Here is a 72,089-nt window from a genome sequence, read left to right as displayed (position 1 = left end):
ACCTACTACAATTGAACTAGAACAAAAGATAGACACTTGGAATTGGTTTTTCTATCTGGTTTAAGTAGCATCAGGATTGCACGATTGAATCACACATAAATTGCTTGCAAAATCGCCTTGCTCTTTTTCTCTCAATTTAAGTTTAACTTCTGCTTATGTGCATTACCTGTAAAAGAGAACAACACTGATATTTAATGGGTTAGTAATTAGAGATTGACTAGGATTCAATTGCTACTCTTCTATCGTAGAAGAGTTCAAGTTGATCTCAAACTCTAACACTATCCTCTTCCTCAATTGTGTTCTCTTCATGTAAGGAGTCTTTCTCTCCTTATCCAAATATGCAACCTTTTCGATCAGATTAGGAGATATTACTTCTGATAAGTTAGATTTATCTCCTTCACGTGCATCTCACATGTTTGGGTTGATCTTGACTGTGCTTCATAAGATGGACCTGGTCCATGTCTGAGTTCTTTTGTCAGTCTTCAAAACTTCACATGTTCTTGGACCAACACTACTGACTCTAGCCAAAACTCACACTTGGAGAACTTACTATGTAGCTTCTGCTCTCGCAATGTTCTGAAACACTACTCTCAAATATCGTTCGTGCTCCCCCAAGCTACGTGAGTAGATCAAGATGCCATTAATGAAGACAATAACAAAGGAATCAATATAAGGCTTGAACACCCTGTTCATCAAGTCCATAAACGCCGCTGGGGCATTAATCAAGCCGAAAGACATCACCAGAAACTCATAATGTCCATATCTAGTACGGAAGACAATCTTCGGAATCTGAGTCCCGAATCTTCAACCGATGGTACCCCGATCTCAAGTCAATCTTAGAAAACACCTTAGCACCCTACAAATGGTCAAACAAATCATCAATACGTGGTGGATACTTGTTCTTGATGGTGACCTTGTTCAATTGGCGGTAATCAATACACATTCACATAGTCTCGTATTTCTTTTTCACAAATAACACTGGTGCACCCCAAGGTGATACACTGGATCTCACAAACCCCTTTGCTAACAACTCCTCAAGTTGCTCCTTTAACTCTTTCAACTCTTTCGGAGCCATACGATACGGTGGAATAGATATAGGCTGGGTACCTGGAGCCAAGTCAATACAGAAATCAATGTCACGATCTGGCGGCATGCCTGGAAGGTCAGAAGGAAACACATCGGCGAACTCCCAAACTACTGGCACTGAATCAATCATCGAAGATTCTGTGGTGGTGTCTCGAACATAGGCTAGTTACGCCAAACACCCCTTCTCGACCATATGTCGAGCCTTTAGAAAAGAGATAACCCGACTAGATGAACTAACGGAGAAACCCTTCCACTCCAATCTCATCAACTCTGGCATAGCTAAAGTAACTATCTTGTCATGACAATCAAGAATGGCGTGATATGGAGATAACCAATCCATGACTAAGATGACCTCAAAGTTGATCATGTCAAGTAACAGAAGGTCCGCTCTAGTCTTGTTCCCACAGAATGTAACCATGCAAGACTGGTAGATCCGATTTACAACCACAGAATCGCCCACAGGAGTGGACACATAGACAGGAGTACCTAAAGACTCACGAGGAATATCCAGGAAATGACCAAGCAGAGATGACACATATGAATATGTAAACCCTGGATCAAACAATACCAAAGCATCCCTATCGCAGACAGAAATAGTACCTATGATCACGGTATCTGAGGCTGCTGCATCTGGTCTGGTCGGAAAAGCATAAAATCTGGTTGGAGTGCCGGATGGCTGGCCTCCACCTAGTTGAGCAATGGCTGACTAACATCCCCCTGCCTAGCCTCCACCTCTAGGATGGCCCCTACCAACCTGTACCCCACCTTTGGAAGGCCGGACGGTTGGTGCTGTAATCATAGGCTGATGACCCTGCAGTATTGCCTTGCCCCGAAGTCTGGGACAAAATCTATTCATGTGACCCAGATCCCCACACTTGTAAGAACCCCGCGGTGCCATAGACTATTGTCCTGAAGCCTAACCCTGATGGCTTGAATACCCACTAGAAGAACCCTGAATAGCTGGTGGGCAGTATGAACTCTCTGGCATAGCACTGAAGTAGGCACTAGAAGAACCCTGATGACCAGAATAACTGATGGAGGAATCCTGAATAGCTGGCAGGCGGTAGGAACTCTCCGCCTCACTAGGGCACCTCGAGGAGGTGGTGGTGGTGCTGAATATGGGGGCCTACTGGGCTGACGCCTCCCAAACTGACCTCTGCCCCTAGCTGGGGCACCTCTAAACTCTCCGGAGAATTGGGTCCTCTTGTCTTGAAACAACTGCTCTCTACCCCTCTGGCGGTAACCCTCAATCCTCCGAGCAATCTCCACCACTAGCTAATACTCAGTCCCCATCTCAATATCTCAAGCCATGCTCTCCTGAATACTGGAGCAACCCTGCAACAAATCTCGACACTCTCTCTACATCCGTAGGAAGTACCATAAGTGCATGGCGAGACAAGTCAGAAAATCTCGCCTTATAGTCAATCACTAACATCTGACCCTGCTCGAGCTGCTTGAACTGACCTTGCAACTCTTCCATCTGAGAGGGTGGAATACACTTGCCCAATAGAAGCTGTGAAAACTGATCCCAAGTCATGGGAGGAGAACCTCTTAGTCTACCGAGATGGTAAGACTGCCACCATCTATGGGCACTGCCCTCTAACTGGAACGCAGTGAAATCTACTCCATGGGACTCCAATATCCTTATGTTGTGCAGTCTGTCCCTACACCTGTCAATGAAATCCTGGACATCCTCATGACGCTCACCTCCGAAGATAGGAGGGTGCAACCTAGTCTATCAATCAAATAACTTTTGCGGATCGCCGTCCGCAGCTAGTCCAGGCTCAGGTGGCACTGCTGTAACTGGATGAGTATCGCTCGTGGGTAGAGTACTCGGAGTCTGATATACGGCAACTGCGTGCCCAAGAGCCTGAGCAGTAGGGGTCAGTGCTCCCCCTCCTGCCTGAGATGTGGTTGGGTCTGTTGGAAATAAACCAGCCTGAGTCATAAAGTCCATGAACCGCAGCATACGGCCAATGACCTCTTGGAAGCCTGGTTCTGCCATGAAATGTGCCAGGGCAGGCACTGCTACGGGCACCTTGCCCTACTCCTCAATAATGGGATCCCCCCCTGCTAGATCCGCTAGTGGTGCAACTGGGGAAGCTCTAGGATGCCCTCGTCCCCTACCTCGAGCCGGTTCCCTCCCCCAGCCTCTGCCTCGACATCTAGCAACGAGGGGAGCAGCTTCTCCCGGGTCTAGAACGTCCGTCGTACGTGTGCTCACCATCTATAAGAGAATAGAAGAAGGAAATTTAGTATACCATTGACTACACGATAGAAGATGAATAAAGAAAAGTTTTCCTAACACATTATAGTCTCTCGAAGATAAGTACAGACGTCTTCGTACAGATCCGCAAGACTCTACCAGGTTTGCCCATAACTTGTGAGACCTATGTGAACCAAGTGCTCTGATACCATGTGTGTCATGACCCAAATTTCACATTAGGTCGTGATGGCGCCAAACACATTGTTAGGCAAGCCAACACTAATTAACTAATAAATCCTCATTTGCATAATTAGTACGTGAAAACTTTTTCTTATTGATAAGGAAATTAGGAGTTGAAACTTAAGTATATAGGTGAAAGTAATAATTACGAACTTAAATCATGATAGCAATCCAAAAATCACAAGTATACCAATATGTGTGCCAAGACCTAGTATCACAAGTATATGGGCAATCTAGTAGAATATACAAAATCATACTATCCTACCATTTGGAAAGGAAATAGACAGGAAAAGTAAAGATATAGAAAGACTCCAGCTGCTGCAGAACGACATCAAAAGGGCAGCTCGCCGGAAGTCTCAAGCTATGGAGTTCACTCTACGCGTCGGACTAATGACCAGATGCACCTGCCTCAAAGCATGTACAATCAAGTACATAAGTGTAGCGTGAGTACATAAAGATATGTACCTAGTAAGTATCTCGCCTAACCTCGCAGAAGTAGTGACGAGGGGTCAACTCCGACACTTACTAGGGAAAGCAAGTATAATAATATGAATTTCAATATTTTAATTCACAATGTACGTAGATAACAACAAGCTCAAATAAGAATAATACTAAAAATCCTTCCATCCAATTAATAAATTTAGGCACTTTCTTCATTTAGAGCAAGTGACCTTTCAAGCAATGAATGATACGAATTATAAGGGGTTCCGGTTCTATTATCACACACAAATACCACTGAGGACGCTCGGCCTGATCCAACACAAAAGTAAATTGTGCACTGCCAAGGGTCGAACGGCCCGAACCATTTATATAAGCATTTATTAACCTGTCGAGGCGAATGGCCTGCTCCCATGAGAGTAGTGAAAATAATCACCCCGCTCGCGGAATATACTTGCGACACGGTTAAGTATAAATATAACTTAATTTCCTCAATTCTTTTCAAACAAGTATTTACTTGAAATCCTTGAAAACATGGCATTCTCAACTTAGTTTCATTCAATGCAAATCAACAATTATAATCATATAACTGTACCCACAAAGCATGGTGTAAGCCTAGAACTACCTGGACATAACAGGAATAGTAGCTACATACGGACTCTCGTCACTTCGTGCGTACGTAGCCCCCACAATTAATCATATATTAATTAAGTTCACCTATGGGAAAATTTCCCTCTTACGAGGTTAGAAAATAGACTTACCTCGTTTCGAGCCAACTTCCAACTCAAGAATGCGCTCAAACCCTCAAACCGAATCCGCACGACCCGAAACTATTCAAATGATAAAAAAAACAATTATTATAGGTTTTTTAAGTTTATATTCTAGCTATTAAAGTGATTATCGAACCCCAAAGGCAAGATTCCTAAAATTCACCCTCAGGCCCACATGCCCGGATTCCAAAAAATTTCGAAGAAAGTTGTTACCCATAACCTAAGGATCAAGAATATATGATTTTTACTTCATTCCATAACCAATTTCGTGGTTAAATCTCATTTTTATCAAAACCCTAGATTTTACTCTAAACCCATCCCTAATTTACATGTTGTTATCTACCCATACACTATGTATTAAACTCACATTAAGTAGGAATAACTTACCTCACAAAGCTAGGTTGAAATCCCCCCTTTAAAGCTCCCAAATCGCCCAAGTACAGAGTAAAATGTGTCAAAAATGACACAACTCCCGTATTAAACGAAGGTCACTGCCTTCAGTGACTTCCACATATGCGGTGAGGGGACCGCATCTGCGGTCTCGCTTCTGCGGGAAACATTACGCTTCTACGGAATTTGGCCGGGCTAGCTAGGGTCGCATCTGCGGTCGGGTGACTGCTTCTACGAAAGAGGAGCCACATCTGCGGAACCTGGGCTCATCCCCTTGCGCCGCATCTGCGATGACCTAGCCGCTTCTGCAGGCTCACACCTGCGCCTGGCCAACCGCATGAGCGGTTATGACAGAAACCTGGAGCTTCAGCTCCTTCTCACATTTCCAACTTAGCTCCAGCCTCGTCGATTGATGCTCGGGATCCCCGGGGCCCCATCCGAACATACCGACAAGTTTGTAATGATAAAACATACTCGTTCGAACCCTCGGAATGCCAGAAACAACATTAAAACTAGGAATCACACCCTAAAACCATTTGCTTCAAACTTATGAATTTGAAGTTCTTCAATCTACTTCCAATGTGACGAAACACACTTATACTACTCGGATTGACACCAAATTTTGCATGCAAGTCTTAAATGACATTATGGAACTATTCCCGATCACGGAATTCCGTTCGGATCTCGATATCACACAAACCCTCTCCAAACCAAATTTAAAGAACTTCTAAAAATCTTCAAGAATCAACTTTTACTATTATGCGCTAAAACGCTCCTGGTTCATCCAAAATCTGATCCGGACATATGCCCAAGTCTGAAATCATCATACAAACCTATAGGAACCTTCAAATCCTGATTCCGAGATCGTTTACTCAAAATATTGACCGAAGTCAAACTTAGCCTTTTAAGCCAACCTTAAGGAACCAAGTATTCTGATTTCAATCTAAACTCTTCCAAATCCCGAACCAACCATCCCCGTAAGTCATAAATCAGTAGAAACAAGTACAGAAAGTCTTATTTAGGGGAACGGGGTTCTAGAAACTAAACGACCAGTCGGGTCATTACAATTAGGGTTGGCGGAGGGACTGTCTGGTGAAAATTTGGGTGGGATTGGAGGTTGGCCGCCGCCGGAGCCGCCGTGGGCAATTTCCGGCGGCGGAATAGGGCAGAGGCTAAGAGAGATGGTCTCTGAGGGTTCTTGGAGGTATGGGGGGTATTTTTTCCGAACAGTTATATTTGATTGGGTGGGTAAGTTCTGTGCCGTCAAATTAGATTAATGAAGGGCGGGGATTGGATTGAGGCCAAACGGTGTCGTTTGGCTTAAGTGATGGGGTTGGGACGGATTTTTTAGAGGTCTAGGCTGGGGAAGGCATGGATTTGAGGGGGAATTGTGTCGTTTAGAAGTGGCCCAATCCATTTTAAAGCTGAAAAGGGCCTCTTTTTCTTTTCCTTGTTTTTCTTTCTTTTTCTTTGGTTTTAAATTCTTCAAAATTAATTTAAGAAAACCCTAACTAAATCCTAACTTAATTATAATTTGTAAAATTAACCTGCTTACTATTTTTAATATTTAAGTAATTAATTAACTTAAAACTAATGAAAGACAATCAATAATTTAAGACTAAAAACTAAAAATATAAAATGATCATGGTATTTTTGTGATTTTCATTTAATAATATAACTAATAAACGTAATTAAATCCTAAAAATGATATGCAATAAATATTTTAGACATTTTAGGTATTTTTTTTTATAGTTTTAAGATATTAAATATGCAACTAAATGCAAATAACAATTAACAAAAAATTCCTATAAATTCTATAAAAATTCTATAAAAATTTAAAATAATTAGAAAATATCTATTTTTGTGGATTTTATAGGAGTATTTTTCATAGGGCAAAAATTATGTGCTCACAAACGTTGATTGCACTTCAGACCTTTTGGCCTTAAGTGCATCTGACGTATAATTTTTCACTTCAGACTTATTGACTTTAAATATAATATTTGTTTCACTTCAGACATTTTGGCCTTAAGTGCATCTAGAGTGCAATTTTCATTTGAGACTTATTGGCATGAAGTGTAGGAAAACATTTGTCGCACTTCAGACCTTTTGGCCTTAAGTGTATCTCAAGTGTAATTTTTTACTTTAGACTTATTGGCCTTAAGTGCATGAAACCAGTGGTTGCACTTCTGACCTATTTGACCTTAAGAGCATTTGAAGTGCAATTTTTTCACTTCAAACTAATTTTTTTTTACTTCAGACCCGATAAGTCTGAAGTTGATCGTAAAGTGGGTAGGTTTACAATTTCTTTTTTGCAAAGTGAATATAGGTTCAATTGTGACTCCAAAATCGGATATAAATGCAAAAGCCCCTTTGAATGTTTGATGATTTGCACAAATAGTACCATTTAAGGCACATGTTCAATTTTTGAACTACTTTTGCCACTATACTAAAAGTTTCACTTATATCAAGAGAATCGAAAAAATTGTTATGCACAGAACAATTTGTTTTGATTTTATTTGTAGCGTGATTAAACATAATTGAATTCCTATTATATATGGCGCTACCTGGTTGCAAGGACGACTAAAAGAGAACCACAAAACAAGCGAACTTGCAGTTCAATGTATAAGAGTAACAACAATTCAGTTTATATACATTAACAACCTAAAAAGTATATTGTTTAACATGGTACTGTTTTTAACCTGTTTTAGTAATTTAACAGCCTTATTTTCAAGGTCCCTCTGTGAATTTATGTCATGCATTTACTTTTAGTATGTCCCAAGGAAGAATAATATATTTTTATATTTAAAAACGACTAATTTTAAACTTCATATTTATCCTTAATGAGATGATTTATATCATACAAAATTTATGATTTATAGACTGCAAATTTCACAAGCTCTTTTTTCCCTTAAATTCTGTGCTAAATAAAAATGCATCTGTCACGACCCAGAATTCTTACCCTCGGAATCGTGATGACGCCTAACATTTCACTTGCTAGCCAAGTCAATGTTAGATTAGTTTTTTAGCCATTTATAACAATTCAAATGAAATAATAACCAAGAACTGAATAAAATGAAATAGAGTGAGAAAATTATACAACCACGATATCTAAATACAATCCCAAAATTGATGTCACAAGTGCATGAGAGACTAGAATAATACAAATAATGGTTTGAATGAAAGTATAACTGTCTGAAATGAAATGAATAGCTAAAATAAGGTAGAAGGTGACTTCAGGGCTGCGAACGCCGAGCAGCTGTACCTCAAGTCTCCGTCAGGCAATCAATCCGAGCAATCTGCTGACCGCCGCTAGGATCGACTTCAAAATCTGCACAAGAAGTGCAGAGTGTAGTATGAGTACAACCGACCCCATGTACTCTGTAAGTGCCGAGCCTAACCTTGAGAAAGTAGTAACGAGGCTAAGGTGGGCCACTTACAATAACCTGTATAATAATAATAATAATAACAATAAAAAAAAATGAACACAAGAAAAGTACGGCAATTAACTTATGAAAATAAACTTAATCCTTGAAATCGGTAAAACCAGAAACATCAGTCCTCAAAATCTCGCATGAAAACACTGAAAGCTAAAACATTGCAACAATGAATACAAACACAAAACCGATGCAGCCCGCAACCCGATGGGCTCCTAAAAATCAAAGAAAATTTGCATAAGTTCTGATATTCCTTCTTCGCGAACTATGGAGGAAAAATGACTCAAAATCGCAGATGAAATAACTTATAAACTTTCTGCCTAGTTCTGATATTCCTTCTTCGCGAACACGGTCAAACTCTCGCGTTCACGATACACAACTTATCTTGACCAGATTATCCTTCCACGCGATCGCGACATAGGACTCACGAATTCGATGCTTTGCCTAGGAGACCCTTCGCGAATGCGACAACACACCTGAGAATGCGAAGCACAATTTCACTTCTAATCCACTGACTCAAATCCTTCTATGCGAACGCGATAGTACCCCTCGCGAACGCGATGCACCAAGCTCACTCCCCTTCGCAAATGCATGGCCTGGATCGCGAACATGAAGGCCAATTTTACACCTTCCTCCTCTTACTCTTCACGAACGCGAGGGCCCTTATGCGAACGCGGCGAGATAAATTGCTGCAACTGCTGAGATTAATTTTTTGCAACTTTCCAAACTCAAAAGTGGTCCGATTGACCACCCGAAACTCACCCGAGGCCCCCGGGACCTCAACCAAAAGCACCAAAAACCTCATTCAAACTTGCTCCAATCATCAAAACACCTCAAACAACATCAAATTACCCAAAACTCATCGAATTCAATCCTAAATTTTCTAAAAACTTCCGAAATACGAATTCGATCAAAACTCCAACCAAAACACGTACGAACGACCTGAAATTTTGCACACACATCCCAATAACATAACGAATCTACTGCAACCCTCGGAATCTCATTCCGACCCTAAATCAAAGTCTCACCTACCCACCGGAAATCGCCAAAATACTAACTTCGCCAATTCAAGCCTAATTCTACACCGGACCTCCAAAACCAATTCCGATCACACTCCTAAGTCATAAATCATCTCCCGAAGCTAACCAAACTATCAGAACTCACATCTGAGCCCTCTAACTCATAAGTCAACATCCGGTTAACTTTTCCAACTTAAACCTTTTTAAAAGAGACTAAGTGTCTCATTTCTTTCCAAATCCACTCCGAATGCAAACTTCTCAACTCGACCACATAAAATACAGATAACAAAGCATAAAGAAGCAGAAATGGGGGAAATGGAGCGGAACTCATGAGACGGCTAGCCGGGTCGTTACATCCTCCCCAACTTAAACAAATGTTTGTCCTCGAACGAGTCAAGAAACATACCTGAAGCCTCGAATAGGAGAGGATATCTGCTCCGCATATCCCGCTCGGTCTCCCAGGTAGCCTCCTCCATGGGCCGACCTCTCCACTGCACTTTCACTGAAGCTATATCCTTTGACCTCAACTTTCGAATCTGACGTCCCAAAATAGATACTAGCTCCACATCAAAGGTCAAATCATCATCCAACTGAACCGTGTTGAAGTCCAAAACATGAGACGGGTCCCCAATATACTTTCGGAGCATAGAAGCATGAAATACCAGATGCACACTCAACAAGCTGGGTGGCAAAGCAAGCTCATAAGCCACCTCCCCAATCCTCCGAAGCACCTCAAAAGGCCCAATGAACCGCGGACTCAATTTCCCTTTCTTCCCAAATCTCATAACACCCTTCATGGGCTAAACCTTCAGCAAGACCTTCTCACCAACCATGTAGGACACATCTCGAACCTTTCGGTCTGCACAACTCTTCTGATGCGACTGTGTTGTATGAAGCCTCTCCTGAATCACCTTCACCTTCTCTAAGGCATCCTGAACCAAATCTGTCCCTAATAGTCTAGCCTCGCCGGGCTCGAACCATCCAACTGGAGATCTACACCGCCTCCCATACAATGCCTCATATGGAGCCATCTGAATACTCGACTGGTAGCTGTTATTGTAAGCAAACTCTGCAAGCGGTAGGAACCTATCCCATGAACCTCCGAAATCAATAACACAAGCGCTCAACATGTCCTCCAATATCTAAACAGTACGCTCGGACTGCCCGTCCGTCTGAGGATGAAAAGTTGTGCTCAACTCTACCTGAGTACCCAACTCTCGCTAAACAGACTTCCAAAACTGGGAAGTAAACTGGGTACCCCGATCTGAAATAATAGAAACTGGAACACCATGCAGCCGAATAATCTCCGAAATGTACTACTCTGCTAACCGCTCTAAAGAATAGGTAATACACACAGGAATGAAGTGTGCGGACTTGGTCATCCAATCCACAATCACCCAAATAGCATCGAACTTCTTCAAAGTCTGTGGAAGTCCAACAACAAAGTCCATAGTGATCCTCTCCCACTTCTACTCAGGAATAATCATCTGTTGAAGGAAGCCACCCAGTCTCTGATGTCATATTTCACATGCTGACAATTAAGACACCGAGCTACAAATCCCACAATATCTTTCTTCATCCTTCTCCACCAATAGTACTGCCTCAAATTCTGATACATCTTCGCGGCACCCGGATAAATAGAATACCGCGAGCTATGAGTCTCCTCCAGAATCAACTCCCGAAGCCTATCCACATTGGGCACACAAATTCGGCCCTGCATCCTCAACACCCCATCATTACCAATGGTCACATCTCTAGCATCATCATGCTGCACTCTGTCCTTAAGGACAAGCAAATGTGGATCATCATACTGGCGCTCTCTGATGCGATCATATAAGGAAGACCGAGAAACCACACACGCCAACACCCGATTAGGCTCTAAAATATCCAAACCGATTGGCCAAGGCCTGAACATCAATTGCTAGGGGTCTCTCCCCAACTGGAATATATGCCAAACTCCCCATACTCACTGCCTTTCGGCTCAAAGCATCGGCCACCACATTGGCCTTTCATGGATGGTACAATATAGTGATATCATAATCCTTGAGCAACTCCAACCATCTCCGCTGCCTCAAATTAAGATCCTTTTGCTTGAACAAATACTGAAGACTACGATGATCGATGAATACCTCACAAGATACGCCATACAAATAATGCCTCCAAATCTTCAATGCATGAACTATGGTGACCAATTACAAATTATGAACAGGGTAGTTCTTCTCATGGGGCTTCAACTGACGAGAAGCATAAGCAATAACTCTACCATCCTACATCAATACACAACCAATACCAACTCTGAAGCATCACAATACACGGTAAATGAACTTGAAGCTGATGGCAAAACCAATACTGGAGTTGTGGTCAAAGCTGTCTTGAGCTTCTGAAAGCTCTCCTCACACTCGTCCGACCATACAAATGAAACACCATTCTGAGTCAACTTGGTCAAGGGTGATGCGATAGATGAGAACCCTTGAACAAACCGACAATAATAGCCTGCCAAACCAAGAAAACTACGAATCTCTGTGGCTAAGGACGGTCTGGGCCAACTCTGAACCGCCTCTATCTTCTTCGGATCAACCTGAATACCCTCGCTGGACACCACGTGCCCTAAGAAAGCCACTGAACTGAGCCAAAACTCACACTTGGAGAACTTTGCATAAGGCTTCTCCTCTCTCAATTTCTGCAACACAACTCTCAAATGCTCTGCGTGCTCCTCCTGGCTACGAGAGTACACCAGAATATCATCAATGAAGACTATAACGAACGAATCAAGATAAGGACGGAACACGCTGTTCATCAAATGCATGAACGCTGCTGGGGTATTGGTTAGCTCGAAAAACATCACAAGGAACTCGTAATGACCATATCTGGTCCTAAAAGCAATCTTAAGAATATCTAAATCCCTGATCTTCAACTGGTGATAGCCCAAACGGAGATCAATCTTGGAGAACACCCTCGCTCCCTGAAGTTGGTCAAATAAATCATCAATGCGAGGCAAAGATACTTGTTCTTAATTGTTACCTTGTTCAATTGCCTATAATCAATGCACATTCTCATTGTACCATCCTTCTTCTTCACAAACAGAACCGGCGCACCCCAAGGTGACACACTAGGCCGAATGAACCCCTTATCTAGGAATTCCTGAAGCTGTTCTTTCAATTCCTTCAACTCCGCTGGTGCCATACGATACGACAGAATAGAAATGGGTTGAGTGCCCAGCACCAAGTCAATAGCAAAATCAATATCCCTATCCGGTGGCATGCCAGGCAGGTCTACAGGAAAAACATCGGGAAAATTCCTCACAACTGGAACAGAATCAATGCTAGGAGTCTCAACTCCCACATCCCTCACAAACGCTAAATATGAAAGGCAACCCTTCCCAACCATACGCTGGGCCTTTAAGAAAGATATCACTCTACTAGGAATATGATCAGTCACACCACGCCACTCGATCCACGGTACACCCGGCATAGCCAAAGTGACTGTCTTAGCATGACAGTCTAGAATAGCACGACACGGAGATAGCCAATCCATGCCCAAAATGACATCAAAATACACCATGCTCAATAGCAATAGATCTACTCGGGTCTCTAGACCCCCAATAGTTACCATACATGACCGGTACACACAGTTTACAACAACAGTATCGCCCACCGGGGTAGATACATGAATATGTAACGCAAGAAACTCACGGGGCGTACCCAAATAACGAGCAAAGTATGATGACACATAAGAAAAGGTGGAATAACATAGAGGCATCTCTATGGAAGACTGAAACAATACCTGTAATGACAGCATCTGAAGCAATGGCATCTGGCTTGCCTGGAAGTGCATAGAAACGGGCCTGACCGCCCCCTGATCGACCACCTCCTCTGGGGTGACCCCTGGCTTCCTGACCTCCACCCCTAGCTAGCTGGGCGGGTGGTGAAGTAACTGGAGCAGAAGTCGAGGGTTGACCCCTCTACTGGGATGAACTAGCAACACGACGAGGACACTACCTCCACATATGCCTAAACTCTCCACACTCAAAACTACTCTCAGGTGCTGGAGAAGGGGACTGAAGGGAACTCCTCGCACTGGAGTGACCAGCTGATGCACTCGGCATAGAACCCTGAGCTAACGGGGCACGAGATGAACTCTGGGCTGGAAGAGCGCTGAGTGAAGGCTGACCCTGTTGTGACCCATGATAACCACGACCTGAAGATGCCCCACGATAACCTGGGCGGGCTGACTGAGCAGGCCTGAAAAAACGACCTCTACCATGCTAGAACTGGCCCCTCGAGGGAGCACCACTATAACTGCCCGATCCTCGAGGCCTCTTGGCCTCCATCTCCTCTCGATCCTGACGGTGAACCATCTCAATATCGCGAGCGATATCAACCACCTCCTCGAACGTAGCACCCAACCCCCTCTCTCGGGTCATAAGAAAATGGAGATGATAGTTAAGGCCATCAACAAATCTCCTGATCCTCTCACAATCTGTCGGAACCATCCAGACGGCATGATGAGCCAACTTAGAAAACCTCGACTCATATTGTGACACAGTCATATCCCCCTGCCTCAACCACTCAAATTGTCTACGCAGCTCCTCTCTACGAGACTGCGATACATACTTCTCCAGGAAGAGAATGGAGAACTCATGCCAAGTAAGGGGCGCTGCACCAACCGGCTGACGCCTCTCATACGCCTCCCACCAAGTGAAGGCAGCCCCAGTAAACTGAAAGGTGGTAAATGCCACACCACTAGTCTTAAGAATCCCTACTGTACGGAGCATCCACTGACACTTATCTAGAAAACCCTAGGCATCCTCGCCCTCAGCACCATTGAATGACGGAGGCTGGAGTCTACCAAACCTCACAAGACGACGCTGCTCATCATCTGGTATAACTTGCACAACAAACTCCTGAGGTGGTGCAACCGGCTGGGCTGGAGGTGCCCCCGGCGTCTGAAGTCCCTGCACTACCTGCTCAGGTGTGCGAGTAGCGGGGGTCTTATTGCCTCCCCCGACCTGCTCGCGTCCTCACCATCTGTGAGAGAATGGAATAACAGAAGTTTAGCACTCAAACCAACAAGTTCGCACGAGAAGAGTTTCAAGAATATGAAGTTTTTCCTAAAAAGGTTCTGCAGCCTCTCGAGGATAAATACAGACGTCTCTGTACCGATCCGCGAGACTCTACTAAACCCGCTCATGACTTGTGAGACCTATGCAACCTAGGATCTGATACCAGCTTATCACGAACCTAATCCCGAACCCGATTGTGATGGCGCCTCTCGTGAAAACAAGGCTATCCAGACCAAAAGAAAACATCTCATTTAAACAATTAAATACCATAAATAGTTCTAAAACATGATATAATAGCCATAATTTGCGAAAATAACGATGACAACGGTAGAAACCATCCTGACACAGCCCAAACCGGGGTGTCACAAGTCATGAGCAACTAATAAATTTGGATACCAGTCTACTAGATACGAAATTTGATACAGAAGTTCAAGAACATAAAAATAGTAAGATAAGGGAGGCACAGGGGCTGTGGACGCCAACAGCTACCTCGTAGTCTCCGAAAAACACTACATGGACTGGGAGGGTCAGCACTCAGGAGCGGACTCTGCGATGCCTGAATCTGCACACACGGTGCAGGGAGTAATGTGATTACTCCGACTCAGTGAGTAATAAATATAAATAATGGTTGAAAGCAAGAAAACACGTAAAGGCACAAAGAAATTCTATATCAAGCAGTAAAATCACTTAAAGTAGTAAATCCATGAAGAAGTCAAATGAAATTCTTTTAAACCAAGTAAAACAGGTAATTTAGCAGGTAAATAACAAGTACAAATTTGCCCCTCGGGCACAGTAACAATCACTCATAACAGTATCATCCCCTCGGGCTCACTCTCAGTACAGTATCAGCCCCTCGGGCTCACTCTCAAATCACGATAGGTACCCGCGCTCACTGTAGGGGTGCAGACTCCGGAGGGGCCCCTTACGGCCCAAGCGCTACATCAAGCCACCTCGTGGCGTATAAAAGTATCTCAGGCCCTCGGCCTCATATCACTCAGCATATCCTCATAAATGGCCCTCAGCCTCACTCAGTCCGATAATCATCACAAGCCCCTCGGGCATTAGTAAAACAGTAGTTCTCAGCCCAAAACATCATTTAGAAATATCACTTAAGTTTCAAATATGAATAAAAGTGGCTGAGTTTGTAAAATAGTAAATATCAACAAAAGTGAGTTCTAGTAATAAGTCAAACAGTGGGGAATTAGTGATAAAAATCCCTGGAGGGTTCAAATAGTTGGCACGAAGCCCAAATATGGCAATTAGCCCAAATCATGATGATAACAAATAAGTTCCAGTCAAATACGCGGTAAAATCATCAATCGGGATGGACCAAGTCACAATCCCCAATAGTAAACGACTCCACGCTCATCACCAGCACGTGTCTCACCTCAATATAGCACTACAATGTACAATCCGAGGTTTCATACCCTCAGGACATCATTTACAATCATTACTCACCTCGAACCGGCTACAACTCTAGCTCGCGACGCCTTTGCCCCTTGAATCGGCCTCCATGCGCGTCGAATCTATCCAAAATCAGAACAAATACATCACAATATGCTAAGGGAACAAAACCAAGCAAAAACAATCGAAAAATATCGAAAATCCTGAAATTAGCAAAACCAGAGCCCCAGGCCCACTTCTCGAAACTCAGAAATTTTTACATCATTAGATTCCTTATCACCCCACGAGTTCATACATACCAAAAGTTCTCAATTCCGACCTCAAATGGTCCTTCAAATCCCAATTCAAAAGTTCAAAATCCCAAGCCCTAGTTCTTTCATTTTTAGCTTAGGTTCCATGAATTTCTAGGTTGATTTCACAATAGAATCACGTTTTAGGTTAAAAAATCTTACGTCCAATCAATTCTCCTTGAATCATTCTTTAATCAGCCTCAAAAAGCTCTCAAAATGCTCAATTATGGAGGAAAAATGACTCAAAATCGCGGATGAAATAACTTATAAACTTTTTGCCCAGTTCTGATATTCCTTCTTTGCGAACGCGGTCAAACTCTCGCGTTCGCGATGCACAACTTATCTTGACCAGATTTTCCTTCTACGTGATCGCGACATAGGACTCACGAATTCGATGCTTTGCCTAGGCGACCCTTCGCGAACGCGACAACACACCTGCGAACGCGAAGATCAATTTCACTTCTAATCCACTGACTCAAATCCTTCTATGCGAACGCGACAGTACCCCTCGCGAACACGATACAGCAAGCTCACTCCCCTTAGCGAACGCGTGGCCTACCTCGCGAATGCGAAGGCCAATTTCACAGCTTCCTCCTCTTACTCTTCGCGAACGTGAGGGTCCTTATGCGAACGCGAAGATATAAATTGCTGCAACTGTTGAGATCAATTTTCTGCAACTTTACAAACTCAAAAGTTGTCCGATTGACCACCCGAAACTCACCCGAGGCCCCCGGGACCTCAACCAAAAGCACCAACACCTCCTAAAACTTCATTTAAACTTGCTCCAATCATCAAAACACCTCAAACAACATCAAATTACCCAAAACTCATCGAATTCAAGCCTAAGTTTTCTAAAAACTTTCGAAATACGCTTTCGATCAAAAACCCAACCAAAACACGTCCGAACGACCTGAAATTTTGCACACACATCCCAAATGACATAACGAAGCTACTGCAACTCTCGGAATCTCATTCCAACCCTCAAATCAAAATCTTACCTACCCACCGGAAATCGCCAAAATACTAACTTCGCCAATTCAAGCCTAATTCTACACCGGACCTCCAAAACCAATTCCGATCACACTCCTAAGTCATAAATCACCTCCTAAAGCTAACTGAACCATCAGAACTCACATCCAAGCTCTCTAACTCATAAGTCAATATCCGATTAACTTTTCCAACTTAAACCTTCTTAAAAGAGACTAAGTGTCTCATTTCTTTCCAAATCCACTCCGAACGCAAACTTCTCAACTCTACCACATAAAATACGGATAACGAAGCATAAAAATGCAGAAATGGGGGAAATGGAGCGGAACTCATGAGATGACTGGCCGGGTCATCACATTTATCCTTCTCGATAGCGAGAGTGGCTTCGCAACCGCTAAGCACAAAGCACCAGGTGGTAGCAACAACAAAAAACCAGCAATGGCTTAAGTCCCAAAATCACCCGTAACCTATCTGAAACTTACCCGATCCCCTCAGGCTCCAAACCAAACGTGAACACAAGTGTAATACCTTTATACGAACTTGCTCGCGCGATCAAAATATCAAAATAACACCTAGAACCACGAATCAGACACCAAAACGAATGAAATTTTTAAGGAAACTTAAGAACATGAAATTTTACAACCGGACATCCGAATCACGTCAAATCAACTCTATTTTACACCAGATTTTGCAGACAAGTCATAAATAATGAAATGAGCCTATACCAAGTTCCGGAACTGAAATTTGAACCTAGTATCCAAAGTCAACCTATGGTCAAACTTAAAAATTCTTTTAGCCTTCAAATTATTAGTTTTAAAAAAAATACATTAAATTAAGTTAGGGACTTCCGAATTTGATTCCGGGCATAGGCCCAAGTCTCAAATCACGATACGAACCTACCGAGATCGTCAAAATATGGATCCAGGTCGTTTTACCCAAAACATTGACCGTAGTCAACTCAAATGAGTTTTAAGATACGATTTTACATTTTCATCAATTTTCTCATAAAATTTTTCCGAAAAAAAGGACATGGATCGTGCATGCAAATCGAGGAAGGTTAAATAGAGCTATTCAAAGTCTCGGAGCACAAAAATAAATGTTGAAACTATAAATGACCTATCAGGTCCTCACATTCTCCACCTCTAAAATAAATGTTCATCCTCAAACGGATATAGAATGGTACATGGACTAGTAAAAAGGTGTGGGTATCTAGTCCGCATGTTCGACTCAAACTCCCACGTGGCTGCCTCGATCGGCTAACCTCTCCACCGCACTCGAACTGAAGGATAACTCTTAGACCTTAATTGACGGACCTACCGGGCTAGAATAGCCACTGGCTCCTCTTCATAAGTCAAATCCTTGTCCAATTGGACTGACATGAAATCTAACACATGGGATGGATCACCGTGATTCTTCCGGAGCATGGACACGTGGAACACCGGATGGACGGTTTATAAACTAGGTGGAAATGCGAGCTTGTAGACCACCTCACCCACTCTCTCAAGAATCTCAAAGGGTCCGATATACCTAGGGCTCAACTTTTCCTTCTTTCTGAACCTCATTACACCCTTCATGGGTGAAACCCGAAGCAATACCCTATCTCCAACCATGAATGCAGCACCACAAACTCTACGGTCAGCATAACTCTTCTGTCTAGACTGAGCTGTGCAAAGTCGATCCTGAATAATCTTGACCTTTTTCAAGGCATCCTGAACCAAATATGTACCCAATAACCGAGCCTCTCCTGACTCGAACCATCCAACTGGCGACACTGACTCCGCTATAATGCCTTATAAGGAGCCATCTGAATTCTCGACTGGTAGCTGTTGTTGTAGGCAAACTCCGCAAGCAGCAAGAACTAGTCCCAAGAACCCCCTAAATCCATAACGCAAGTGCGAAACATATCCTCTAATATTGAATAGTGCGCTCGGACTTCCCGTCCATCTAGGGGTGAAATGATGTACTCAACTCAACCCGTATGCCTAACTCATGATGTACAGCCCTCCAGAAGTGCGAGGTGAATTGTGTACATTAATCAGAAATGATAGACATGGGCACACTGTGAAGACGGACGATCTCGCAGATGTAAATCTCAGCTAACCACTCTGAAGAATAGGCAACTGCCACTGGAATGAAATGTGTCGACTTGGTCAACCTTTCCACAATGACCCATATTACGTCTAACTTCTTCTAAGTCCATGGGTGTCTAACAACAAAATTCATAGTGATACGCTCCCACTTCTACTCAGGAATCACTAGCCACTGGAGCAAACCACCAGGCCTCTAATGCTCGTACTTTACTTGCTGAAAATTAAGACATCGAGCTACATATGCAACTTATCCTTCTTCATCCTCCTCCACCAATAATATTGTTGCAATTCCTAATACATCTTGGCGGCACCCGAATGAATAGAATACCGAGAACTGTGGGCCTCCTCAAGAATCAACTCATGAAGCCCATCCACATTGGGCACACAAATACGACCCTGCATCCGTAAAACCCCATCATCTCCAATAGTAACCTGCTTGTCACCATCGTGTCGCACCGTGTTCTTAAGGACAAGTAAATGTGGGTCATCATACTGACGCTCTATGATGCGCTCATACAAGGAAGACCGGGAGACTGTGCAAGCTAGAACACGACTGGGCTCCGAAGCATCTAACCTCACGAGCTGACTGGCCAAAGCCTGAACATCTGCTGCAAGCGGTCTCTTACTAACTGGATTATACGCAAGGCTACCCATGCTCACACCCTTTCTACTCAAGGCATGGGCCACCACATTGGCCTTTCCGGGATGATATAAAATGGTGATATCATAGCCTTTCAACAGCTCCAACCACCTCCTCTGCCTTAAGTTAAGATCCTTTTGCTTGAACAAATACATTAGACTCTGATGATCCGTGAATACCTCACACGACACGCTGTAAAGATAGTGCCTCCAAATCTTCAGCGCATGAATAATGGCTGCCAACTCTAAGTTATGAACAGGGTAATTCTTCTCATGAACCTTCAACTGCCGTGACACGAATGCAATCACCTTGCCATCCTACATCAATACTGCACCGAGCCTAATACGGGTTGCATTACAATACACCGTGTAGGATCCTGAACCTGTGGGCAACACCAACACTAGCGCCATTGTCAAAGCAATATTGAGCTTTTGAAAGCTCAACTGACACTCATCCGACCATCTGAATGGTGCACCCTTCTAGGTCAATCTAGTCAATGGGGTTGCTATAGATGAAAGCCCCTCCACGAACCGGCGATAATAACCCGCCAAACCCAGGAAACTCTAGACCTCTGTAGTTGAAGTAGGTCTAGGCCAGTTCTAAACTGCCTCAATCTTCTTAGGATCCACTTTTATGCCCTCGACCAATACAACTTGGCATATAACCGACTATCCCTCAAAGTCTGAAGTACAATCCGAAGATGTTGCTCATGTTCCTCTCGACTGCAGGAGTAGATCAATATATCATCAATAAATACGATCACAAAAGAATCTAAATAGGGCTTGAATACTTGGCTCATCAAATCCATAAATGTTGTTGGGGCATTTTCAACCCAAATGATATCACTAGGAACTATAATGCCCATACCGAGTCCAAAAAGTTGTCTTAGGGACATCTGATGCCCTAATCTTCAACTGATGGTAGCTAGACCTCAAATTAATCTTCGAACACACCTTGGAACCCTGACGCTGATCAAATAAGTCATCAATCCTCGGCAACGAATACTTGTTCTTGAAAATGAATTTGCTCAACTACCAATAGTCTATACACATCCCCATCGACCCATCTTTCTTCTTCATGAACAACACGGGTGTACCCCAGGGCGATACACTAGGTCTAATGAATCCTTATCAAGCAAATCTTGCAACTGCTCCTTTCATTCCTTCAACTCCGGCAGGGTCATACGGTATGGTGGAATAGAAATAAGTTGAGCACTGAGCCAAATCAATACAGAAGTCAATATCTCTATCGGGTGGCATCCCCGGCAGATTGCAGGAAACACCTCTAGAAACTCATGCACAATAGGTACTGAATCCATGAAAGGAACCTCCACACTCGAATCATGAACATAGGCGGAATAAGCTAGTTACCCCTTCTCAACCACATGTCGAGCCTTGGCATGAGAGATAACCCTGCTAGTAGAATGATTAAGAGTCCATCTCCACTCTAATTGAGGCAACCCCGGCATGGCTGAGGTCACCGTCTTAGCATGAAAATCTAATATAGCCTGATAAGGTGATAGCCAATCCATACTCAAGATAACATCAAAATCTACCATATCAAGAAGTAGAAGATCTATGTTAGTCTCAAGACTCCCAATAGTAATCACACATGAGTGATAGACACGATCTATAACAATAGAATCTCCTACAGGCGTGGACACATACACAGTAACACTCAAAGAATCACAAGGCATAACTAGATATGAAGCAAAATAGGATGACACGTAGGAATAAGTAGAGCCCGGATCAAATAAAACTGAATCATCTCTATGGAAATTGGAAAAATTTCTGTGATATCGGCGTCAGATGCCTCGGCCTCAGGTCTAGTTGGGAAAACATAACATCAGGGATGGGCCCCACCACTCTGAACTACGTCTCTAGGATGGCCTCTAGCTGGCTGGCCTCCACCTCTACCGGCCTAACCTCTACCTCTGGCTGCTTGACTCCTGCCTCTAGGTGGCTGAGCGGGCAGTGGAGCAACCTGTGTTAGAACCATGACACGAGAACTCTGTTATGGCATGCAGCCCAACAATCCCAGACAGAACCTCCTGATGTGATCAGTACCTCCACACTCAAAACACCCATCCTGCTATTATGGCTGCTGAGCTGACCCGAACGAGCCGGATAACCATGGTGATAGATTTGAATCGGAGGCACACTGATAGGAGTTGATGGTGCACTGTGGGCTGGCTGCCCAAAGTAAGGTACAGAAGGACCACGACTCCTTGAAGCACTGTGAGACGCCTGAAGTGTTGATTAAAATGGCCTGGTAGGCTGGCCTCTACCAAAAGTACCCCTGCCTCAAGATGAGTCACCACTGAAACTACCGGAATGACGAGCCTCTTATCAAACACCGGCCCCCATCTCTTGAGCACAAACCATCTCGATCCATTTAGCAATATCTACTGCCCTCTAGAAAGTTATATCATCTCTAGTCTCCTTGGGCATCTGTAGCCTGATAGTGAAAGTGAGCCCATAAATGAATCTCCTCACTCTATCCCTCTTAGTAGGGATCAAGATAATGTCATGGCGAGCTAGGTCCACAAATCGAGTCTCGTACTGGGTAACAGTCATACTACCCTGCTGAAGACGTTCAAACTGCCCGTGGCAGTCCTCTCTCAGAGTGACAGGGATGAACTTCTCTAGAAATAGCTGTGAAACTGATCTCAGGTAAGTGTAGGCGAACTAGCTGGTGTAGTCAACATATAATCTCTCCACCATCTCTTGGCGGAACCAATCATCTGAAATACTGCAAAATCGACCCTATTGGTCTCAACTATACCATGTTCCCCATCACCTCATGGCAACGGTCTAGATAATCATGTGGGTCCTCAGAAGGTGCACCGCTGAAATGAACAGGAAAGAGCTTGGTAAACTTGTCCAACCTCAACAAAGCCTCAGAAGACATATCGGGCCTACATCGGCTTATGCCGCAAACCACCCTAACTGGCGGGGCTGCTAGAGTCTTATACTGGGGAGCCGCCTGCTCCAAAGTGTGAGTAGCGGGATTCTGTGCTCCTCCCCCAGCCCGAGAGACGGTTGTTGCCACCGAAAATATACCGGTCTGGGCTACACTCTCCATATGTCCCACCAAATGGACTAGAGCGTCCTTAAGCACTGTAGTGGCAATGAACCCTTTCGGGACCTGAGCTGGTCCGACGGGTATAGTCTGAGCTGGAACCTCTTCCTCGTGATCAATTTGAGGCTCCACTACCGGTGTTTCTACTCGAGCTTTAGGCTGAGCTCTTCCTCTGCCTCGGCCTCGGCCTATGCCCCTAGTAGTAGCTGCCACAGAGGGCTCCGCCTTCTAGCCGGTTGTAGATGTTGTGCGTGTTCGCACCATCTGCGGGAGAACAAAAATAGAATGGTTAAATCATCAATGATAGAATAAAATCGCACGATAGAGAAGGAAATAAGTGAGATTTTTTCCTAACTCCATAGCCTATAAAAGATAAGTATAGACGTCTCTGTACCGATCCTCAGAACACTACTAAGCTTGCTCGTAACTCGTGATACCTAGGCAACCTAGTGCTCTGATACCAACTAATCACGATCCGGAATTCCCACTTTCGAGACTGTGATGGCGCCTAACATTTCACTTGCTAGGCAAGTCAAAGTTAGATTAGTTTTTAGCCATTTATAACAATTCAAATAAAATAATAACAAAGAACTGAATAAACTAAAATAGAGTGAGAAAATCATACAACCACAATATCTAAATACAATCCTAGAATTGGTCACAAGTGTACGAGCAACTAGAATAATACAAATAATGGTCTGAAGGAAAGTATAACTGTCTGAAATGAAATAAATAGTTAGAATAAGGTAGAAGGGGACTTCAGGGTTGCGAATGCCGCACAGATGTATCTCAAGTCTCCGTCGGGCAATCAACCCAAGAAATCTACGGACCGCCGCTAGGACCAACTCCAAAATCTGCACAAGAAGTGCAGAGTATAGTATGAGTACAACATACCTCATGTACTCTGTAAGTGCCGAGCTTAATCTCGACGAAGTAGTGACTAGGCTAAGGCGGGTTATTTGCAATAACATGTATGCAGTATAATAATAATACCAAGAAAGGAACACATGAAAAGTACGGCAATTAACTTATGAAAATAAACCCAATCCTCGAAATCAGCAAAACCAGAAACATCAGTCCTCAAAATCTCGCATGAAAATACTGAAGCTAACATATTGCAATAATGAATACGCACACAAAACCGCTGCGGCGCGCAACCTGATCCCACCGTACAAACATAATCCTTCCTTATTTCACCATATCAATATCAAGAATAATATGTAAAATCCGTTGCGGTGTGCAACCCGATCCCACCATATAATCAGAATCAATACCATAATCCTCCCTTATTTAACCATATCAAAATCACATATAAAATATGTTGCGTCGTGCGATCCGATCCCACCATATCAATATCAATCCTCTCTTATTTCACCTGTTGCAGCGTGCAATCCGATCCATAAACAAATCAATGAATGTAATCAATTCAATAACTCAATTCACAAGAATCTCTACAATTAAAGAATATGAAAGCAAAGCCATAAAGGAACCTCATACCAAATTAAGGAATGCTATAATTAATACAAAGCAATGAGACACGTCAAATATATGACGATTAAAGTATACAAGTAAGACAATTAAGACAAGTAGCAATTAATCGTAGAAGCATGGAAGAAACAAACATTTTAATACGAGAGAAATAAGTGACAAGTAGCAAGTTAAGGTATGGAAATCAATTTAAGCAAGTAACACTTAAGACATGAAACAAAATAATTAATGAAATATGGGCAAGCATGGAAACAATTATTTTGACGGCATATATACACTCATCACCTTGCATATATGCCGCTACACAGGTAATTCAGGTAGCACATAACTCAAGGGTTCTTAATTCCCTCACATCAAGGTTAGACCCAATACTTACATCGCTCCGCAAGCAAATCAAAGCTCAGTCGGGGCCTTTCCTCTAAAATCCGCCTCCAAACCAATCGAATCTAACCAAAATTGACTCAATAACATCAAACAATGCCAGGAAAATCAATTACAATATGTCACACCTCCTTTTTCCGCCCCCGCGAGGGTACAAGTAGTTTTTTTCCAATTAAAGGACAATCGAAACGGGATTTATTTATTTATTTCAGAGTCGCCACTTGAGAGATTTAGGGTGTCCCAAGTCACCAATTTAATCCCGAATCGAGGAAAAGAATGACTCCATATTACAGTCTGCGTACCAGAAATCCGGATAAGGAATTCTGTTAACCCGGGAGAAGGTGTTAGGCATTCCCGAGTTCCGTGGTTCTAGCACGGTCGCTCAACTGTTATATTCGGCTTGATTATCTGATTTTATACAAATATGAACTTATGTGCAAATTTTATCTTTTTACCGCTTTCATAATTGTTATTATTATTTTTACAAGAATGTGAACATCGTTTAAAAACATGTCTTTGGATTGCGTCACATAAAATGCACCCGCGATCCGGAACGTATTTTTATTCAATGTTTTAGGATTTGGATTTGGGTCGCATAAATGCGCACCCATGTTTAAGAATGTATTATTATTAAATCGTGCCTAAAGCGATTAGCATATTATTATTTATGGGTAAGACTGTGGAATTCACTAAACAGTCCATCCCGAATTCTAAATACTCAATTAAATATTTATTGAGGGCCCCGCAATTAGTGCATTTTATTGGGCGAGGCTCATCTCATTTTATTTTTAAAAGGACAGTCCTAAAATGCCTACATTTTTTATTGAAATTTGTCTCTACAAAATAAAGGAGAAATATCCTAATTTATTTACATGTTATTACCTAGTTACATTATACTAGGCATGTTCTCAGTTTGTCAAATTAAAAAAAATATAGCAATTCTAATTTTAATCCTAGACCATTTATATGCTGAAATTAACCAATATTATTTAACTAAATAAATTTCTACCAACTTCCTACTAGATGGCCTATTCGTTTGATTTTTTATTCAACGGAATTACTACACCATTTATTTATTTTTAGGCAGTAGATGCAGATAGTTCATTTGTTAAGCTATCGTCTAATGTTCCACTATACGTATTAAATATCTACATGATATCATGGAGCCTATGTTTTCTAAAACAAGTGATGAGTTTCGCGGTACACAACCGTTTATTTACATGTGACGTACAAGGCAAAAACCCTTAGCTTTCTCAACTCACTTGTCATCTACTGCTTTTAACTGTACCAGGCAACTCAACTTACATGTGACGTCACAAGGCTTTTACATGTGACGTACAAGTTTAAATGCCATGATTTACAAGGCAAGATAGTGGTACCATCGTCAAATACTATAGCTTTAAATTGAAGAAGAGGCTCAATTCCGACTTTCTTTATATTTTCGTTTTCTTTTCTTCTTTTATTTTTCTAAAACTAAATTATAAAAATACTTAAACTATTATTAAGAACTAAATTAAGTTATAAAGGCGCAAATTAACTCCCAATAACAATTAACGCACAATTAAGTATTAATTAAGCATAAAATTGTATATTTGGACATTAAATGCTAAAAATGCAAACGATGCCTATTTTGTAATTTTTAATTTTTGTAAAACAATTTTAATTACTAATAATTGTAGAATTAAATCCTACATGCAAAAATGTGACATATTTTTGTATTTTTTATTAATTTAGCGAATAAACACGCACAGACAAATACAAATAATTCTTCAAAATATCACAAAATATCACAAAATATCACAAAATTGCACACCAAAGAAAAATCATTTTATTTTTGAATTTTTTGGGAGTAATTCTCATATTGGGCAAAAATCACGTGCTTACAGCTGCCCCTCTTTGCCCGAAGACATGAAGGGTTTTCGTGCAAAGATAAAGCGAGCGATTTTTGCCCATCCGAGTACTCCGTGTGAAGCATTTTTTGAAAAAGATTTGACCGAACCTTTGCTTCAAAGGTTTCCTACATATCCTAGGCTAAACAGGAATCAGGTCAATGTAGTTCGGGAAGTCTTGGTAGCTGGGACTACCATGGGACTGCAATGTTACTGCTGTTGCATGCTACTTTTACTGTTTGCTGACCTCCTTATTACACCATGCTTAAAAAAATAAGAAGCTAGACTAAGCTAGAAATTACAGAATCTTATCTGTTTTCCCCTTGCTCCGGTTGCCTTGCTTTTTGTCGGTTTGTGTTTCCTCTAGTGCCTTTTTACCAAGACTTCTGGCCCTTGGCTTTTTTTTTTTTTGAATATGAATACCAGTTTTCATCATTTTGTTCGGTCCGCTGGGGACATGGATTTCTTCATTAAGCTTTTTGGCGGTTCCGCTGGTGGGTACGGCTCTCTTCATCAGACTTGTTATGCTGGGCATGATTTAATGTTCACCAGCTGCTTCTTTCAAAACGCGTCTTTTCTTCCTTTTGAGTTATGCGCCTGAATTTGTGTTGTGGCCTCTTGTGACCTTCTGTTTCTCGGTGCTGGGATTTTATTGTTTCCTGCTGGGGATTCTTGTTGTAACCTTCTGTTTTATTGTCCTCTGACTTGATCTTGAAATGTATGCCTCTGTTCTATGGGCGGGCTCCCAACTTCAACACTTGAAAATTAAAAACTGAAATGTATTCCTCTGTTATATGGGCGGGCTCCCAACTTCAACACTTGAAAATTAAAAACTGAAATGTATGCCTCTGTTATCTGGGCGGGCTCCCAACTTCAATGCTTGAAATATAAAGACTGAAATGTATGCCTCTGTTATCTGGGCAGGCTCCCAACTCAATGCTTGAAATGAAAAGACTGAAATGTATGCCTCTGTTCTATGGGCGGGCTCCCAACTTCAATGCTTGAAATGAAAAGACTGAAATGTATGCCTCTGTTCTATGGGCGGGCTCCCAACTTCAATGCTTGAAATGAAAAGACTGAAATGTATTCCTCTGTTATCTGGGCGGGCTCCCAACTTCAATGCTTGAAATGAAAAGACTGAAATGTATTCCTCTGTTATCTGGGCGGGCTCCCAACTTCAATGCTTGAAATGAAAAGACTGAAATGTATGCCTCTGTTATCTGGGTGGGCTCCCAACTTCAATGCTTGAAAAGTATGTCTCTGTTCTCCAGGCGGACTCCTGACTTTTAAAATTTAAGCTGTATGTCTCCGTTCTTCAGGCGGACTCCTGATGTCAAACTTAAAAAAATACGTCTCTGTTCTCCAGGCGGACTCCTGACAACTTGCATTTATCCTGATTAGTGCTTGTTTTTCCCTCCTGGAGAATTCCTCTTCAACAACTAAATTTTCTTCCCCTGCTCAATCAAAGAAAATTTTGTCAGTTTAAAACGGTGGTTTGTTGATGGCATTCTTGCTGAAAAATCCTTCCACTGCCTTGCTTTGTGTTGACTAATTTCCACGCACTGACCCTAAACCGCTTGACTTTCTGACCAACTTTTAAATTTCCCAACCTCTGGCAACCTAAATGTTCTACACCTCTCCGTGTGAAGCATTTTTTGAAAAAGATTTGACCGAACCTTTGCTTCAAAGGTTTCCTACATATCCTGGGCTAAACAAGAATCAGGTCAATGTAGTTCGGGAAGTCTTGGTAGCTGGGACTACCATGGGACTGCAATGTTACTGTTGTTGCATGCTACTTTTACTGTTTGCTGACCTCCTTATTACACCATGCTTAAAAAAATAAGAAGCTAGACTAAGCTAGAAATTACAGAATCTTATCTGTTTTCCCCCTTGCTCCGGTTGCCTTGCTTTTTGTCGGTTTGTGTTTCCTCTAGTGCCTTTTTACCAAGACTTCTGGCCCTTGGCTTTTTTTTTTTTTGAATACCAGTTTTCATCATTTTGTTCGGTCCGCTGGGGACATGACTTTCTTCATTAAGCTTTTTGGCGGTTCCTCTGGTGGGTACGGCTCTCTTCATCAGACTTGTTATGCTGGGCATAATTTAATGTTCACCAGCTGCTTCTTTCAAAACGCGTCTTTTCTTCCTTTTGAGTTATGCGCCTGAATTTGTGTTGTGGCCTCTTGTGACCTTCTGTTTCTCGGTGCTGGGATTTTATTGTTTCCTGCTGGGGATTCTTGTTGTAACCTTCTGTTTTATTGTCCTCTGACTTGATAAATCAAATGGCCCAAACCATTTACTAGCGCATTATGAGGCCAACTTCAAATGAAGACCACTGGGCGTGCCAGGATTACAATAACCAGCGTGTCAGTTGTGTACCTGATATTGGAAGCAAAAGAAAATGAAGATGAGAATCAACAGCAGCAGTAAAATCAGTACAACACAGCAACAATAGCCCAACAACAGTAACAACCCAGTAACAGACCGGTGGAGTAGTAATCCAAAAAAACAAAAGCTTCAGCTTTTATGAAACAACAATCAATTCTGATTTCAAACAACAAAAGAAAGTAGAATATTTTTTTTAGTTTTTTTTTATTTGAAAGCTTAAATATTTTTCGGAATTTTCTATCTCTTAAATGTTCAGCCCTTTTCTCTCTTATTTTCAGATTTGTTTTTCTCTCACGTTTTTTCTTTTGTCTGTCCGTGTCTTGTCCTGTCTGTGTTTTTTCTATCTGATTTCAAGACTTCTCTTTTATAACTCATCCCATAAACCTTTCAATTAATTAAAATCCATACTTTTTCTCTACCCAACCCATTATCTTTCCACTCATCCCCATTACATTAAATAAACATATCACACCACCCCATTTCATTTTGTCCCCCATGCTTCATTTAAAATAATGCAAGATTCCCCTTTAAATTAAATCTTGTCCCCCCTTTATATTAAATAATCATATCACAACCCACCCCATTTCATTTTGTCCCACATGCTTCAAATAAACAATTACAAAATGTACAATTCTTAAACTACCCCTTCCGACCTTACTGAAATTACCAAACTACCCCTGAACGTATTACAAATTTACCAAACTACCCATCAGCTATAACACATCAATTAATCAAACTTAACCAAAATATAGACAATATGATCAATTTCTAACAATGTTCAAACAACAATATGAACACGGATGAACATCATAACAACAATATCACATGAACATGATTTTAACAACATTTCAACAACAAATCACATGAACACAAATTGAACAACCAAGAACAACTAAAATTTGATTGAACAATATTTTTGGCAACAACAAACCTATTTTTCGGATTTAAACAACAACAACAATCAAACAAGTATATTTAGATTCCTAAATTCAATAATATTGAACTTAAAATCAACTCTAACAACATTACAACCAACAATTCCTATATTAAACTTTATGAGACAAATTCAAGAAATAATCACAAATGGTAAACAAGAAATCAAGCTATACAATTTTCGGATTCAAGAACAATCAAACAAAGTAAGAACATGAATTAAATCTATTTTAAACAACAAACATGATGGATTTAAACGATTAAACCAACATATTTCTCTAACACAACTAAATTCTTTAAACAAATAACAAGACCGACGAAGAAACAATTATGAAATTAAACTTGAACTTAACAATATTAACAATTTCTAACAATACATAAACACATGAAACAAATTGAAGAAATAGTTAATTAAATTTCAATTTGAATCTAACAAACATCAAACTAACAAATACTTACTTAAACAATAATACAAACATGAAATAAACATGAAAACAACTAATTAAACTTCTATTTTGAAATCTGAAAATTAATTTAACAAACAACATGAACACACTAGAAAATTATTTCAACGATGAACAACGAACAAACAAGAATTGAATTCTTTAACGATTTTGGATCCGGAAAATATCAAACAAAAATATGGACAAAAATAAAACTCAAAAACAACTAACCGGAGATGAATCAACGACGAACTTTGATTGTAAACAAATCTGTCCGAGCTTCGACCAAAGCTCGAACGAAGAACGACGAAGACGAAGAAGAAGTAGAAGCAGACGCAGCTCGAAGAGAAGAGACGCAATGGCAGCCATGGCTGCCTGCGTTGATGAGGAACAGCTGAACGAGCTGGAACGGCAGCAGCAGTGGCGACCATGGCAGCAGCTGTCCGTCGACGGGGAGAAGAAGAAAACATCGGCAGAAGCAACGGGGCATAAACGGGCATCAGTGACGCGTTAACCGCTTGACTTTCTGATCAACTTTTAAATTTCCCAACCTCTGGCAACCTAAATGTTCTACACCTCTACTGTTATTTCACTTTTCTGACCTTTTTGTTTGAGCTTTCGCCTTTCCCACGACATTTCCCAATCATTTTACCGATGAAACTTCCGTTAATTCCCTGTATTCCACTTGACATCAAGTTGTTTTTGACATGCTCTGACCACGTTGTGCTTTACAATTCTAGAAGCTGGTAGTGAACTTTGAAGTCCTTTCTGCTTGCATTGAACAAAACTGGCACTGAAACATCTCAGCTAGATAAAACCCTCAAAAGAAAATGAAATGCCATGATTTTTGAGTTAAGGATAAGAAGAATCCAAAACCAGATGACTGTTTGAAAAGAGAAGGAAAAGAAACTTATCTGAACGAGACAACTAGTACCAATGGTCAAGACATGCATTTTGGATTAATCAGCCCAATCTGTCCAAACAAACAACTCTCAATTGCCGTACCTCATTGCCCAGAACTTTCTTTTGTTGTTTGAAATCAGAATTGATTGTTGTTTCATAAAAGCTGAAGCTTTTGTTTTTTTTGGATTACTACTCCACCGGTCTGTTACTGGGTTGTTACTGTTGTTGGGCTATTGTTGCTGTGTTGTACTGATTTTACTGCTGCTGCTGATTCTCATCTTCATTTTCTTTTGCTTCCAATATCAGGTACACAACTGACACGCTGGTTATTGTAATCCGAAATATGAAGCATGAATACGAAAAAATGAAGAGTTGAAATTTTGAATTATATTTAATTATATTCTGAATTTTATTTGTATGTATAAATTATGTAGTTTGCAAAAAAATCAGAATCATGTAGATATTTAATACATATAGTGGAACATTCGACGATAGCTTAACAAATGAACTATCTACATCTATTGCCTAAAAATAAATAAATGGTGTAGTAATTCCGTTGAATAAAAAATCAAACGAATAGGCCATCTAGTAGGAAGTTAGTAGAAATTTATTTAGTTAAATAATAAATACTTAATTGTGCGTTAATTGTTATCTAATGAATAGGCCGTTTATAATTTCAAGCTATAGTATTTGCATGGCATATCCACAAGGCTTTCTCAACGTCACTTGCCTGGTACCATCATAAAAGCCTTGTAAGTCGGAACCGTTTATTTACAATTTTATGCTTAATTAATACTTAATTGTGCGTTAATTGTTATTGGGAGTTAATTTGCGCCTTTATAACTTAATTTAGTTCTTAATAATAGTTTTAGTATTTTTATAATTTAGTTTTAGAAAAATAAAAGCCTTAGGGAAACAAGGCAATCTAGTTCAGAAGATTTCAATTTCAGTTTTAAAAGCCAATCTAGTTCAGAAGTAATAATACAAGAGATCGAGTGTGATGATGGGATGGATTGTAATAATGATGAAGCTTATGAGGAAATTAGTAAAGAATTAAGTCACTTTGAAGAAAAACCCAAACCTAACCTAAATGACACAGAAGCAGTTAATCTTGGGGACCAAGACAATGTACGGGAAACTAAAATAAGTGTTCATTTGGAGCCACAACTCAAGGAGGAGATAATTAAAGTATTGCATGAGTACAAAGACGTTTTTGCATGGTCATATGATGATATGCCGGGTCTAAGCACCGATTTGGTGGTTCATAAATTGCCCACTGATCCAGCACTCCTCCCTGTCAAGCAGAAGTTGAGAAAGTTCAAAACAGACATAAGTGTGAAGATCAAAGAAGAGATCACCAAGCAATTTGAGGCAAGGGTCATTCAGGTTACACAGTACCCCACTTGGTTAGCCAATGTCGTGCCTGTGCCAAAGAAAGATGGCAAGACCAGGGTGTGCGTCGATTATCGAGACCTTAACAAAGCAAGCCCAAAAGATAATTTCCCACTGCCCAACATCCATATACTGATCGACAATTGTGCCAAACATGATATTGGCTCTTTTGTGGATTGTTATGCGGGTTATCATCAGATTCTAATGGATAAGGAAGATGCAGAAAAGACGGCATTCATCACGCCGTGGGGAACGTATTGTTATCGGGTCATGCCGTTTGGTTTGAAAAATGCTGGGGCAACTTATATGAGGGCCATGACAACTATCTTCCATGATATGATACATAAAGAAATTGAGGTATACGTGGATGATATGCCCATAGAATAGAGGCATACATTTCAGTCTTTTCATTTCAAGCATTGAGTTGGGAGCCTGCCCAGATAACAGAGGCATACATTTCAGTCTTTATATTTCAAGCATTGAAGTTGGGAGCCCGCCCAGATAACAGAGGCATACATTTCAGTTTTTAATTTTCAAGTGTTGAAGTTGGGAGCCCGCCCATATAACAGAGGAATACATTTCAGTTTTTAATTTTCAAGTGTTGAAGTTGGGAGCCCGCCCATAGAACAGAGGCATACATTTCAAGATCAAGTCAGAGGACAATAAAACAGAAGGTTACAACAAGAATCCCCAGCAGGAAACAATAAAATCCCAGCACCGAGAAACAGAAGGTCACAAGAGGCCACAGCACAAATTCAGGCGCATAACTCAAAAGGAAGAAAAGACGCGTTTTGAAAGAAGCAGCTGGTGAACATTAAATCATGCCCAGCATAACAAGTCTGATGAAGAGAGCCGTACCCACCAGAGGAACCGCCAAAAAGCTTAATGAAGAAAGCCATGTCCCCAGCGGACCGAACAAAATGATGAAAACTGGTATTCAAAAAAAGCCAAGGGCCAGAAGTCTTGGTAAAAAGGCACTAGAGGAAACACAAACCGACAAAAAGCAAGGCAACCGGAGCAAGGGGAAAACAGATAAGATTCTGTAATTTTGCATTTTTAGCATTTAATGTCCAAATATACAATTGTATGCTTAATTAACACTTAATTGTGCGTTAATTGTTATTGGGAGTTAATTTGCGCCTTTATAACTTAATTTAGTTCTTAATAATAGTTTAAGTATTTTTATAATTTAGTTTTAGAAAAATAAAAGAAGAAAAGAGAGCGAAAATATAAAGAAAGTCGGAATTGAGCCTCTTCTTCAATTTCAAGCTATAGGCCCAAAAAATGGCCCAATCTTCCCTACGACCCAGTCCATTTCGAACTGGGTCGACCCAGTCCATAACCCAAAAGACCCAAACCCCTTTGTCTTGCATTTTACAAAACAAAACAAAAAAAAGAAGAAGGAAAACCCTAAAAAACACAAAAACAATCCTCCCCCCCTTCCCTATCTTCTTCTTCTCCAAGTTTCTCCAAAGCTCATCCATGGCTTCCCCCTCAAGCTCCCAAGGCTGCCCTTTACCCTCCATTTTCACGTCCAAACAACCCCTCACAGCTTCATCTTCACCCTCACCATGGACAACCCAGTTGCGTCTTCATCCTTTCTATGTCGAGCTCAAAAAGCTCATCCATGGCTGCTCCTCCTCCTTCGTTCTTCGTCGAGCTTTAACCAACGTTGCTGCTTCTTCTTCCTCACTTTAAGACTGCTGCTGCTGCTCGTCGAATCTCCTACTGCGCCGCAGCTGCTTCCTCATCGTTCAAACGCGTCACTGATGCCCGTTTATGCCCCGTTGCTTCTGCCGATGTTTTCTTCTTCTCCCCGTCGACGGACAGCTGCTGCTATGGTCGCCACTGCTGCTGCCGTTCCAGCTCGTTCAGCTGTTCCTCATCAACGCAGGCAGCCATGGCTGCCATTGCGTCTCTTCTCTTCGAGCTGCGTCTGCTTCTACTTCTTCTTCGTCTTCGTCGTTCTTCGTTCGAGCTTTGGTCGAGGCTCGGACAGATTTGTTTACAATCAAAGTTCGTCGTTGATTCATCTCCGGTTAGTTGTTTTTGAGTTTTATTTTTGTCCATATTTTTGTTTGATATTTTCCGGATCCAAAATCGTTAAAGAATTCAATTCTTGTTTGTTCGTTGTTCATCGTTGAAATAATTTTCTATTGTGTTCATGTTGTTTGTTAAATTAATTTTCAGATTTCAAAATAGAAGTTTAATTAGTTGTTTTCATGTTTATTTCATGTTTGTATTATTGTTTAAGTAAGTATTTGTTAGTTTGATGTTTGTTAGATTCAAATTGAAATTTAATTAACTATTTCTTCAATTTGTTTCATGTGTTTATGTATTGTTAGAAATTGTTAATATTGTTAAGTTCAAGTTTAATTTCATAATTGTTTCTTCGTCGGTCTTGTTATTTGTTTAAAGAATTTAGTTGTGTTAGAGAAATATGTTGGTTTAATCGTTTAAATCCATCATGTTTGTTGTTTAAAATAGATTTAATTCATGTTCTTACTTTGTTTGATTGTTCTTGAATCCGAAATTTGTATAGCTTGATTTCTTGTTTACCATTTGTGATTATTTCTTGAATTTGTCTCATAAAGTTTAATATAGGAATTGTTGGTTGTAATGTTGTTAGAGTTGATTTTAAGTTCAATATTATTGAATTTAGGAATCTAAATATACTTGTTTGATTGTTGTTGTTGTTTAAATCCGAAAAATAGGTTTGTTGTTGCCAAAAATATTGTTCAATCAAATTTTAGTTGTTCTTGGTTGTTCAATTTGTGTTCATGTGATTTGTTGTTGAAATGTTGTTAAAATCATATTCATGTGATATTGTTGTTATGATGTTCATCCGTGTTCATATTGTTGTTTGAACATTGTTAGAAATTGATCATATTGTCTATATTTTGGTTAAGTTTGATTAATTGATGTGTTATAGCTGATGGGTAGTTTGGTAAATTTGTAATACATTCAGGGGTAGTTTGGTAATTTCAGTAAGGTCGGAAGGGGTAGTTTAGGAATTGTACATTTTGTAATTGTTTATTTGAAGCATGGGGGACAAAATGAAATGGGGTGGGTTGTGATATGATTATTTAATATAAAGGGGGGACAAGATTTAATTTAAAGGGGAATCTTGCATTATTTTAAATGAAGCATGGGGGACAAAATGAAATGGGGTGGTGTGATATGTTTATTTAATGTAATGGGGATGAGTGGAAAGATAATGGGTTGGGTAGAGAAAAAGTATGGATTTTAATTAATTGAAAGGTTTATGGGATGGGTTATAAAAGAGAAGTCTTGAAATCAGATAGAAAGGACACAGACAGGACAGGACACAGACAGGACAAGACACAGAACGTGAGAGAAAAACAAATCTGAAAATAAGAGAAAAAATGGCTGAACATTTAAGAGATAGAAAATTCCGAAAAATATTTAAGCTTTCAAATAAAAAAAATAAAAAAAATATTCTGCTTTCTTTTGTTGTTTGAAATCAGAATTGATTGTTGTTTCATAAAAGCTGAAGCTTTTGTTTTTTTTGGATTACTACTCCACCGGTCTGTTACTGGGTTGTTACTGTAGTTGGGCTATTGTTGCTGTGTTGTACTAATTTTACTGCTGCTGCTGATTCTCATCTTCATTTTCTTTTGCTTCCAATATCAGGTACACAACTGACACGCTGGTTATTGTAATCCGAAATATGAAACATGAATACGAAAAAATGAAGAGTTGAAATTTTGAATTATATTTAATTATATTCTGAATTTTATTTGTATGTATAAATTATGTAGTTTGCAAAAAATCAGAATCATGTAGATATTTAATACGTATAGTGGAACATTCGACGATAGCTTAACAAATGAACTATCTACATCTATTGCCTAAAAATAAATAAATGGTGTAGTAATTCCGTTGAATAAAAAATCAAACGAATAGGCCATCTAGTAGGAAGTTGGTAGAAATTTATTTAGTTAAATAATATTGGTTAATTTCAGCATATAAATGGTCTAGGATTAAAATTAGAATTGCTATATTTTTTTTTAATTTGACAAACTGAGAACATGCCTAGTATAATGTAACTAGGTAATAACATGTAAATAAATTAAGATATTTCTCCTTTATTTTGTAGAGACAAATTTCAATAAAAAATGTAGGCATTTTAGGACTGTCCTTTTAAAAATAAAATGAGATGAGCCTCGCCCAATAAAATGCACTAATTGCGGGGCCCTCAATAAATATTTAATTGAGTATTTAGAATTCGGGATGGACTGTTTAGTGAATTCCACAGTCTTACCCATAAATAATAATATGCTAATCGCTTTAGGCACGATTTAATAATAATACATTCTTAAACATGGGTGCGCATTTATGCGACCCAAATCCAAATCCTAAAACATTGAATAAAAATACGTTCCGGATCGCGGGTGCATTTTATGTGACGCAATCCAAAGACATGTTTTTAAACGATGTTCACATTCTTGTAAAAATTTTTATTTTTTTTTAAAAAAAATATTAATAATAATAAAGTGGTAAAAAGTTAAGATTGGCACATCGGTTCATAATTGTATTAAAATCAGATAAATAAGCTAAATATGACAATTGAGCGACCGTGCTAGAACCACGGAACTCGGGAATGCCTAACACCTTCTCCCGGGTTAACAGAATTCCTTATCCGGATTTCTGGTACGCAGACTGTAATATGGAGTCATTCTTTTCCTCGATTCGGGATTAAAATTGGTGACTTGGGACACCCTAAATCTCCACCCATAGAACAGAGGCATACATTTCAAGATCAAGTCAGAGGACAATAAAACAGAAGGTTACAACAAGAATCCCCAGCAGGAAACTATAAAATCCCAGCACCGAGAAACAGAAGGTCACAAGAGGCCACATCACAAATTCAGGCGCATAACTCAAAAGGAAGAAAAGACGCGTTTTGAAAGAAGCAGCTGGTGAACATTAAATCATGCCCAGCATAACAAGTCTGATGAAGAGAGCCGTACCCACCAGAGGAACCGCCAAAAAGCTTAATGAAGAAAGCCATGTCCCCAGCGGACCGAACAAGATGATGAAAACTGGTATTCAAAAAAAGCCAAGGGCCAGAAGTCTTGGTAAAAAGGCACTAGAGGAAACACAAACCGACAAAAAGCAAGGCAACCGGAGCAAGGGGGAAAACAGATAAGATTCTGTAATTTCTAGCTTAGTCTAGCTTCTTATTTTTTTAAGCATGGTGTAATAAGGAGGTCAGCAAACAGTAAAAGTAGCATGCAACAGCAGTAACATTGCAGTCCCATGGTAGTCCCAGCTACCAAGACTTCCCGAACTACATTGACCTGATTCCTGTTTAGCCCAGGATATGTAGGAAACCTTTGAAGCAAAGGTTCGGTCAAATCTTTTTCAAAAAATGCTTCACACGGAGTACTCGGATGGGCAAAAATCGCTCGCTTTATCTTTGCACGAAAACCCTTCGTGTCTTCGGGCAAAGAGGGGCAGCTGTAAGCACGTGATTTTTGCCCAATATGAGAATTACTCCCAAAAAATTCAAAAATAAAATAATTTTTCTTTGGTGTGCAATTTTGTGATATTTTGTGATATTTTGAAGAATTATTTGTATTTGTCTGTGCGTGTTTATTCGCTAAATTAATAAAAAATACAAAAATATGTCGCATTTTTGCATGTACAATTTAATTCTACAATTATTAGTAATTAAAATTGTTTTACAAAAATTAAAAATTACAAAATAGGCATCGTTTGCATTTTTAGCATTTAATGTCCAAATATACAATTTTATGCTTAATTAATACTTAATTGTGCGTTAATTGTTATTGGGAGTTAATTTGCGCCTTTATAACTTAATTTAGTTCTTAATAATAGTTTAAATATTTTTATAATTTAGTTTTAGAAAAATAAAAGAAGAAAAGAGAGCGAAAATATAAAGAAAGTCGGAATTGAGCCTCTTCTTCAATTTCAAGCTATAGGCCCAAAAATTGGCCCAATCTTCCCTACGACCCAGTCCATAACCCAAAAGACCCAAACCCCTTTGTCTTGCATTTTACAAAACAAAACAAAAAAAAAAGAAGAAGGAAAACCGTAAAAAACACTAAAACACCCCCCCCCCCCCCTTCCCTATCTTCTTCTTCTCCAAGTTTCTCCAAAGCTCATCCATGGCTTCCCCCTCAAGCTCCCATGGCTGCCCTTTACCCTCCATTATCACGTCTAAACAACCCCTCACAGCTTCATCTTCACCCTCACCATGGACAACCCAGTTGCGTCTTCATCTTCTCCATGTCGAGCTCAAAAAGCTCATCCATGGCTGCTCCTCCTCCTTCGTTTTTCGTCGAGCTTTAACCAACGTTGCTGCTTCTTCTTCCTCACTTTAAGACTGCTGCTGCTGCTCGTCGAAGCTCCTACTGCGCCGCAGCTGCTTCCTCATCGTTCAAACGCGTCACTGATGCCCGTTTATGCCCCGTTGCTTCTGCCGATGTTTTCTTCTTCTCCCCGTCGACGGACAGCTGCTGCCATGGTCGCCACTGCTGCTGCCGTTCCAGCTCGTTCAGCTGTTCCTGGACTATAGCTCGTCACCTCGTATTTTTATAATTCAAGTGTTGAAGTTAGGCAACATATTACCGCTTTCATAATTGTTATTATTATTTTTACAAGAATGTGAACATCGTTTAAAAACATGTCTTTGGATTGCGTCACATAAAATGCACCCGCGATCCGGAACGTATTTTTATTCAATGTTTTAGGATTTGGATTTGGGTCGCATAAATGCGCACCCATGTTTAAGAATGTATTATTATTAAATCGTGCCTAAAGCGATTAGCATATTATTATTTATGGGTAAGACTGTGGAATTCACTAAACAGTCCATCCCGAATTCTAAATACTCAATTAAATATTTATTGAGGGCTCCGCAATTAGTGCATTTTATTGGGCGAGGCTCATCTCATTTTATTTTTAAAAGGACAGTCCTAAAATGCCTACATTTTTTATTGAAATTTGTCTCTACAAAATAAAGGAGAAATATCTTAATTTATTTACATGTTATTACCTAGTTACATTATACTAGGCATGTTCTCAGTTTGTCAAATTAAAAAAAACATAGCAATTCTAATTTTAATCCTAGACCATTTATATGCTGAAATTAACCAATATTATTTAACTAAATAAATTTCTACCAACTTCCTACTAGATGGCCTATTCGTTTGATTTTTTATTCAACGGAATTACTACACCATTTATTTATTTTTAGGCAATAGATGTAGATAGTTCATTTGTTAAGCTATCGTCGAATGTTCCACTATACGTATTAAATATCTACATAATTCTGATTTTTTGCAAACTACATAATTTATACATAGAAATAAAATTCAGAATATAATTAAATATAATTCAAAATTTCAACTCTTCATTTTTTCGTATTCATGCTTCATATTTCGGATTACAATAACCAGCGTGTCAGTTGTGTACCTGATATTGGAAGCAAAAGAAAATGAAGATGAGAATCAGCAGCAGCAGTAAAATCAGTACAACACAGCAACAATAGCCCAACAACAGTAACAACCCAGTAACAGACCGGTGGCATTTTTTGGGCCTATAGCTTGAAATTGAAGAAGAGGCTCAATTCCGACTTTCTTTATATTTTCGCTCTCTTTTCTTCTTTTATTTTTCTAAAACTAAATTATAAAAATACTTAAACTTTTATTAAGAACTAAATTAAGTTATAAAGGCGCAAATTAACTCCCAATAACAATTAACGCACAATTAAGTATTAATTAAGCATAAAATTGTATATTTGGACATTAAATGCTAAAAATGCAAACGATGCCTATTTTGTAATTTTTAATTTTTGTAAAACAATTTTAATTACTAATAATTGTAGAATTAAATCCTACATGCAAAAATGCGACATATTTTTGTATTTTTTATTAATTTAGCGAATAAACACGCATAGACAAATACAAATAATTCTTCAAAATATCACAAAATATCACAAAATTGCACACCAAAGAAAAATCATTTTATTTTTGAATTTTTTGGGAGTAATTCTCATATTGGGCAAAAATCACGTGCTTACACAATACATAAAGTTAAGATCTTTACACTTTTTTCAAAAACTCAACAAAAGTCAACCTCGGGCCCGCTTGGTCAAAACCCGAGATTCAGACCAAAATCTAATTATTCATTCATTCCTGAGCCCGATAATGTAATTAGTGTCGAAATCCGACCTCAATTTGAGGTTTAAATCTCAATTTTAAAAAAACTCCCAATTTTTCCCAAATCCCTAATTTTCTACAATGAAAGAGCATAGATTAAGGTTAGAAATTAATGGGTGTTGATGGAAATGGAAGAAAACGAGTTAAAGTATACTAACCTATGAAATGGTGATAAATTTTCTCTTCCAAATCGCCTCTAGGACGAGCTCTAATGAGAAGAGGGTGAAAAATGAGTGAAATTCCGTGTTTGGGATATTTAATTGATTGGGCATCAGGCTTTGTTCGCGTTTGCGAAGGCCTGACGCGTTCGTGAAGCACGTCAGCCAGAATGGCCTACGCATTCGCGAGGTTCCTCACGTGTTCGCGAAGGCTTTTCCCTCAAGCCTTCGCGTTCACGAGCCAGGGCTCGCGTTCACGTAGAGTAACAGCGATGCCCCTTTCCCAAGCCCATAACCCTACGCGTTCGCGAGAGGCTGGTCGCATTCGCGAAGGGTAAATCCCCTAACGCTCCGTGTTCACAACCCAGGTATCGCGTTTGAAAAGAAGAAAACCACCCTAACCCCAATTTCCCCTACGCGATCGTGAGAGTGGCTTCGCGATCGCGAAGCACAAAGCACCAGGTGACAACAACTGTGGAAAACCAGCAATGGCCTAAGTCCCAAAATCACCCGTAGCCTATCTGAAACTCACCCGAGCCCCTCGGGCTCCAAACGAAACATGCACACAAGTGTAATAACATCATACAAACTTGCTTGCATGATCAAAATATCAAAATAACACCTAGAACCACGAATCGGACACCAAAATGAATAAAATTTTCAAGGAAACTTAAGAACATGAAATTTTACAACCGGATGTCCGAATTACGTCAAATCAACTCCGTTTTGTACCAAATTTTATAAACAAGTCATAAATACTAAAATGAACCTTACCAAGTTCTGTAACCAAAATCCAAACCCGATAAAACAAAGTCAACTTACGGTCAAATGTAGAAATTCTTTTAGCCTTCAAATTACTAGTTTTTAAAAAATTACGTTAAATCAAGTTAGGGACTTCCGAAATCGATTCCGGACATACACCTAAGTCTCAAATCATGATACGAACCCACTGCGACCGGCAAAACACTGATCCGAGTTCGTTTATACAAAACGTTGACCGTAGTCAACTCAATTGAGTTTTAAGGCATGATTTCACATTTTCATTAATTTTCTCATAATTGTTTTTTGAAAAATGGACATAAATTGCGCACGCAAATCGAGAAAGGCTAAACATAGCTATTTGAGGTCTCGTATCACATAAATGAAGGTTGGAACTGTAAATGACCTATCAGATCATCATAGCATCACATAACATAGGATAGATGAATTGCTAGTAACTTTTTAAATGATCACAATATAAAAAAGATGTTACAAAACTACAGTAGCTAAAGTGCCCGGTGTTAATTAATAAATGATTAATGCACATGAAATTATCCGTCGAACGCCCTAATGAAAGCTGGATTTGTCCCATGCAGTGGCTTTGGCCTTGTCAAAGTCATGCTCAACTCCTCATTCAATAGACTCGTCCCATTCAATAAGCAATGGCACCAAATGATAAACTAGTTTCACCATATATTTATGGATTATACACTAATTATATACAATTATACATATATTATACATGAAATATACATATATTATATCTCCTGAGTCTAATTTTAGTTTAAGCGACTGGGTGGATAACTATTTAGGTTAATTCTTCTACTATATTTATAAATTGAACTAATATAATTTTGTTGAAGATAATCATGATGGGAGTAGTGAGATAAATCTTTCAAATCAAAAGCAAAAACCAAATCTCTTAGAAACCCCACAAAACAACACAAAACTTGTTTGGTTTCATCACCATCAATCCATTAAATTATATTGATTATACTTATGAGTTTTGTAATCATATCTGCCGTCTGCTGTCTAAAGTGGCTTGTCTTCGACACTTATGATTGGATTTTGTGTTGTCTTGCCTTCTCTTTAGACCTTTACATATTTTGCCAATTCCTTCTTAGAAAGCATTCACTGAATTACTTCTTAGTGTATTCTTTCTCTCGCTCACTTATCAAGATATTCGAGCCTATTGATAACGAGTGAAGTAAAGTACGTAAGAGGAAGAGCTACAAAATAAGGTAAAGCCAAGTGTCCCTTTATTTCGTGACTATTTGGTCCATATTATTTGGAAAATTAAATTTGTTCTAAAATAATTGACGTTTTAAAGAAGCAAAAAATATTTATTATTGTTTTTCTCAAACTCACTCTTACTGCTCAAATTAGTGAAGTGTTAATAACGTGAGATGTTTAAGAGAGATAAATGGTATACAATTACTATCAACTATTGTTCTTAAGAAGTGTACTGAAACCTTAAAAGACAGATAACATGGACCAGAGGCAGCATTACTTATTCTCTTTCTCTTTTTTAATTGTAACACTTGCTAAACTTACATCTTTTTGGTGTGACTTTGCAGAATAAATATAGTAATATTGGTGATGAGCAGCTCATGAGCATATATATCAAATCCAAGAAATGAATTTGTTCTGCCTGGCTCCCTGGATGCCAACTAAGAACAGCATTGTCAAAATGTTTGACACTATTCCTAGTTGGCCCCAAGGAGACAGGCAGACCCATCAAACCAAATTGGACTTGGTAATGATGGGGAGAAGCTTGCACTTCTTTCATGCTCATAATCTCCTTTCATTACTACACCAAAAAATAGGTTTGTTCAAGTTTCCTTTTTCTTTTGCATTAATAATGGCTTTGCTATTTTATTGTAATTATTATAAGGATTTAACTTATCTATATTGACCTTACAAAATACTTTCTACACTGTCAATACATTCTGAAATTTAATTGATTTTCTATGTTACCAGATCAATATCAACACAACTGCAAGTTGTTTTTGGTTGTCCATAAAATAAAATTTAAAAAAGATTTGTCCATAAAAAATTTCATAGTCAAACACTGATTCCGGAAAAAACATAAAAATATTTTATGGCCAAACGGGCCCTTACTGTTTATTAGAAACAAATTATGTAGGTAGCCTTGAGAGGATACAGTTTTAACTGCAGTTTCACAAGTTCGAATTAAGTATCACCTTTCTCCTATTATATCTAATATTTTCTAAGAACAAATACAACCACACTAGACTGACACTGGTTAAAGAAAATGTAAACTAAAAATTGATTTAGGATTTTTTTTAAAAAAAAGTAAAGGTTGTTTACAACCTCATAGCCTCAACCCCAAATCTATATAGCAGTACTAATTGATTATAGTACTAATTGATTTACAACAACAAGCTGACACTACTTACGTAAAATCCTATATACGCTATTGATTCACATAATGGAGCAGCATGGTTGATATGAATCTCTAACTTCATAAACTGAAAATTGAGGAACAACGTAATAAGGGTAGTTATAGGATGGCCACTGTGTCATGGCAACTTCCATTTTTGGACCCTCTTTTTTGTCACCATCTTTCTTCTCAACAGGGCCAACACTCAACAGCTCTGCTTGCTTCAATTTCTTTCTAAGCAATTTGGTTAGGGTCACTGCATCAATCTGCTCTCCCTCCACTTCTAACTGATTCTTTTCTCCCCCTTGTATAGCTGCTGATTCTACACCTACATCACATAGAAAAATCAAATTAGTAAAATATAAATAGAAAAGAATTGATTAGATAGCAGTCCACCCAACGGCTTATACTAAAAATAGCTGGCGGATATATAATTTAAGTATAATTCATATATAATATGTATAAAAATGTGTATAATCATTTTATAAGCTATGTATATCGTCTATAAAAGGTAAATAGTGAATCCGGCCTGCTATTTATGTAATGATCCCAAAAATCGATATATGAGTTCAAAATATCATTGACGGATTGGATAATGAGTTCATGGATTCGGAGAAACCTAGTGTTTTATGGTCAAGTATTATAAAAATAAAAAATCGTACGCCCTCCCGTCCCCTTTAATTGACTTTTTGGCCGTTTTCACAATGTATTAAGAAATTTAATTTTTAGGATTAATTGGCAATAACAATGACCATATTAAGTTATTAACCTTAATTTGTTCATTGAAAATCTAGGCTCTTTATTCCAATTGCAACTTTGGGAAAAAAAATTAATTCTTTCCTGATATCTGAGAAAATCAAATATTGTAGATAACAAGAAAAAACCAAAAAATTAATTAAAGTAGACCGAAGACCGTATATGTAAAGTTTGATATACATTTCAGAAGAACATTAAACGTCCGGAAAGTTGAAATGGGACTTGTACCTGGCTGAGAAACGGCAATTTTGAAGGCCTTGGACCGCGATTTCTGATCATTTCCATTCATGGATAACCTAATAACAACCTTTTGCTGTCCAGTTTTTAAGAGCATATATACATTAGTATATGAAATAATTCAAGGTTAGCTAAACAATGAGCACAATGAAAGAAGTATTGCCACTATGCCAAGTACTTTTGTTCAGTTAACTCTTACTAATTCGAATGATTAAAAGAAATATAGACATATATACCTTCATTCTCTGTGTTTAGAAGGGAAAATTGCTTTAAGATTAAATACGAAATCGTAAACAGGGGTTGTAATTTTTGAAATTCTTGGGAAATTGTACTGAGGAGAAAATTGTATTTTTTGGGTATTTATAGTTGCGACTCGCCCCTATCTAGCAAGTCGTAAATAACACGTTTTGAAGAATAGGAGGACAATGAAGTGATTAATCTTTTGTTAGAATTCATTGACTTTAAGTTGTGAATCCGTTTTTATTACGAAGATGATATAAATAATTTAGAAGTCAATAAGTCTATCTTCATGAAAAACCCGCGAAAGAAGAATCGTTGCATATTATGTTGACGTGAGAAAGGAGATGGAAAACCAGAACGACGTATTCAACGGGCCAATTAAGTATAATTCATTTAATTCTTCCTACTTTCAGAGAATTACTAGGATTGTTTCCAAATTTTATGACACAAAGAGGCCTCCCGTTAGTGATGTCATTATGTCAAAACTCAAAGTGACATGTAATTTTTGATCATTTATATTCATTTCAGTGGAAGTAGCTAGAGGCGAATGCACACTATAGGTTTGAGGGGTCACTGTCACCCGAAAACTTTGGCAAAAACTCCATGTATACTGTTGATACCCAATTTTTCCCTATGTATTTTATACCCAAAATATATTTTCAAAATAGCATATATGTGCATATATAAGCACACCCAAGAGTTTTGGTATTTTTTGTGATTTTTAAACCAATTTACTGCCTATTTTAATACCACAAAAATCCAAAATCATTCCCAAAATTATCATTTTTGATGAATAACTTATTTCATTCTCATATTTACACCAAAATATAATTAATATGATTTTTGCATATTTTTACAAATTTATTCAAAATTTCTAAAGCTTAATTGCATGAAATTGCAATTATGGCCTATTTTTATAATTAACTGCGTTTTATAATTATAAAATTGTTCCAGATATTTTTAGATTAATTTTTATATATTATCAATTAGTGCTGCGCTTTCAATTTGTTTTAAAATTATTTTTAACTATTTTAATTAATTAAAAAGAGGAAAAATGGCTATTTAAAAGCTGGCCCATTTCCATTTCAATTTTAGCCACAACTGAACCTCAATTTTGACCGCAACTCAGCCCAATTAGACGACCCAATTTTTACCTGACCCAAACCCAATTAATCTAACCCGCCCACTTCCCATCTTTAAATCCTGGCCGTTGATTGTTTTAATCAACGACCCTCGTTCTTTCTTTCCTTTTTTAATTTCGCCCCAGCCCCTAACCCTAATCATTTCTCCAAAGTAACCGCCCCAAATCCCTTCTTCTCTCAAATGCTCTCTAGGCCACTCGAAACCCTAGCCGTCTATCATCGTCTCCGACCAAACCCACCGGCGTCCATGGCTTCCCAGGCCATGGACAGCCTATATTCTCTCCCCTTTCACCCCAAGCCATGATTATTCGAGGCTTTCAAGGATCAATCTTCAACAGACCTGTTCAGGTCCTCCGCCGACCTGAGTTCTTGTGGCTCCTCCGGCTCCGTTCCGCCGTGTTCAAGCTCTGAAGGCTTAGCCATGGCCCAGATTCGTTCAGAGACCAAACCATTCCAGGCCTTCTCGACTCTAGGGTTTCCGAGAAACCCTAAAAAGCTTGATTCGAGGTTTTTCTTTCCTTATTTTCTTAGATCTGTAGCAGATCTATGCTCTATTCGATGTTTTAACGATTTCCCCTAATTTTCCCTTTTTAAAATTAGTCTGTTCAAATTAGGGTTTTCAAAAAATCCTAAAACGATTCTTCTTCTTCTCCTTCTTTCTTTATGTGAATCTGTGTGTTCATGCCATGCTTTAGGGGTTTTCGTTTGTTTCTTATGATTTGTTGTTAATATGCATGTCTCTCTGCCTTTGTTCTATTACTGCTTCTACTGATTTTTCTATAAGCATGTTTATACGCCTATCTTGCCTGTCCCTTTACTATTTCTGCTACTGAAAGTGTTTACTCTTACTGGATTTATTTGGGTTACTGAACTTGCTTCTCTTACTACTTCCTAAACTTCTATGGCATCTCTTCTCTCTTCTGAACTGGTTGAGTTTTAGTTTGCACTCTACTGCTTTCGATTGCTACGTATGTCTATGTATTTCCTCAGGGAATTCTGAAAGAGTTCCCCAGGCTTGTTGAGTTTGCCTTTTCTTTTTGTGTGTCCTACTCGGACTGAAACCCTATTTGGGGATTTTGCGAGCTTTTGGTTCTAGGGTTCTACTCTAGAAACCCTAGGCTCTCAAATTTGTGCTAAGTTCATAGACTGAACTGAAACTTGCTTTCCTTTTTGCTTATGATTCTAAAACTGTTTATGCCAATCTTTCTTTCCTGCATGCTTATATACGAGGGTTTTGTTCTTTTTGAATTGATACTATTAGCTTGTGATTGATTTCAATCTCCTTTTACTGAGGCTCGATTGATTTGCTACTGATTTTTTACAACTTAGCTTTTTCCCTATTTTTCTGACTAAGTTCATTCAAAGCTTTTAAAACTTTCCGGCTGTTTGATTAATTTGTTTCCTTATTCTTTCAAAACCGTGTACTATAGTTTCTTACCTTAAATAGACTCTGTATGAACCTACCCTTTATTATGCTACTCTGAAAGGTTTTCATTATTTTCGTTTCCTTAATTACTCATTCCCGTTTGAAATCAAATCCCTTTGACTAAGGGAGATTCTGTTTGATTGGCAAAACGTTTATTTCCTTGCCTTTTTGTTTACTCGTTTTTGCACTATAAAAAGGGACACACACTTCAGACTTCAGGGAACACGACGCAAGTTCAATACTTTCTCTACTATTGTTTTCTCTACTTCTAATACTGAACACTTTGCTCTTCTTCTCTTTTACTGCCTGAAACATTCTTGAGTTCCTTTTGAACTCTCAAGTGTTTTTGCTGAATACTTAAGTCTACTCCTACTGGTTTCTGGCTGTCTGCTTACTCTGTTATTCTGCTGTTTATTTACTTTACAACTGGTATGTCACTCTTAATTTAAATAATGCTCCTCCACTATGTGTTTACTTCTTAGTCTGTTATGTTCTTCTTTACTATGTTTCTGCAACTTTGTGGCTACTTTTCTTATGTGAATTCCCTCTCCTTTTTCCTCTTTGTATGAGAGTATGGTTCTAACCATGACATCACTCTATTATTGCTGCCCATGACTTTGAACTGGGTTCTTTGAACCCCTTAACTCAAACCAATTCCCACTTCCCCTTCCCCCTTCTGTGTGCTTTGAGCCTAAGACCTTGGTCTGGCAGTGTCCTAATTACTATCCAGACCTTGGTCTGACCTTCAATAGGTCTTGCTCTCATTTGTTTGGCTAAACAGGTTGGTCAGGGGGTGTGCCAGCCAGCCTTATGGCTGGGTATGACCACCAATCTGTTATGACTTCCCCAACCCCTTTTCACACTTACACTCATTCTTAGCAATTAAGTTCTGCCCCCTCTTGCAAGCCATGCTTTGGGACCCTTGAGTTCCCATTGAACTTGGATGCCTGAGGGTTGGCTCTTCCACACTGCACTATTCTTTTAATGGTATCCTGGGTGTAAGCAATGCCGAGAATCCTTGAGATTCCTTGGAACTCTGAAACACTTTGGATAAGAGAAGGCTTTGGAAATCTAGATTCGGAATTGGTTAATCACATATTATTAGAAATTAAGATTGAATTAGGTTCCTCGGATGCAGTTGTTGGTCTTTGATTTATTCTTATCTTTTCTTTTGGTCTGTTATAACTTTTACAAACTCGGGGAATCTAGTAAAAGGGTGTGGGAGGGATTTTACTTTCCTACATCAAAGGGTAGAAACCATGCTTTAGGGTTTTAATTCTTTTTTAATGTTTCTGATCCAATCACATAGAAATCATGCCTATAGGAGACAATATTTAACTTTCTGCAATCTTGCATATAGATATCATGCCTATAGGAATGTGCATGTTCACGATATTAGGCAAATTTTTAGGGTTAATCAAATCAGCATCTATTTACAAGTTTGTTAACATGGTTTAAAACAAATGACTCGTAGAGATCATGTCTATAGGAAGTTTTTAAAATCAAACTTGCCTCACTCGTCTAAAAGCAGTAACGATTTCATTGACTAACAAACAAAAACCAGTGGTTCTCCGAACCACTGAGCCTCTTATTAGATTAGTGCAACTCTTTCTAAAACCTAATTTTCTGGTAAACTTGCATGCTTTCTGAAACTTACTGCCTTTTCTGGTAGTTTGATGAACGATTTCCAACTCAGTTACATATCACTTTTCTGTATTTTATCATTTTTTAATAAGTTCTGCAATTCGAACTCGTTTTCTCCTTAAACAATCTGCCTCTTTTGAAACTTGTTTAAAATTGCTCTTTCTTTACTAATATGCAATTCAATGGTCTGTCTTCTAGGAACTATTCTACGTCGTTTTGTTAAGTCTGCGACTTGCCTTTTCTTCAAAACTTTTCTGTCTATTTTCAAAAGAATTAGTAATATCACTCGTGTTAATTAAGTGCCTTAATCTCTGACAATTGTATCTGAGTTGCCTAATGCAGACTTTCTATCAAAATATATGTGTTGAACCAGTCCGCTCGCCGCTTAATTTTTAACTTAAGACCAAATCAGTATATGCTAAGACATGCTAAACTAAGTGTTGTCTGATTTAAGGGGTTTATTTGAGCCTTGTTTGCTTGTTTAATCATCCCTTTATTTGATATTTGAATGTCGAAACTAGAATTTTATCCTTTAAACTCCATAAAGGCCCCATCCCTTTCTTCCCTCTTAGGATTAGAAGTCCTAATACCCTGGGACTGATAGGTCGGGACGGGTATTAGCATGCAATAAGTAAACGAGACTAAACGAGCTTTAACACCTTAACGGGGTGGGAAGGGTAGAATATGGAAATGATGACCGGTGCGCGAATATCACGTGCGACCCCTCTTTTGAGGAGTGATTGCTGGATATTGCATTGATGTGATCCATATTATCAATAAACCTAGGACCCCCTTTCCCTTTACTTGTGTAATTTTTTTAGTTTTCTTTTAAGACTAATTTTCTAAACACTCTATTTCTTCAACTCATAAGCTTGTTTGTTAAGCTATGTGAATCCCTTTGCTTGTTCTCTTACTTGTCTTCTTAAAGTCACAATTGTAGCATGGCCGGGAACCACACTAGTGGATCTTGAGGGGTGCCTAACACCTTCCCATCGAGATAATTTCTAGCCCTTACCCTAATCTCTGGTCTCTTCATCTCAAACCTTTCTTAAAGTGTCCTAATGCACTATAATCATTAGGTGGCGACTCTTCAACTTCCAAACCCAATTCTCGAAAGGGAATAGAGTTGTCCTCCAAATGTCGTATACCCGATTTCTGACCCCACGGTTAGAGGAAAAGGGGGGCGTCGACAGCATGGCGACTCTGCTGGGGACTTTCTTTAGGCTTTTTCCATTGCATGTTGCTTGTGACTTTACTATCTCATTAATTGCTTTATTTACTGTCTTTTATTCTTTCACTACGAAACTGACTTGGCTCTTCATGTCTTTTCTTTCCTTTAGTTGCTTTCCTTTATTGCTTTATTTCAATGTTGTTGTAATTACTACAATTATTGTAATTATTTATCTTATGAACGTGAAAATACATGTCAATTTGTTTCATTCTTGTAAACTACATCTTCAACATCATATTCCACTCGTGCCAAACAAACACCATAGCAACGCTTATAATGAGTGGTTGCGCCCTTCCGATATTATAAACCCCCTAAATGTGGCAAAGGCATATTTGCGGTAAAACCAGTCGATCAACGGTGTAGTCGACGGTTCCGCGCCTTTCCCTCTTGAGTTGTCCGCTCAAGGGTACCTTGTCTAGCACTTCAAAAAGTAGAAACCATATTCCCTTGAAATTGTTCATGCATCATGGTCAACCCTAGCTGAGTCAGTTATGTTGTCCACATAATGACTCCTTAAGATAGCCTAAACCAAAGTCCATCGGGTTTTCTGAAACCCAAACGGACACCTCCACGTTATGTGCATTTATTTGGAGAACTAAATGCATTTTGCTGATTATTGATTCAAATAGTCGAGTCTGGTGGGGTTAAGGGCCTAACACTTTGTTTTATAGAAAATGAGGCACGAGGTCCCCAGATTCGGTATAGTATCCAACATTCACCTAAGGTTGCTAAGCTGGTGGAAGGACCTTCATGACAGCGATCGGACCCTTGTCCGCAAGTACTTAGGAAATCTTCCTTCACTCCTGGAAGTCCGGCCTGACAACAACATTATCGAGGCTGCTACTCTATTTTGGGACGGTGATAGGTCGATTTTTTGCTTCGGGGACCTTGAAATGACCCCTTTACTGGAAGAAATAGGGGGTCTAGCTGGTATTCCTTGGGAGACTTCGGGTCTACTTATGCCAGAGAATCGCAAGGGTAGGGGTTTCCTCAAAATGATGGGACTCAAGAAGAATACCGAATCTGGGGAAGGTCCTTCTAGGACCAAGTAGTAGGACTTTTATTTTTCTACTTTCATAATGTAATAAGGCCATTGGCCATTGGTGATATTTTTATTCAGTTGTTTTAAGACTCGTCTTGTTTTTATCAATAAAATGAGGCATTTAGCATTATAAGTTCTCCAAGCTAATTTGTCGCTAGGCCTACCTCAGGCACAACGAGGCACCCAAATTAGGACGCGATTTATATTCTTGCACAATGTGTTTAAATATTGAAACAATTTTCTTCTCATAACCCGCACTAACTTGTTACCTTTTTTGTTTTTCTTTATTTTTATTCCCCTCCCCAAAGGTTAGTTCGTGCATTCTGGCACCATCAGCATACTCAACAAGATCCAAGGGCCCTCCACCTCCTCCTCCTCCGTGTCCTACCAGAAACAGGAACAAAGGCAAAATGGGAGATACCAGTGCTAGAAAGGAAATCGAGGAAACCTCTCAGAACGCTTCAATCACTAAGGAAACTGCTGCTCATCTTGAGCAAACTTTGCTGAGATTTCGAGAAGAATTGGAACAAGTTCGAAACCTGGCAAGTCTGTCAATCACTCTTGCCGCTGCTGATGCCAATAACCAGAACCATACTACACCACCACCAGCACAACCTGCTCATACCCAAGCCTGCAACACCTGCAACAACACTCCACTACTCATTCCCAAACCCCAAAACACCACAAACGACTAGAACGCTCCCATCTTTGTGGACACTGTACCCCACTATGCCCAGCCTATCTCAGATACACCTGAATCAGACAGCAAAGACTCCCTCATTCAGAATTTAGCTGCTGAGCTCAAGAGGTTAACTAGCCGGGTCCAGGGTGTCGAAGATAGCAAAGGTATGGAAGGTTTGAACTATGAAGATCTTTGTGTTCAGCCAGATGTAGAACTCCCGGAGGGGTACAAACCTCCCAAGTTCGAAATGTTCGACGGTACAGGTGATCCCAGGGTCCATCTCAGAATGTATTGTGATAAGCTGGTAGGAGTTGGAAGGGACGAGAAGATCCGCATGAAGCTGTTCATGAGGAGTCTGAAGGGTGACACATTATCTTGGTATATTAGCCAGGATACGAAGAAATGAACAAGTTGGGTGAATATGGCGTCCGATTTCATGGACCGGTTCAGGTTCAATACTGAGAACGCACCAGATGTGTTATATATCCAAAATCTGAAGAAGAAACCCACAAAGACCTTTTGCGAGTATGCCACTCGTTGGAGGTCAGAAGCCGCTAAGGTCAGGCCGGCCTTGGAAGAAGAGAAGATGAATAGGTTCTTTGTCCAGGATCAGGACCCGCAATACTATGAGAGGCTGATGTTGATAGAGGGTCAAAAGTTCTCCGACATCATCAAGTTAGGAGAAAAGATCGAAGAAGGTATCAAGAACGGTATGGTCACTAATCTCGAAGCGTTGCAGGCCACCAACAAGGCTTTACAGTCTGGTGGCACGTCAAAGAAAAAGGACGTGAATTCCGTGATGGCTGCGCAAAGAAACAATTCCCCTATGAAATACCAATCATACCCCTCAACTCCACTCACATACCAACCTTCCCTAAACTACCAAGCACCATCACCCACCTACCAAATTCCACCACCCGTTTACCAATCATCTCCACCTCCCGCATATCAATCCACTTTACCCAGATACTCTCAACCTGCACCTGTTTACCAAACCTATAATTCCTAACCCTCTCACTACCAATCACCTCCCACTCGCCAAAATTTCCCTAAACTCAGACCAAATTTTGACCGCAGACCTCCCAGACAATATACAGTCATCGCTGAGCCAATTGACCAGCTGTATGAGAAACTTAAAGCTGCTGGTTACGTCTCCCCTATCCCTGCCATAACTCCAGAAAATCCTTCCCAGTGGATCAACCCTAATAAGACCTGTGCGTACCATTCCGGCATGAAAGGTCACACCATTGACGAATGCCGCTCGTTGAAGGACAAGATTCAAACTCTGATCGACAATAAGGTTATCATAGCAAAGGAGCCTGCTCCTAATGTCTGCAACAACCCTCTACCTGATCACAGAGGTGGGGTCATTCACATGATCGAGATCGAAGATGACTGGGACCCCAAGGGATAGATAGGATTGATTGTTGAGGATATTGATATGGATTGCAGTGTTATTTTCGAGGAGGAAGGCCCTTCTATACAAGTTGTGAACCGAGGAGAGTGCCTCAGCAATTGGTCAATCAGAACCACCAGGGCCCGAAAAGCTTCGGGGTAGAAAGGCTAAACAAAAGCGCCATGCATCACATTTTACTTTTTACTAGCTGATTTTATTTCTGTATTGTCTTTAATTCTGAAAAGAGCTCTGACACTCAAAAAAATTATGAATCTAGTCGAAGCATTTCAGTTTATTATATATCTCGCTCTTATTATTTTCCTAGCATTCACTTTATTTTACACAGCATTACTATTACTTGCCTTGATGATGAACCAATGATTGTGACTTGCAACGAGACAACGGAACAAACGGATACGGACTCCGAAGAGGATGATATACCAGAAGAGGTCGTTAGAGGAGTTGAGAATTTTGAAAATAGGCCTAAGTCTAATTTGGATGAAACTGAGTTCGTTAATCTGGGAGATGCAGAGAATGTCAAAGAAACGCGCATCAGTGTTCACTTGTCACCATCAGAAAAGAAAGAGTACACGGAGTTCCTAAAGGAATATGAAGACATATTCGCCTGGTCATATGATGATATGACTGGTCTCAGCATATCTATTGTAGCTCACAAATTGCCAACAGATCCAACATGCCCGCCGGTAAAGCAGAAGCTAAGGAAATTCAAACCCGACATGAGTTTGAAAATCAAAGAAGAGGTTACCAAGCAAGTCAAAGCCAAGGTTCTCAGGGTAGTAGAGTATCCTACATGGTTAGCCAACATCATGCCAGTGCCAAAAAAGGATGGGAAAGTTAGAGTTTGTGTTGACTACCGGGATCTTAATCGGGCCAGCCCCAAAGACGACTTCCCCTTGCCTAACATACACATTCTTATCGACAACTGCGCCAAGCATGAGTTGTAGTCTTTTGTTGATTGTTTCGCTGGGTATCATCAGATATGGATGGATAAGGAAGATGCAGAGAAAACGGCTTTCAACACGCCGTGGGGAATGTACTTTTACAAAATGATGTCATTCGGTTTGAAGAACGCTGGTGCCACTTACATGAGAACCATGACTACCATCTTTCATGGCATGATACACAAGGAGATCGAGGTATATGTGGATGATGTCATCATCAAATCCAAGAAAGCTAGGGATCACATGGCAGATCTAAGAAAGTTCTTCAATAGACTGAGGAGGTACAATCTGAAACTGAATCCTGCCAAGTGTGCATTCGGGGTTCCTGCAGGAAAAATTTTGGGTTTCATCGTGAGTCATCGAGGAATAGAATTGGATCCATCAAAGGTCAAAGCTATCCAAGAATTGTCGCCGCCAAAGAACAAGAAGGACGTGATGAGTTTCCTGGGAAGACTCAACTATATCAGCCTGTTCATAGCTCAATCCACGGTCATTTGTGAACCTATCTTCAAAATGTTGAAAAAGGACGCTGCTACCAAATGGACTGATGACTGACAGAAAGCTTTTGACAGAATCAAGGAATACCTATCAACACCGCCGGTCTTGGTTCCACCTGAGCCAGAAAGACCCTTATTGCTTTACCTTGCGGTATCAGATAGAGCATTCGGTTGTGTTTTAGGACAACATGATGAAACATGGAGAAAGGAGCAAGCCATCTACTATCTCAATAAGAAGTTCACACCATACGAGGCCCGGTATTCTGTTTTAGAACGCACTTGCTATGCTCTGACTTGGGTCGCGTAGAAGTTGAGGCATTACTTATGTGCTTACACTACTTATCTCATATCCAGAATGGACCCTCTGAAATATATCTTCCAGAAGCCTATGCCCACTGGCAAGCTCGCCAAGTGGAAGATCCTGCTAAGTGAATTCGACATTGTTTACGTAACCCAGAAAGCAATCAAAGGGCAAGCCTTGGCGGACCATCTCGCCGAGAATCCCATAGACGAAGAATACGAGCCCCTAAAAACGTATTTTCCCGATGAAGAGGTATCTTTCATAGGAGAAGATATTGCAGAATCCTATGATGGTTGGAGGTTGTTTTTCGACGGAGCTACAAATTTCAAAAGAGTTGGTATAGGAGCAGTCCTGGTATCAGAAACAGGTCAGCATTACTCGGTATCTGCCAAGCTCAGGTTCCCATGCACCAACAACATGGCCGAATATGAAGCCTGCATTCTAGGGATTAAACTGGCCATTGATATGAACATTCAGGAGTTACTAGTAATCGGAGACTCAAACCTACTCATACATCAGGTTCGAGAAGAATGGGCAACCAAGAATCCCAAGATACTCCCTTATCTGCATCATATATAGGAATTGAGAAAGAGGTTCAGAAAGACGGAATTCCAGCATGTTCCCAGGGTACAAAACGAGTTCGCCGATGCACTTGCCACTTTGTCATCTATGATTCAGCATCCAGATACAAATTTCATTGACCCCATCCAAGTCAATATTCATGACCAACCAGCTTATTGTGCTCATGTTGAGGAAGAAGCCGACGGGAAACCATGGTTCCACGACATCAAAGAGTATTTGACCACAGGAGAATATCCAGAGCTTGCCAATGCTACCTAGAAACGCACGCTTCGGAGACTATCCAATAATTTCTTTCACAGCGGAGGAATCCTATACATGAGGAATCCTGATTTGGGTTTACTAAGGTGTGTCGATGCAAGGGAAGCAACCAAGTTATTAGAGGAAGTACATTCAGGAACCTGCGGACCGCACATGAATGGTTTTGTTTTAGCAAAGAAGATACTCCGAGCAGGATATTTCTGGATGACTATGGAAACAGACTGCATCCAGTATGTCCGAAAGTGCCATCGCTATCAGATACATGCAGATATGATAAAAGTGCCTCCAAACGAGCTTAATGCAACAAGTTCACCATGGTCGTTCGCCGCTTGGGGAATGGATGTTATCGGTCCAATCGAGCCCGCGTCAAACGGGCACAGGTTCATCTTGGTAGCAATTGATTATTTTACTAAATAGGTTGAAGCAGCATCATACAAAGCAGTTACCAAGAAGGTGGTAGCAGATTTCGTCCGCGATCGTATTGTTTGTCGGTTCGGAATTCCAGAGTCAATCATCACCGACAACGGTTCCAATCTTAACAGTGACCTGATGAAAACAATGTGTAAGACTTTCAAGATCAGACACAAGAACTCTACGGCTTATAGATCGCAGATGAATGGAGCCGTAGAAGCGGCCAACAAAAACATCAAGAAGATACTAAGGAAGATGATTGGGAGGCACAAACAATGGCATGAGAAGTTGTCATTCGCCTTATTGGGTTATCGTACCACAGTCCGCACATCAACCGGGGCAACTCCCTACATGCTGGTTTATGGTACAGAGGTGGTCATTCCCGCTGAGGTAGAAATTCCATCATTAAGGATCATACAAGAAGCCGAGTTAGATGACGCAGAATGGGTAAAAGGTCGCTACGAGCTGTTAGCCCTCATAGATGGAAAGAGGATGAATGCAGTTTGTCACGGTCAGTTATACCAGAACAGAATGTCTAGAGCCTTCAACAAGAGAGTTAAACCAAGGAAGTTTACACCAGGACAGCTGGTGTTGAAGAAGATATTTCCACATCAAGACGAAGCCAAAGGGAAATTCTCTCCCAATTGGCAGGGTCCATACATGGTTCACCGAGTTCTAACCGGAGGAGCCATTATTCTTGCAGAAATGGACGGAGAAGTCTGGCCGAAGCCGATCAACTCAGACGCAGTAAAGAGATACTACATTTGATCGTATGCTTTTCTTTATGATGTAATTTGAACTATGCCTGACCTAATTCCCGTTTAAGAGGGGATACGGAGGCAGCCCTATGGGTTCGGTCACATTTTAATTAAAATTCCATTTTCCCCGCTATTGGAACTGGGGCAGAATTTTGAGGAGGATCCTCAAAATTCCGAAGTCAGTTTGTCGGCTTTCACATCAACATCAACACAGTAAACTGGGGCGGAATTTTGAGGAGGACCCTCAAAATTCCGGAATCGATCCGCTTTCAGTACAGCCATCAGCAGCGCCAGCCCAGTAAACTGGGGCAGAATTTTAAGGAGGACCCTCAAAATTCCGGAGCAAGCAAGGTTGCCGTGTCTTGAACCACATTACAATTGTTGGTTCATCCAAAATAAAATCATTTCTTTTTCAAAATATAAATACTTACATTACATTTACTGAATCATGCATAAACATCATTTGCATCACCGTCGTTTAGCAATGCTACCCCAATGATACGTAATGTCAGGAGCCAAGGGATACGAACTAACCTTCCCCCTCTACAGAACTCACGATTTTTCTTTAGACGCAGGAACTCAGATCGCAATGCAATACACATTCACTCTTCAAAGTCTAAACCCTCGAAACAATCACTCAACTCACAAAGGTCTACTATCTACACCTAATATTCCCCAGCAATCATGATATCGCAACCGCCTATCAGCTAAGAAAATTACTACTATTTGCTCCTTTACATTCCCGCACTGCATAAGGCTACTTTCTGCCTTTCGAGACTAATCTCTGTCTCCATCTGCATTCTTGCATAAGGCTACTTATCTGCCTTTCGAGACTAAGCATTGTCTCCATCCGCATTTCCCTGCATTGCATAAGGCTACCTTTCTGCCTTTCGAGTTTAAGCTCTACCTCCATCTGCATTTTTGCATAAGGCTACCTATCTGCCTTTCGAGGTTAAACTCTACCTCCATCCTGCATAAGGCTACCTTATCTTCCTTTCGAGACTAAGCATTGTCTCCATCCACATTTCCCTACATTGCATAAGGCTACCTTTCTGCCTTCCGAGGTTAAACTCTACCTCCATCCTGCATAAGGCTATCTTCTGCCTTTCGAGACTAAGCTCTGTCTCCATTTGCATTTATGCATAAGGATACTCTCTGCCTTCCGAGGTTAAGCACTACCTCCATCCTGCATAAGGCTATCTTCTGCCTTTCGAGACTAAGCTCTGTCTCCATCTGCATTTTGCATAAGGCTACTTTCTGCCTTCTGAGGTTAAGCCCTACCTCCATTCTGCATAAGGCTACTCATCTGCCTTTCGAGACTAAGCATTGTCTCCATCCTGCATGGCTGAAATATCGCCACTTTATTTAAATTCTCGCTTCGGCTGAAATATCGCCACCTGCATTCAAATTCACGCCTTGGCTAAAAAATCGCCACTCTTTGCATTCATTTGGCTGAAAGATTGCCACCTTCTCATGGGCTGAAAGATCGCCAACTTATTCAAAGGCGTCATAGTTCGAAGGCACCATCTGCATAGCCCGAGAACACCATTTCATGGCCTGCAAATCTTTACTTTTATGCTCTTCATGACCCAGGACATCATAGTCTGAGGACGTCATCTTGACCGTCTGAAGACAGCATTCATGGTCTAATGGGAATTTGCATCATGTTTTAATTATGCACAATATACGCCGCATTGATCATTTGTAGGTACACCGGCTGGCCCACGGCCGCCTCAGTAGGAGCGATCCCGCTCCAGTTCTCTGCAATCTATTCGACTTCAAACACCTTTTAAATCTGACCATCGCGTCCGTCTTTTCGAATCTCCATCGACACATTCCGTCAATGGTTCATGAACTACATGTGTCCTGATTCCTGTGAAACCAGGGATATGTAGGTAGCTCAGAAACCAAAGCGCGGTCAAAGTTCTTTTTCAATCACCGTTTCCGGTCAAAATTGGCCATCTTGTCTTTATCCGACAACTCTTTCATCCTCCTCGGGTAACGAGGGGCAGCTGTTGATACCCAATTTTTCTCTATGTATTTTATACCCAAAATATTTTTAAAATAGCATATATGTGCATATATAAGCACACCCAAGAGTTTTGGTATTTTTTGTGATTTTTAAACCAATTTACTACCTATTTTAATACCACAAAAATCCAAAATCATTCCCAAAATTATCATTTTTGATGAATAACTTATTTCATTCTCATATTTACACCAAAATATTATTAATATGATTTTTTCATATTTTTACAAATTTATTCGGAATTTCTAAAGCTTAATTGCATGAAATTGCAATTATGGCCTATTTTTATAATTAACCGCGTTTTATAATTATAAAATTGTTCCAGATATTTTTAGATTAATTTTTATAAATTAGCAATTAGTGTTGTGCTTTCAATTTGTTTTAAAATTATTTTTTAACTATTTTAATTAATTAAAAAGAGGAAAAATGGCTATTTAAAAGTTGGCCCATTTCCATTTCAATTTTAGCCACAATTGAACCTCAATTTTGACCCCAACTCAGCCCAATTAGACGACCCAATTTCTACCCGACCCAAACCCAATTAATCTAACCCGCTCGCTTCCCATCTTTAAATCCTGGCCGTTGATTGTTTTAATCAACGACCCTCGTTCTTTATTTCCTTTTTTAATTCCGCCCCAGCCCCCAACCGTAATCATTTCTCCAAAGTAGCCGCCCCAAATCCCTTCTTCTCTCAAATGCTCTCTAGGCCACTTGAAACCCTAGCCGTCTATCATCGTCTCCGACCAAACCCACCGACGTCCATGGCTTCCCAACCAATGGACAACCTATATTCTCTTCCCTTTCACCCCAAGCCATGATTATTTGAGGCTTTCAAGCATCAATCTTCAACAGACCTGTTCAGGTCCTCTGCCGACCTGAGTTCATGTGGCTCCTCCGGCTCCGTTCCGCCGTGTTCAAGCTCTGAAGGCTTAGCCATGGCCCAGATTCGTTCAGAGACCAAACCATTCCAGGCCTTCTCGTCTCTAGGGTTTCCGAGAAACCCTAAAAAGCTTGATTCGAGGTTTTTCTTTCCTTATTTTCTTAGATCTGTAGCAGATCTATGCTCTATTCGATGTTTTAACGATTTTCCCTAATTTTCCCTTTTTAAAATTAGTCTGTTCAAATTAGGGTTTTCAAAAAATCCCAAAACGATTCTTCTTCTTCTTCTTCTTTCTTTATGTGAACCTGTGTGTTCATGCCATGATTTATGGGTTTTCGTTTGTTTCTTATGATTTGCTGTTAATATGCATGTCTCTCTGCCTTTGTTCTATTACTGCTTCTACTAATTTTTCTATAAGCATGTTTATACGCCTATCTTGCATGTCCCTTTACTATTTCTGCTACTGAAAGTGTTTACTCTTACTGGATTTATTTGGGTTACTGAACTTGCTTCTCTTACTACTTTCTAAACTTCTATGGCATCTCTTCTCTCTTCTGAACTGGTTGAGTTTTAGTTTGCACTCTACTGCTTTCGATTGCAACGTATGTCTGTGTATTTCGATTGGTTCTAGGGTTCTACTCTAGAAACCCTAGGCTCTCAAATTTGTGCTGAGTTCATAGACTGAACTGAAACTTGCTTTCCTTTTTGCTTATGATTCTAAAACTGTTTGTGCCAATCTTTCTTTCCTGCTTGATACTAGCATGCTTATATACGAGGGTTTTGTTCTTTTTGAATTGATACTATTAGCTTGTGATTGATTTCAATCTTCTTTTACTGAGGCTCGATTGATTTGCTACTGATTTTTTACAACTTAGCCTTTTCCCTATTTTCCTGACTAAGTTCATTCAAAGCTTTTAAAACTTTCCGGCTGTTTGATTACTTTGTTTCCTTATTCTTTCAAAACGGTGTACTATAGTTTCTTACCTTAAATAGACTTTGTATGAACCTACCTTTTATTATGCTACTCTGAAAGATTTTCATTATTTTCCTTTCCTTAATTACTCATTCCCGTTTGAAATCAAATCCATTTAATTAAGGGAGATTCTGTTTGATTGGCAAAAAGTTTATTTCCTTGCCTTTTTGTTTACTCGTTTTTGCACTATAAAAAGGGACACACACTTCAGACTTCAGGGAATACGACACAAGTTCAATACTTTCTCTACTACTGTTTTCTCTACTTCTAATACTGAACACTTTGCTCTTCTTCTCTTTTACTGCCTGAAACATTCTTGAGTTCCTTTTGAACTCTCAAGTGTTTTTGCTGAAGACTTAAGTCCACTCCTGCTGGTTTCTGGCTGTCTGCTTACTCTGTTATTCTGCTATTTATTTACTTTGCAACTGGTATGTCACTCTTAATTTAAATAATGCTCATCCACTATGTGTTTACTTCTTAGTGTGTTATGTTCTTCTTTACTATGTTTCTGCAACTTTGTGGCTACTTTTCTTATGTGAATTCCCTCTCCTTTTTCCTCTTTGTATGAGAGTATAGTTCTAACCATGACAACACTCTGTTATTGCTGCCCATGACTTTGAACTGGGTTCTTTGAACCCCTTAACTCAAACCAATTCCCACTTCCCTTTCCCCCTTCTGTGTGCTTTGAGCCTAAGACCTTGGTCTGGCAGTGTCCTAATCACTATCCAGACTTTGGTCTGACCTTCTATAGGTCTTGCTCTCATTTGTTTGGCTAAACAGGTTGGTCAGGGGGTGTTCCAGCCAGCCTTATGGCTGGGTATGACCACCAATCTGTTATGACTTCCCCAACCCCTTTTCACACTTACACTCATTCTTAGCAATTAAGTTCTGCCCCCTCTTGCAAGCCATGCTTTGGGACCCTTGAGTTCCCATTGAACTTGGATGCCTGAGGGCTGGCTCTTCCACACTGCACTATTCTTTTAATGGTATCCTGGGTGTAAGCAATGCCGAGAATCCTTGAGATTCCTTGGAACTCTGAAACACTTTGGATAAGAGAAGGCTTTGGAAATCTGGATTCGGAATTGGTTAATAACATATTATTAGACATTAAGATTGAATTAGGTTCCTCAGATGCAGCTATTGGTCTTTGATGTATTTTTATCTTTTCTTTTGGTCTGTAATAACTTGTACAAACTCGGGGAATCTAGTAAAAGGGTGTGGGAGGGATTTTACTTTCCTGCATCAAAGGGTAGAAACCATGCTGTAGGGTTTTAATTCTTTTTTAATGTTTCTGATCCAATCACATAGAAATCATGCCTATAGGAGACAATATTTAACTTTCTGCAATCTTGGATATAGATATCATGCCTATAGGAATGTGCATGTTCACGATATTAGGCAAATTTTTAGGGTTAATCAAATCAGCATCTATTTACAAGTTTGTTAACATGGTTTAAAACAAATGACTCGTAGAGATCATGTCTATAGGAAGTTTTTAAAATCAAACTTGCCTCACTCGTCTAAAAGAAGTAACGATTTTATTGACTAACGGACAAAAACCAATGGTTCTCCGAACCACTGAGCCTCTTCTCAGATTAGTGCAACTCTTTCTAAAACCTAATCTTCTGGTAAACTGCATGCTTTCTGAAACTTACTGCCTTTTCTGGTAGTTTGATGAACGATTTCTAACTTAGTTACATATCACTTTTCTGTATTTTATCATTTTTAATAAGTTCTGCAGCTCGAACTCGTTTTCTCCTTAAACAATCTGCCTCTTTTGAAACTTGTTTAAAATTGCTCTTTCTCTACTAATCTGCAATTCAATGTTCTGTCTTCTGGGAACTATTCTACGTCGTTTTGTTAAGTCTATGGCTTGCCTTTTCTTCAAAACTTTTCTGTCTATTTTCAAAAGAATCAGTAATCCCACTCGTGTTAATTAAGTGTCTTAATCTCTGACAATTGTATCCGAGTTGCCTAATGCAGACTTTCTGTCTAAATATATGTGTTGAACCAGTCCGCTCGCCGCTTAATTTTTAACTTAAGACCATATTAGTATATGCTAAGACATGCTAAACTAAGTGTTGTCTGATTTAAGGGGTTTATTTGAGCCTTGTTTGCTTGTTTACTCATCCCTTTATTTGATATTTGAATGTCGAAACTAGAATTTTATCCTTTAAACTCCATAAAGGCCCCATCCCTTTCTTCCCTCTTAGGATTAGAAGTCCTAATACCCCGGGACTAATAGGTCGGGACGGGTATTAGCATGCAATAAGTAAACGAGACTAAACGCGCTTTAACACCTTAACGGGGTGGGAAGGGTAGAATATGGATATTATGACTGGTGCACTAATATCACGTGTGACCCCTCTTTTGAGGAGTGATTGCTGGATATTGCATTGATGTGATCCATATTATCAATAAACCTAGGACCCCCTTTCCCTTTACTTGTTAATTTTTTTAGTTTTCTTTTAAGACTAATTTTCTAAACACTCTATTTCTTCAACTCTTAAGCTTGTTTGCTAAGCTATGTGAATCCCTTTGATTGTTCTCTTACTTGTATTCTTAAAGTCACAATTGTAGCATGGCCGGGAACCATACTAGTGGATCTTGAGGGGTGCCTAACACCTTCCCCTCGAGATAATTTCTAGCCCTTACCCTAATCTCTGGTCTCTTCATCTCAAACCTTTCTTAAAATGTCCTAATGCACTATAATCATTAGGTGACGACTCTTCAACTTCCAAACCTAATTCTCGAAAGGGAATAGAGTTGTCCTCCCAATGTCGTATACCCGATTTCTGACCCCACGGTTAGAGGAAAAGGGGGGCGTCGACATATACTTGCAAATGTCTTCAAAAAATAATCTGATATTAGCATAGACCCCCGTATCAAACTTTTTGAGTAATGATAAATTTATATTTGAATGTCAAGGTACCCCGTAACCACTGAATCTTAGGTCCGCTTCTGAATATAGCCTAGATTCATATATAACTAGTAAATTTATCCGCGCTTCGGTTATAAAAACTATAAGTGAATTACGAAATCATATATGTATATCCATATCTATATAATATGAAACTGGTCATTACATTAATAATGTGTCACGTCTCGTAAACCAAGAAAGGTATTTGTTTTTTTGTCTCTGTTTTGTTCTGATTTTTGGTCTGTCATTCATGAATATCATCAATTCATGTACTGAGGGTGTTGTTGCATGTGATAATGCGCCACCAATCCAAATCTTGCGGTCAATAACAATTCAGAATTCTATTAACAACATGTAAAAATACTGAAGCAAAATCAAAAAAAGAAATTCATGAACTAATTGTTACTGAAATAATAATTTCCCTGGCCTAATCCACTCAAAATAAATGACATACATTCATAATCCTTGAAATACAAAGAGATAAAGACAAAAAATATATCATCCTTTGTAATACAAAATAAGGAGCAAATCAAAGGCAATAATTTAATATTTTCTGCTCCATAATATTTTTGACAAACAGTAAAGCATCTATAAAAGACATTAGAAAAATACCACCTCATTTTTGTGTAATCCGAATTTAAATCATTTCATCTTTCCTTGTAAACTCATATAACTGGAAGTTAGTTGCAAAGTTCAAAGTTGTTAAACTTCATATATGCACCCTTTGAATCCACGCAACTTGTTTCTCAAGGAAATTGCAATCAGTCATACCCAACTCATACACATGGGATGAGAGTTCTTTGAAACTTGAGAGTATGAAATCCTAATGGTGGCTAAGAGATTGGCTTTGCAGACATATCTCATTTCAAAGGACCATGAGAGAATAGAATATTTAAAGTTTGACACATAGAGTCAGGGTAAATACTTACCGATATCCGGAGTTTACACCAAACTATATTAATTTACTATGGTTAATTAATTTAATTAAATGAGAATGCATATAATTTATCATGGTTAAATGCTTAAAGTCCATATGCAAGACACATATGATGTATCTATTAGTTTGGTGTAAACACCTGGTACGTGTAAATTTTCACTTTACATTGGAAAGTATGTACGAGAGAGAGAGAGCAAAAAAATACAATTATATCAGAAGGATTGTTGAAGCTTCTACATTCTAATCCGCCGAATATATTTCTAAAATATGTATCTAATAATCCTTTCTACATTACTGATCAAGCATTTGCTAGGATAAAGCATTGCTGCTGACTACACTTATTCTTGATTAGGTAAGTTTCTCTTTATACTAAAGTGGGTGAATTGAAAGCCAAATTGTTGGCTTATCAGTTCTGAAACGGCACCTTTATTCCTCTTTGTTGTTCTTAACGGAAGTAAAAGCAATAGTTAGTATTTAGAAACGACAGCTTATTGATTTAATAATTGAGTATTATATTAAAATTGAAATTAATTAACATTATATCTATTATAACCGTTAGCAACTTTTCTGAAAGAGTGAATTGTTACCAATTGGATTTTCTAGTTGGGCCACGTTTTCGAAAAGGTGTATATAAATTTACCTATTGCCCAGCTTTATATTTTCACTAGTAAATTTACTTGCTCTTCGCGCGATCTCAAAAGATAATAAATTATAAGAAAATAATAGTAATTTCTTAAATTTTATAAAGAAAAGTCAGTCTTTACTAATAAAATATACTTTCCGATTCTACTATGTGTTATAAGTATTACAATTAATGTAAATGACATGTTATAATTGGTTAACATATATTAACAGAGAAAAATCTTCTATAATGTTACTCCTTAAACTTTCTTCTCTAAGCACTTGAAAGTAAAGGACTTAATCAATTATATCTTTTATATATCAACGTCTTGAATTGTTAATGATCTTGTCATTGTATTTTAGATTTGAGTATGTATTGATTAGAGCAAGTATGTGTGTCGATTTGACTATTCAAACCATAGATGTCTTCTGTTTACGCAATTATGCTTTTCATCTAAGGTGAAACTTTATATCAATGTAAGAACTTAAGTAATGAAGAACAGAGAATATTTTTATGATTCTAAAAAAAAAAATTAGGGAGAAAATAAGAAACAAAACGTCCATCTTACCGTTCAAAAACAATGTTGCTGATTGCCTTTGAAACACTAACCAATACAAGCATCTACGAAAATACATAAGACCATTAAACTCTTAAAATTTGATGTTTTCTTAATCATTATACTCTTTCTTTGTACAAAGAAACACTTGCTGAATGGCAGAAAAATATACTCCATCCATTCTATTTTATGTGAAGTCTTTTTCTTTTTTAATCTGTTAAGAAAATGAGACTTCTGTTTATAGTCAAAAAAATATTTTATTTTAAACTTCCTATTTATCCTTTTATAGCTATACGGAAAACTATTTTTTCGGTATAAACATCTGGTATCCTAAATTCCTCGCGCGGAGAATTTTGATACATATCTTGAAGGGGGAATCGCTCCCTATAAAAGATTTCTCTAGAAAAATCATTGCATATTTAAGATCCATGATTGTAAAAAAATTTATTTTCTTGCTTAACTATGCTCAACTTAGCAGGTTTAATTATATGAAAAGAAAGTTAAAGGAGTACATATTATTCAACGGAATATTATACATCATACTTTAAAAAAAAAAACTCTTAAACTCTATGCCAAAACTGATTCATATAAAATAAAACCGAGGAAGTACATATTATACAACATAATGATGTACATAACGTTGGAAAATAACATATTAACATGTCTGTATCAATGTGAAGGAAAATACTACTTTGAGAAAATTGTACAAACTTACAAAAGGTAGGAGGATAACAAACTATGATTTGTCTTCTTGTAATAAAAAGTAGTAAAAGTGAAACAGGAAAAAGCAAATAAAAGAAGATTTAGACAAATCTAACAACGAAAATGAAAAATTCCCCAACCGCTGTAATTTCAATCTTCTCAACTGCTGCCTCGGCAGGAGCATCTCTTGAGTTCAGCAACAACCATGAAATATGTCAATCTCTAAGCCTAACACCACATTCTCCACAAAAAAAAAAGGTGAGCGTGCCTATTATTGGGCTACGTGATAAAAATCACGAACAGCGAAACACCACATCAAGAAATAAGATCAATACTTAAAGCGTTTAACGCAAAATGTTATCGAACGACAATTAATATATCTAAGACATCGAGTATTGACACTCCAATCATTCTCCAACATATACAAATTGACCCTGTCGATAGAAGAGTTACCTACTGCAAATGCATATTCTTCACTAACTAAAATCTCACTTCAATCAATCTCACATGGGATTCTCTATTGTTTCTGGGAATGTTGATTGTATGTCCACCTGTTTGTGGAAAAGAAGATAAATAAAAGAGAAGTACTTAAGAAAATTAATGGGAAGAAGAGGAAGAGACGTTCTTTTCAATCAATCTCGATTGAAATTCCTCCATTGTTTCTGGGAAAGTTCATTCTACGTGTACTTGTTTGTGGGAAAGAAGATAAATAAAGAGCTAGCAATAATTAAGAAAATTAATGATAAGAAGAGGAAGAGACTTTTTTTAGCCTTTCTAGGAAAATGCAAACGGATATATTGTTCAAGTTTTTATTTAATAGACACTTTATGTTCTTTAATTTTTGTGACTCTTCATTACGTTAATTACTGTTACAATTCTTTAATGTAGTTACATAGATAAGAGGACACTTTATGTTCTTTAATTTTTGTGACTCTTCATTACCTTAATTACTGTTACAATTCTTTAATGTAGTTACATAGATAAGAGGACAAAAAAAATCAAAAAATTGAGATAATAGATAAATAGGATCCTTGACCAAAGAGAGGTGCCATTTCATTTCCTATTTTTTCAACTTTATATATTTATATAGATATAAATATAGATTAATAAAACGCAATATAAACTCAATTGATGCCTAGGCTTTACTAGTCACAATTTGTAGCTATCCTTTTTTTTTAAAAAATAAGAAGATGAAGATAAAGACGAATGTCATTTCCAACGTGAAATTAAGGCCCTACATTTCTAGCACAATAGTAGGGGTGTACATGGATCAGCTTGGTTCGGTTTTTATCAAAATCAAACCAAACCAACTATATCGTTTTGGATTGGTTCGATTTTGTCGGGTTTTTTAGGTTTTCGGGTTTTTTTGTTACACGAATATTATTTCAATCTTACTTTGTTAAAATTATAGATAAAGCTTTGATAAGTGAATATATGTTTAGTAAATATGGAAAAACTTAACAAACATAGGATCTATTAAAATATTTAAATGGGAGAATTTTTTTAGTAACACATGATAGTTATTTTCTTAGTCGTCTAACAATAATTTTTCGTTAATTTACGCTTTCAAGGTTAATACATGAGAGGATTCCAAATATTTCTACATTTTCTAAAGAAAATTCACTATAAAGTCTTAAAAATATAAATAAAATTTATATATTTATATATTGGTTTGATTTGATTTTTTTTACTCAATATCAAATCAAGTCAAACCAAACCTAATCGGATTTTTTAATCGATTTGGTTTGATTTTTCGATTTGGTGCGATTTTCCGCTTCGATTTGAACAGCCCTGCACAATAGTAACGTTTAACTAATTCAACTCTCTCTGAGAGTGTTCAGAGGGTTAACAAAGTAGAGTGCTTAAAGGACTAAACAAACCAATGAAAGAATAATCCTTTTTTAATTTTTTTTCTCTTTCAATATTTTCCTTCCTTATTTGCATAATTTTTTAAAATATCATCAACTGTAGTTACCAAACAAGTTCCTAAATTTCCAAGGCTTTTTCTAGATTAGCAATATTCTTTGCCGCATATTGTGACCTATTCGTGGATATTTTTCTTCGTAGTTTACACTTTACAGCTTCATTATAATTTTAATGTAACTCCAGTGTGTTTTATAAGTAGCTAGTACTTAGTAACTTTGAAATGTCGGTGTAAATATCAGGTTTGGATAAGTTTTTTCCGATCCCTCTATAAGGTGCGCCAAGAAAACGAATATTGTCTTCCAAATTAATTGGCTATTTTGCAAGATAAACATATTCGTTTTTAAAACAAAATCAAATCGATTTTGAAAACCAATATTAATATATTATGGTTTGATAACAAAAATTGTAGACATATGGACGAGGAATCTTCTCGAGTATTTTCATTGACTCAAGGGTATCTTTCAGTATTTCCCTGGAGTCTTCGAGAGTCAGTCTAGTAGTCTTGTTTCCTTCTATATTTAGTAATAATTGCATGACCCCTTTTTAACTTGTAGCCGTTTTATTTTTCTATTGGCATTTGTATCCGTTTTTTTGTTAAAAGTTATTTTGCTCTTCTTTATTAAAAAACTACTTTCTCTCCAAGTATACGCTAGTCCTCTATTGTCTCTGTCTCTTTCTCCCGTTATTTGCTTATTTTGATTTGTTCTTCTCTGAAATCAAACGGTTTTCGTCATTATTTTTTATTTTTTAATTGCTAGTCGTCGTTGTTCCCACATTACGATTTAATCACAGGTACATTGCATTAACTTTCTGGGTTTTATTTTAGTATTAATTTTTACAATTTAATTTCTGGTTTTGGTTTTGATAGTCATGTATTTATGATAAAATAGTTTCTTAGGGTTTAGTTTGATAAGTGCATTAGTTTTACTTTTACGATTGTGTTTTTAGGTTTTTTGAACGAGCGTTTGTGTTGTTGATGAAAATTTTATAAATTCTTCAGTGATTAGAAGTCGAAATTTTTAAAAATTTTGAGAGTTAAATAGATGATACTATTAAAGTGTGAAGTTTATAATAGTTCAATGATACCTTAGATAGGAGCCGAAGTTTTTTTTTCATGTTTTGGCATTATTTTTGGTTTTGAATTTGTGTTTTGTTTTTTGTAAAAACTACAACATGTTTTTTTTCTGAATGTTTTGTTTTGTAACTAGTGAACTTTCAGCTTTAGGAGCTAAAGTTTTTATTTTTGTAACTGGTGAACTAGCTGAAGTTTTTGTTTTGTAACTGTCGAACTTCAGCTCTAGAGTTGAAGTTTTTGTTTTGTAACTGTCGAACTTCAGCTCTAGAGCTTAAGTTTTTATTTTGTAACCGTGGAACTTCAGCCTTCTTAGAGATTGAAGTTTTAACTGATCTTTTTTATAATGTCCTAATGTTATTTTTTGTATATTTTACTTTTTTTGAACAGATGGCACCTAAAGCACCTAAAGATCCTAATGCAGCTAAAGTACACAAAGCAGCTAATGCACCTAAAGCACTTGGACAACCTATAATACCCCCAGGTCCTTATGTCTCTGCTCCTCCAACTACAAGACCAAGGCAAATATATTTTGAGTTTTGAGATTGGTTTAACTGTAAGGGTTACTCGAAGGGGAACCACGATTTGAAGAGTTTAATTGCAAATTTCTTGACTCCTACACAACGGGATAAGCTTAATAATGGTACATTTTGATACATTATGGCTATGGAGAATGTGACGACCTGACCGGTCGTCTTAAGAATTAATGCATTGATCCCCCTATTAACTGTTTTTTCAAAGTTTATTGTGTTATTTTGATTTGCCGGGAAGTTCGGTTTTGAGTTTCGGAGAGTTTTGGGACAATTAGTCCCTAAATGAGAGCTTAAGTGTTGGAAAAGTGACCGTAGTCGGAAAAGTGTGGAGACGGACTCGGAACGGAAATCCAATGGTTCTGATAGCTCCGTTGGGTGATTTCGGGGTTAGGAGCATGTTCGGATTGTGTTTTGGAGGTTCGTAGGTAATTTAGGCTTGAAATGCCGAAAGTTGAATTTTGGAAGTTTCCGGTTCGATAGTGAGATTTTGATCCGAGGGCCGGAATGGAATTTCAAGAGTTGCAGTAGTTCTGTTGTGTCATTTGGGATGTGTGTGCAAAATTTCAGGTCATTTGGACGTGTTTGTTTGGGTTTTCGATCGAAAGCGGAATTCAGAAGATTTTAGAAACTTAGGCTTGAATCCGATGTATTTTGGTTGTTTTGATGTCGTTTGAGGTGTTTTGATGATTGGTACAAGTTTGAATAAGGTTTTAGGATATGCTGATGCCTTTGGTTGAGGTCCAGGGAGCCTCGGGGTGATTTCAGATGGTTAATGAGAAAATTTAGAAAATGTTGCAGCTGTTGTATTTTTGCTGCTTCTGGTATTTTTGCATCTACGGTTTGGGGACCACAGATGCGGCGCTGCAGAAGCGGCTAATAAACCGCAAAAGCGG

General features: G+C 39.0%; 1 protein-coding gene across 1 annotated transcript; it reads right to left on the bottom strand.

Moving 5' to 3' along the window:
* Nucleotides 1–44,205: 44,205 nt before the first annotated feature.
* On the bottom strand, nt 44,206–45,922 carry LOC107785546 (heavy metal-associated isoprenylated plant protein 16-like). The gene is made up of 3 exons (XM_016606874.2): nt 45,711–45,922; nt 45,466–45,550; nt 44,206–44,809 (listed from the first exon to the last, which is right to left on the bottom strand). The coding sequence occupies exons 1-3, from the start codon at nt 45,714–45,716 to the stop codon at nt 44,523–44,525; spliced, it is 378 nt and encodes a 125-aa protein (XP_016462360.1). The 5' UTR covers nt 45,717–45,922; the 3' UTR covers nt 44,206–44,522.
* Nucleotides 45,923–72,089: the final 26,167 nt, after the last annotated feature.

Source organism: Nicotiana tabacum, chromosome 8 (genome assembly GCF_000715075.1).
Source record: "Nicotiana tabacum cultivar K326 chromosome 8, ASM71507v2, whole genome shotgun sequence".
NCBI classification, from domain to species: domain Eukaryota; kingdom Viridiplantae; phylum Streptophyta; class Magnoliopsida; order Solanales; family Solanaceae; genus Nicotiana; species Nicotiana tabacum.
The sequence above is the reverse complement of the archived record's forward strand: the minus strand, read 5'-3'. Positions and strand labels throughout refer to the sequence as shown.

What these genes read in the sequence shown, in the direction of transcription:
- LOC107785546 (XM_016606874.2), bottom strand. An exon ending in AATTGCCGTTTCTCAGCCAG is followed by an intron (nt 44,810 to 45,465) that starts GTACAAGTCCCA and finishes TATGTGATGTAG; the next exon opens with GTGTAGAATCAGCAGCTATA.